The sequence below is a fragment of the Choloepus didactylus genome, chromosome 4, assembly GCF_015220235.1.
Source record: "Choloepus didactylus isolate mChoDid1 chromosome 4, mChoDid1.pri, whole genome shotgun sequence".
Classification (NCBI taxonomy): Eukaryota; Metazoa; Chordata; class Mammalia; order Pilosa; family Megalonychidae; genus Choloepus; species Choloepus didactylus.
The window spans coordinates 11743451-11815196 of NC_051310.1; the positions used below are offsets into that span (position 1 = coordinate 11743451).

The window sequence follows — 71746 nt, forward strand, 5'->3', positions numbered from 1 at the left end:
TCTGTTCCAGGAAAAGCATTTCGTACCATTAAAATATCATGATTGTTTGGGACAGCAAATAGACTGCAAACACAGGTATTTCTAAACCACATCTGTAAAATCAAACAGTATAACCGCTAGTGGGGAGGGTTGGTGTGCAAAGCAGGGGGCATTTTTGGTGTGTAGTTTCTTGATATATAACACTAACTTAGCAGCATTAGCATTGGAAGCCTTCTTTCCTTGCAGGGAGCATTCCTCATCTCAGAACGATGGCTATTGTTCTTGAGGATGTCACTCACGGGACCACGTGAATGCTCTGCCATCCTTGCACACATGAGGGGAAGGAAGACGCAGTGTCGTTGGCCCAAGCAGGTGGCAGGTGGAGGCACCACTGACTGAGCCAGGGAAGAGGGCTGGAGAGGTGGGTTTGCGAGCAAAATCAGCAAGCAGTCACTTCCCAGCTTCCTGGTTGCCTCCCTGCTCCAGACACTGCTCCCCCTCCACGCTGGCACCAGCCCTGCTGGGGTACAGTTGCTGGCCACCCCTTCAAGCCGGCTTTATCCCACCTAATCGGCCTTCTCCCAGCTACCACTTTGACCTCCAGGCTCCGGCCTGGTCTCCCCAATCCCCACGGACTCCCCAATGCTATACCTGCTTTTCCAGATTCTATGCAAGGATGAGTCTTGCCTCCTCCAGGCAGCCCTCAGTGATCTATTTTTTTTTCTTAACTGAGGATCCCCAGGCAGCACTTGACATTGTTGAACACCTTCTTTCTCTTGGCTCTCTCCCTCCCTTGGCTCACTTACCTGCCGGGCAGTTGGCAGGCTGTGGGCTGGGACAGAGGGGAGGCCAGGCCTCCAGTTCCTCCACACTCAGCAGGCTGGCCTTGGCTTCTCAGGGTTCCAAAGTCAACAAGAGACGAGGCTGCAAAACGTCTTGAGGCCCAAGCCCAGGGCTGGCCCAGCATCATCCCCGCCAGACCCTACTGGTCAATGCCCCCTGCAAGGTCTGCCCGCGGTTCAGTTGTTGGGGAAACGGACTCCACCTCTGGATGGGAGGGGCTGCAAAGTCACATCTCAAAGGGCGCTTGCCTGGAGGAACGGGAGAATGTTCTGGCCACGTCCGCACCTCCCCCAAGCAGTTAGCATTGAGCGCCCCAGTAGCCTCCTTGAGGGAGAGGCCCGCGTGGTGTGGGGTGGAGTGTGTCGATGCACCTTTCTCCCCATCCCTGGTGCTCTTCATGACAAGGGTGGCCGGGCCGGCTTTGTGGGCACGTCACCATGCAGATGCACGGTGCCCCCCACTTAAAAGGGCCCCACACTTGCTTTACTGCCCTGCTGCCGCCATCTTGAAATTCTTACTTTTTGTACAAGGGCCCAACGTTTTCATTTCACGTTGGGTCCTGGTGGCAGGGGTCTGCCCGATCCCAAAATGACCCCTCTTCTGGCAACCCTGAAGACATCAGAGTCACCCTGCCTTGAGGAGGGCTTCGAAGAGGGTGGACCCCATCCAAGGGGAGGGGGCACCTCTGCAGCCCAAGGCTTCTTGCTCACAAAGCCCTTGGCCCTCGACATGACCCCGTCACAGAGCTAGACCCCTCCTGCCTTTTAGGATGAGCGGCCCTAAGGTGGGGCCCCAAGCTTTGGGGTGAGGCTCCCACCAGCTCACAACTATTGCCTAAGCCGCCAATCCAACCCCCATCCCGTTCCCGCCTCTGTGGGGTCGTGGCCACCACCCTGGACTTCCTTTGGGGCCTGACAAGGACTCTTCAAAAGGGACCCAGGGGTAGAACTCACCCCTCGGCACCCCTCATTTAAACAAGCAACACCTGACGGTGACATTATTGGTGTCTGTCTCCCCCTCAGAAATGCCACCACATCCCTGTTCCTAGCTTCCAGCACAGGAGGTGCTCGGCAGACGTGGAGGCAGAATCTTAGGGCCGTGAGAATGGACTCTGGAGCTGATTCTGGGTTCCAGGCCTTGTTCTGCCACTCACCAGCCTCAGAGGCTGGGGCGGGAAACCTCTCCAGGCCTCAGTTTCCTCCTCTGTGAAGTTGGGATAATATTGGTGTCAACTCCATACAGCTGTCGTGGGATCCAGTGACTGAATCTACATGCGAAGAGCACGGAGAGCACCGGGCACCTTGTGAGTGCTCTAATGAGCGAGTGCCCCACACCACAGCTGCATCTGCGAGGGTCTCTGCACAGCGCTGGAACTGACAGGGCTCCTCTTCCAAGTGCCGTTTGCTCACATGCTGAGTATCTGTTGGGTGTTTACCATGAGCTGGGCGCTGGGGCTGGTGCTGGGAAAAAAAGTTACAAAAGGGAAATGGTTTGCTCTCAGGTGGCTCAGAGTATGGTGGGAGAAAACCGGGAAAGAAATGTGGCTCCTGTGATGTGTCAGATGGACAGTGGAGAAGGCTTGGTGGGGCACGGGGGAGAGGGGGTCCACCCAGCCTGGTACAGGAGGGGTCCACCCCCCGGGTGGGCAGAGGGGCACCAGGACGGAGAGGACACTGGAGCTGAGCCTTTGGAAGGCAAGGAGAGCATATCCTTTATATAAAGCACAGACTGGTATCAGACGCTTAAAGTTTTTTTTTTTTAATTATCATAATAGAAAATGACAGCTACAACAATGCAACAAAAAGAAGGTTTCACAGCCACATTTTTACATCCTTTAAGCTTAATACTTTTCATCAAAAGAGCACATGGAAATCCTACATTGAGAAGCAGCCTTTCCGCTGTAGTAAAAGTTAGTAATCTTATAGAGAAACTGGGGGCTTGCATAGCAAAAGACTACAAGAATAGTCAAAATGTCTTTTTATTAAGTAAATGACTTATGTGTACAAGTTGATTATGAAAACATTAGAAAGACACAGAAACAATTCCGATTTTCTCAGCATGAAGAACTGGCATCTGAACGGCGGCTTGTTACAAGAATAAGGTTTCTGTAAAACTTTAGTTGCAATAGTATAAAGAGGACTACTATACCTTCAACTGGGGAAAACAAGGGTGGGACACGTGGACAAGGGTCAGAAATAAGAGAAGACCTAGATAATCCCAAAAGCTGTGAGCCAGCCCTCGCCACCCCCCCATCTGCTTCCTAAGTTTTTCCCCAAGAGGGGCTTCTCAGAGGCCCTGGAGAGGGGCCAGGTCCCAGAAAGTTCAAGAGGGAAAAAGCTACTATGGGGACAGGTTCAGCCCCTCCACCATCCACCAGCAGCCACTGGGGCTGCTCAGCTGCGTGGAGGATGGGTTCAGGCTGGAATGGGGGCTCAGGATTTCCCCAAGAGCCAGTGGCACATAAATCCCCTGCGAAAGTGTCTTAGCCAATTGCCAGAATTTATTGCCAAAGCAGAAAGGGTCTGAAACCTCCTCTTGGGGAGGTGGGAAGTCAGCCTGAAAAAAGAACCCGGAAGCAGGTGATGAGAGCTGTCAATGGCAGGATGGAGAGGTCCAGGCTGTCACCAGAGACGGGGAGACCCGTCCTCGCTGCCCCCTGGTCCCGGGGGGCCTGCCCGACCCCTGCGAGGGAGAGCATCCAGGCCGTTCTCTGCTCTAATTTTCTATCTTGATGGAACATTTGTTTTTTGCATTGACTCGGAACAAGTGACACAGACTTATATTCCAAAATTTATGTCAGTAATTTCACATAGTTTTGACCATTCCATCACACTTCCGATAGTCACCGTTTCTCCTTTCCGAGCAGTTGGGGGTTGGGGCGCACGGCGGGCGTCACCCACGGCTGCACCAGGACTGGAGGACACTCTCCCTCTAGGGGAGCCTTTTGTCTCCTTAAATCCATGGCCTGGGTTGTTTCGGCCCCTGCCAGCCCCGAAAGGGCAGTAAACGCTCACACTTCAGTGCCAGGAACAACTTTCTGGAAGTATTTTGACACTGCTGTAATTCTGATGACCTGGGTTTCCTGGAGCGGCTCATTTCTCTGCTTGGGGATTAGAGCCTCTCCTTCTGGGCTCTCAGGACTCAGAGCACCCTCCCTCTCCTCCGTGCCCCTCACTGAGTGGCCGTGATGGGGGGCCAGGGAGGACCGGGTCAGGACAGTTAACATGCAACCTCCGGGCCATGCTGGCTCTCCTGGGTCCCCCGAGCCTTGGGTCTCCCCTACTGTAGCTCAGCCCACTCCTGGGAGGTCCTCTGGCGATGGCAAGGGGGCATCTGCCGGGACTTGGCGAGGGGGCTGGCAGGCAGAGGACACGACCCCATCCCAGGGCGGGAGCTGGTCATCCAGGGTAGTCCCTGACGACTGTGTGGCCAGAAGATGGGGCCCTGGGCCAGGTGTCCAGGGCTTGTCCCTCTCCACTCATCAACGGTGTGGCCTCAGCTACTTTCCCTGGAAACTGATGGTCATATTGGATGCTCTCCAAGGCCTCTACTGCTGTGAGGTTCTGAGACGGATGGACACGTGTGGCTGCCCGTTCCTACTTGACTGCCTGTTCCTACTTGACAACCATGCCATGGAGGGGAGATGACTTTTTTGGGGCTCACACTTGCATTAGACCCTCTGGCTTCAGGCTCTGCAGGATAGTTCAACCCCAGCCTCAGAGGCACCATCCAGGGGGGCTTCTTATAGAGGACATGGCAGCAGGAGAGCTGACAGAGGGGTCTGAACAGAACACTGCTTGGCTACGGCCCCGGACACACCGCCGAGCCTCAGTTTCTCAACACAAAAATGGGGAGAATAACGTAGGTTCTGCTCTGCACCCTCACCCCTGCCCCTGGGGCTGTTTAGAGAATTAAATAAGCTACAAAAAAAGAGCACTCAGCACCAGGAAGATGCTCAGTGAACAGCAGTGTCAGGGGGTGTAATTATTAATAATATTACAGAAGGACACCACCGCCGCGTGCTGCAGACGAGCGGCAGCCGGGCAGATGACAGACGCCACCAGGGGACCTGACCCAGGCTGAAGGCTGGCCGAAATCCAGGCCTTCCATTTGCAGCGGCACTAAGTGGTAATAGCTTGTCCTCCCCCGCCTTGTCCCTGGGATCCCGGGGGATTCGGGAAAGATGTGGTCTCTCTCCGGGGCCGAGGGGCATCTCACCTGACCTTGGTTTCACGGAAAAGGAAGGGAAAGCCTTGCCTCCGAGGGAAGGGACAGGCTGTAGTGACCACCCTGCTCAGGACCCCACAGTGGGCAGGAATCCCTTGAGTGGAGAGCATCCCACACGCAGAGGGAGATAAACACGGGGGTGTGGTGGGGGTGGGGAGGGAGGTGGGCACCTATGGCAGGCCTGCAGGGGCAAGCTCAGGGAACATTCTAGCAAATGTAGGGCTCCTTCTCCGAGGAGCAATGGCTGAAGAGGTGAGACTTCTCCTTCCTCCACACACACTCATCAAATCAAGGGGGGCTTTGGCCCACCCCCCCGCCCAGGGAGAAGCCAGAAGGGGGGCCCCAGGCTCCCCCAGCTCCGGACTGCCTCGGGGCTCCAGGAAAAGCCTGCGCCCAGGCTGAGGCCCAACCTGCAAAATGGGGCATCCTGCGACTCTGACTCAGCAGTTCTGGCTGCATCAAGCCTACTCCACGTGAGGACCCCTCCACTGGGCTCTCCAGTCTTGGCCGGGGGTCCCCCCTCTGCATGTATCCTGAGAAGGCAGGTCTCTGGGAATTTCCCTGGAGCCTTACAAGGAAACTCATGCTGAACCTTAAGCAGGGCAGGCAGGCATCAGGGAACCCCCCCACCGAGGCCTGGGCAGAGAGAGGGACTGGGCAGCGAATGAGTGGGCTTTATCCTGGGGGTGGTCAGGGGCTTCCACAGTGGACGCCAGAGCTCGTCCAGACTCTGCAGGCCCGGGGTATGGGTTAAATGTGCCCTGGAGGTGGCATCCAGCCCCCGAAGGCAGCATGGTGTCACAGAAAGCCTGCTTTAGACCAGCAGGCTACCAGGTTCAAATCGCTGCTCGGCCACTCTCATGCTGTGTAGCCTGAGGCAAGTTGCTTCACCTCTCTGAGCCTCTGGTTCCTCATCTGTCTATCAGATCGATGGATGCTGTAAGGTAATCGTAAGGAGGATTAAATAAGTGTACATGACTCTAATCTAGCACAGCGCCTGGCACACAATACTTCAAGAATTAAGTTTTTCTTCTCTAACAACTAAGACTGAACCCCGAGCTGAGCAGGAGGGAAAGTGCAGCTCACACCCCCCAGGCTGGAAATCTATTATTTACTCCGTAATTAGACAACAAAATGCACATCTACTTTCACTGTTATCTGAGTGATGGTGGCAAAAAATCAGATAAGAGACTACAAGCAATTCAGCTCAAAGGACCCTGAGTAAGTTACTGCAATCTGTACAATGGAAAGTTCCAGAAAGATGGTTCCTAAAGCCTCTGCCCATCTATGAATCTGCCACTAAAGAGGGAGAGACCTGAAAGTTGAATTTAACTGACATTTATGTTGGGAAAAAACAAGTTCATGGGGGTGACCTCTGAGGCCAGAAGTACCCGGGGGCCCACCCTGCCTGCAGGGCTGCTCTAGGGTGCAGGAGTCTCCTCCTCAGTGATGGAGGCCTTTCTTCTCCTCTCCTTGTCTCTCCTCCCTCCAGCCGGGCTAACACAGAACCCGCTCTCCCACCGCCATTCCACGGACTGGTTAGAGAACAGGGAGCAGTCACCCCACCTTCACCAGGCTGGGGGGCTCCCCTGGGGTGTGAGGCTGGAAGGTGAAGAGTCAGAGGGCATCTGGGCTGGGGCGGCCCCCGCGAGGTCACCAGGCATCCGCTGGCCACCTGCCCTGGCCCTGGCCGCCCTCCTTGGACTCTCTCAGGGAGGAACCCAGGGCAGACCCTGCTCACCGAGGGCAGAGCTCCCGGGAGAAGCAGCCAGGGCGAGAACCCCAGGGCCAGGACGCACGCCCCAGCTGCCCGACCACCCCACCTCGGGGTCGGCCTGGCTGAAGGCAGGGGTCTGGCAACAATTCCAGACGGAGACCCTCGCTGCAAAGGTCAGGGAGGCTCTCTGCGCCTGTGACCGCTGCCTGAGGCTGCCTGGCTGCAGTGACGGACGTGGTCCTCGGGAGCTGGCGGCTGTCCGCAGGCCCCGTCTGGAGGCTCGACTGGCAATCGTGCCAGACGCCATGGCCACCTCCGGACAGTTAGCATGTTCCCTGCCTGTCACCGAGAATGCTCATTTCTCCTGAGACCACAGTGGCAAACCCAACCTTACTGCAATTGTCCCCAAGCACACACAAGCTCTTATTGGCCATTTCTCAATCACAGAGGATGAATTTATGTCATTTATTTTCTTTCCTACTGCGTAGGGAGAAAGCAGAGAGAAAGGCCCACCAGGGCTGGGGGCAAGTGAGACCCTTTCTGGGCCCCTTCCCACACTCTGTGTTCACAGGGGAGGGGGCAGGCTGTGCTGTGGCCATGACTTTCCCTAAGGGAAGGAAGAAAAACAGCTCTTTCCAATCCTGCACAGCCCCTCCTGCTCTGATCTTTACTTGGGAGCTTCCTCCATTGCCAGGAATTTTGAAGAGTTTAAGGAAACAGACTCAGGCAGAAGCACCTTCTCACCTGCAAGAGGGAGCACAGGATCCACACTGGGTTTAAGACACAGGCATGTGAAAGACCTGGCCACCTTGCCCTCAGCTTCAGGACCCCCTGGATGTTCTCTGAGGGTGGGCTCTCCTTCCGACCAGGAGTGTGTGTGGTAGACTGAGAGCACTGAGCCAAGAGCTGGGAGGCCTCCTTTCTGCCGACTCCGCCATCAGCTAGCCCTGGGGCTCATCAGCTCCCCCCATCACATCTGTCAAATTTTAGGTAGAGCCCAGTCTTACTCTCTCTAAAATTCCACAATTTTCCACATTTTCAGAGAAGAAAGAACATCTTCACTTTGGCAGCCTGAGAAGTTAACTGCCTGGCAGATCTAAATTTTAAACACATTCTCTCCTCTTCTTAAAAAAGAGAAAGTCCATCCAGCAGATAAAAACCCCCATCCCTACCACCAACCCCCACCACGTGCCAGTAATTCCCCCATCCCTGGGTTTCCTGATGTGCTTGGCTCTTGGAAAGGGCCAGAGATGACATCTCCAAGTCAAACTGGGAACGTTCTAGGGGCTTTCAAGTGACGGCCACCACCATTCCAAGGGGCTGAATGGAAAACCAAGACTGGATTGGGAACGCTAAAGGTCCAAGGGCCACTCTTGCCCTGGGGCCCCACCCACCAGGTCTGATAAGTTTGCATTAAGACAAGACACATGAGGAATGCTTTACTGCCCGCGGGAGGTCACCAAGCCACGTCCATCTTTAAACATAACTGGCTGTTCCACCTGGTTTCATGTTCCTGGAATGCAGTTTCAAGAGCTGCCTGCTCTGCTCCGGGAAGGTCTTGCCCCGCCATGCCTTGGGGAGCTGGAAACCCATGCTCCCTTGTTTTCAGAATCAGCTTGACCACAGATTAATGCGGATACTGGAAACTCGGGCTGCTTGGAGAAACTGTAGAAGCACGGTCACTGCAGGTGGACAGAACATGCGTGTGGTTGCAACCTTCGGCCCTGGAATCCCAGTGCAGGATGCCGGCCGTGCCGTCCCCTCAGAAGGTGAAGGCGTACACCACCCCCACCACCACGATGTTGCCCAGCGTCGCTATGATGGCGATCCACAACAGCACGGCGTCGTGGGAGGAGCGCGGGGGCTCCTCGGCCGGGCCCTGGCCGCTGGAGGCCGCGTGGACGCTGGCAGAGGAGTTAAACAGGGTGTACTCGGCACCAAAATCCTCGCTGGGCGAGTCCATGAATGCTCCTCCCATCATGGGCAGCTAGAAGGAAAGGAGAGGGCAGTGAGTGGGGACCAGGATGCGGCCCGAGAGGAGGGAACGCTGCCGGGCAGGCCACGCAACACGACATCGGCCACGAGGGGCAGCAAAATAAAAAGGCTTTCTTTTTTTTTGTTTACAATTTATATGTATGTTTTAATCTATGAAATGAATATGTGCAGCATTCATTGAGGAAGCAAGCTTACCCTCCACTTCACAGCGGAATGCGCTAAGGTGCGGAGGGGTCTGGCAGCTCACGACAGTGGGCGACTCATGGGGCTGACGGGCCCACCACCTCCGCTGCCCCCCCCAGCCCCAGGAGCAATAGGAAGCAAGATGCCCTCTTTCCCCCTTCAGCTTTTAGCACGCCAAGCCCAGAACTTAAGAAAATAAAGAAGAGGATTAAAAAAAAATGAAAATCTTAATCCTACCACCATGAGAAAATCACTGTTAACATTTTGATATTTTCCTTTCCAGTTTTTTTCTCTGCCTGTGTGTGTGTACGTGCATGTGGGTGTGTATAAGTGAGAGAGAGAGTACGTGCAAAGACGGGCTCTGCATCATGAAAACATCCATCAAAATACTTTTTCAACGGTTGTATAATATTCTATTGTAAATACATGCCATAATTTAACCATTCCCCTAGGGTTGGATATTTAGGTATTTCCATTTTCCCCTATTATAAATAATACACTGGTACACAACCTTGTACATCCATTTGAACAAACATACATCCATGTACATGGATTTTTATTTATTAGGGTAGACTCCCAGATACAGAATTTCTGAGTCAAGGGGGATGAACTTTTTCAAGCTCCTGGTGAAGAGCTTGAAAAAGACAAAGTCCCCAGAAGAGTGACTCCAGTTCCCAATGTCTGAGCCACACCTGGGGGAATGTTGGCATCCCAAGGGTCAGAACATCCCATTTCTGTTTCCAAAGGCTCCCTGCAGCCGAGACTCCTAGCTGGAGGATGGGGATGGGGGGTGATGCAGCCATGAAGAGGGACGGACGTCCAGCTGTCGCAGGCCCTTCTGCTCCCTCCCCAGGGGCTGAACATGGGATGTGTGCTAAGAACCAGGGCTGGCTCTGGTCCCTATCAGGCCCAAAATACATGTCCGTTTTTAATAGTACCTAAATGAATGGACACTAAACAGTCAAGCCTTCCTTTATGAACATTTATCAAACAACAACAGGGATACCAGATACTATACATGGAGCTCCCGCCATGGTCAGGGAATGGCTAGAGCGTTACTCTCATTTCTACCGCTGTGCCCCCACTTTACAGATGGGTAGACAAAGGTCAATGCCACTATGTGGGATACTGATTACGTGCTTCAACTTGGCGGGCCTGGGCTGGGGGACCTGATCAGCCCCTGGGGAGGGTGGTGGGCACGGGCGACAGCGCCCTCCACAGCCCCCCAGGCCTGGGAAAGTGAGGCCGGAGGCAGGCCCCATTTCCTCACCCAAAATACAACCGCTAGGGGAGGCTTGCCGGAGGGAACCGCCTTTTCCCCACCCCCGTATCTTGCTCGCACACCCCCCGTTGCCAGAGCAACTCCCGCCACCACCAGTGAGCATACACTGTTGCCAGACACCGTTGCCAGAGCAACTCCCGCCCCTTTTCAAACAACCTCCACACCCTCTTAGAACCAATCCTAACCTCCGCACCCTCTCAGAACCAATCCTAGCCTTTCTCCCCTCAGCATTACCATTTAAGGCTCTTACACCCCCACTTCGACCCCGCCCTTCTTACCAGCCTATATAACCTGTGCTCACCCCTGAATAAAGCCCCTTTTGTTTTACCCCCTCTGGAGGAAGAGTGTCTTTCCTTTCCTTTCTCGCCACCCTCCACACCTTGCACGCCACCGCCGGGGACCTGGCCAAGTCCCCCGCCTCGCCTTCACCTCTGGGAAAGAGCCCCCGCCGCCGGTACCCTCCGAGCAACGCCGAGAGCTGAGGGTTCAGCAACCGGCCGCTCCCCCCCCCCACCGAAGCAGTAGACGCGACCGCACCACTATGCTAATCTGCGATGCGGTCAGAGCTGGGAGACTGGAGGGTCTCCACGTGGCTTCTTCCTGCTCGGCCCATGGCCCACTGCCCCCTGACTCCAAGCCCCGGAGAGGGGAAGGCCACGGGCCTCATGGAGTCACACTCCAGGGGGACGATGGCAGGTCGCACGGGGGTCACAGGAGCAGGGCAAAGGGCCACTTCATCCATCCACTCATCTGCCGAAGACATGCTCGGCACGGATCGTTAGGTGCTGCGGCTCTAGAATCTGTGGACCCAGTGGTGAGCAAACCAGACAAGGCCCCTGTGTTGACAGCATCAACACTCAAGTTACTGATGATGGCAAGGAAGGAGGAAAAGGGGCAGGAGGGAGGGAGGAGGAAGGAAAAGGGAGGGAGGAAGGGAAGAGGAAAGAAAGAGGATGGAAGGAGGGAAGGAGACAAGAGGGATGTAGGGAGGAGGGAGGAAGGAAAAGGGGAGGGAAGAGGAGGAGGAATGAAGGAAGAACGAGGGAATAAAAAAGGAGAAACAGCAGATTATCAGAGGGGAATCAGAATCACTCAGAGGATCAGCACAGGGAGAATTAGCGGTGGGTGGCTCCTTTCGGCTGGCTGGTGTGGGAAGGCGTCTCTGACGAGGAGCTCTAGGTAAGAAGGAAACAGCCAGGTAAAGACCAGAGTGGGAGAGCATCCCTGGCAGAAGGAATGGAACTGGCTGGGACAGGGCAGGGGTCGGGGTCAGGGGTTTAGCAACTGGAAGGAGCCCCTAGGTCGTTATCTGTCAGGGGCAGCTCATGTCCTGTTTCTAGATCCGGTGCTACTGGTTACATGGGTGCGTTTACTTTGTGAAAATTCACTGAGCTGTAATTTATAATATATATTTTTCATATGTATACCAATAGTTTAAATTAATAACATCCTATGTATGTTGTTTTAATATATTAGTCAATATAATAACTATAAATGAGAACATAGTAACAATAAATATGATACTAGAAGTACAATTAAACACTTACATGAAAGAACTGTGACCTTGTTTGGCCCCCAAGCTGCTAGCGCAGGTGCAGGTGCGATGGGTTAGAGACGCACGGGACTCCGCCCGGCCCTGGACAGGGGAGGAGGAGCCGCAGCGGGGCGGGGGAGGGCTCCGACCACAGGCCAGGTGTGTGTGTGGGGGGGGGGCAGACAGGCAGAGTGCACGGGGCTCGCCTGAGGCCCACACAGAGATTTGTTCCCATGCCTCACGTTTCTACAGAAGGGCAGGACTCTCCCCTCAGCCTCCAGGAGGGAGAGGTCTGGGGGCCACTCCAGGGGATGCCGGGCGGAGGAACGGGGCTTGCCTGCCTCGGCCCCTCCCCTCCTCTCAGACGGGAACCCGCCTGCCCCCAGGACCCCAGCACCCCAGTCAGAATGGGTGTTAACTAGTCAGAGAGGTGGGACGGGCATGACAGGACAGACACTCAGAAACGGCAGGAACCAAAGACACTCACGTCCTCCCAGTTTCTTGCGACATTGTTACAAGAAATTAAAGGAGGATTCCCCAGCTCAAAGCCACCTGGGAAGGCCCATGAAACAAGAGGCTTCTCTCTCTGCAGGCTGTAGGCACCTCCCCCCACCTGCCGCCCCACCCCAGCTCCCACAGTGGGAGGCTGATCGCCCCAGTTTGGAGGAGGTGACAGAGGATCCACAGGTAGAGTGACTGAGTCTTTCACAATTCTAAGATCACTAATAACAAGTCAATAATGTGTAACCCTGGACAGTTTGTAAAACGCTGATGCCTTTGTTTTACAAACAAGGGAAGTAGCCTGTCGAGGTAGAGAACTTACTAAATTAGTGACAGAGTGAGCTGGAATGAAGCTCAGGTGTGAAATCCCCCAGCCCCAACCCCCCCGACACACATTCAAGCTCACACTCAATTTCTCTGCCAGGTAATGATACTCCGGAACAACATCCTTGAGCCAATGATCCACGAGAGCCTGGCCTTTCATTCATCTGTCTCGTCACAGAAAATTCTACATTCAACTCTCACTGGCTTCCTAACACCATTCTACCCACTCAAAACCCAAAAAAGTCAAAGAGGCACACAAACACCTTGGGCCTGTAACAGAGACGAGGCCACTGTCCACCATCCCGGTTTCCCAGGGCTGCCAAAAGGAAGTAGCCAAAACCAGGTGGCCTGAAACCGACATTTATCAGTCCCCAGCCTGGAGCCAGACGTCCAGATTGCAGGGGTGGCAAAGTCGGGCTCCTCTGGAGGTACAGGCTCTGGCGGGGGCCAGCAGGAGGTGACGCTCCCAGCTGTGGCATAACCCGACTTCTGCCTCCATCGCTGGCTGTCCCTCTGTCTGGGTCCAGATGTCCTCGCCTTGTGAGAACATCAGTCGTATTGGATCAGGGCCACCTGTCCAGTGTGGCCACATCTTAGCCAATAACTTCCAAGGGCCTATTTTCAAAATGGGTCACATTCTCAGCACTAGGACTTGAACGTACCTTTTGGGGGACACCGTTCTACCTGTAACATCTATTGAGGCCACTCCTGGCAGGCGATGATAAAACCCATTAAAGAATACTTATTTGTTGTTCTTACAATTGAGGGCGTCTGGCCAGCCCTCCCAGGCGTGCTGTCCAGTCTTCTCGGCAGAGACAGGTTTGGAAGGCCTGTTCCCGAGCACCTGCAGAGCCAGGCATATGGGAGGGACGCTGCTGTGGAGTCAGCCCAGGCCCGATCAGACCTGACCCAGCCTTGGACTGGCCGCGTGACTTGAACAAGTTACTTTTCGTCTCCAAGCCTCAATTTTCTGGGCAGTAGAATGGTCACAGGAAGGCACAGGGTGCAGGGCTTCCGTGAGGATCTTATGTCTGCTTGAAAAGGGATTATCATGCCACGTGGCCCATCAGAGAGCCCAGTAAAGAAGCCACAAACCACGGCTCCCTTCTTGCCTTCTCTGGCTTGGAGGAGGATGGATGCCAAGAGACATGGAGCCTCCACTTGACCCAGAAGCTTATAATCCAACACAGGGGAAGACCTGGGCTGAGTGTGGTGAGCAAAATGAAAGGATTACAGAGCAAACAGGTGCTGGCTGAAGTTGGGGCAGCAGGGAGAAGGGACAGGGGACTTACAGCTTTGAATGATAGGATTTCAACAGGTAGAAAAGGGAGCCGAGCACAAAGAGGTGGGAACACCAGGCTGAGAAAACATCCAGAATAATGACAAGAAACAGAAAAATGCATGGATTTTTGTGATAATGGGAAACCTCAAGCTCTGTGAGGTGGGGATCTTGTCCAGCTTCTCACGTACTATATCTGCTACAACCAGCAAGAATCTTACCACAGAGTAAATGCCCTGAACATTCACCATTTGGATGGATGGATGGATGGATGGAAGGACGAGTGGATGGATGGGTAGGTGGATGGGTAGGTAGATGGATGGAGGGATGAGTGGATGGATGGGTGGGTGGATGGATGGGTGGGTGGATGGTTAGGTGGATGGGTGGATGGATGGGTAGGTGGATAGGTAGATGGATGGGTGGGTAGATGGATGGGTGGATGGGTGGGTGGATAGGTAGGTAGATGGATGGGTAGGTGGATGGGTGGATGGATGGGTAGGTGGATGGGTGGATGGATGGGTAGGTAGACGGGTGGGTGGACAGATGGTGATGGGGGTGGATGGGTGAAAGGATGGATGGATGGACAGATGGGTGGATAAATAGATTGGTGGATGGATAGGTAGGCAGATGGGCAGATGGTGGCTGGAGCATAAGGCACCCAGCGTGTGAGAGGGGATAAGGCTAGAGAGGTCGGTTGGGACTAGGCTAGGTGAAAGTTAAAGTCCGCTTGGGAATTTGAATTTTAGGAGCCTGAAGAAGAGGTAGCATTTACAGAGAATCAGACAGCATCTATTAATAAATAATACACGGATGGAAATTTCCAACAATGAAGAACTCAGAATAAAGAGAAGAAATGGTCACATCACAGAAATCCCTCTCACATCTCAAAACCACACACACAAAGTGAAGCCAAAATGCAAGCCATGCTGAAAAGAGAAGAAAACATTTCTGGATGTTTACGTCATCTCCAGACGGGAACTGGTTGTTCCAAGCTTCACAGCCATAAACCAGAGTCCAAGAGCCAGGAGTGACCATGCAACTATGACATCAACAATAGGGGCCATCAATTACAGGCAGAACTGGAGCCAATGTAGCAGTCAAGGACTGGTAAGAAACACTAGTCAGAAAAACCAGGAGGGCCAGTGTAGATACTGAGCAGGGCACTCAGGGATGTTTCCTTACCCCACCCCCAAAGCCACCTCTGGGAGTCCTTCTGGGGCCCCTCCAGCAGGATCCTGCAGTCACCTCCTGTCTGTTATCGATGTCAGTGGTCAAGATCATTGCCACTGGGGTTGCAGGTCGTCATTATCGTTGTCATCGAGTGGGCGGCTGTCGCTGCCTGGACCCGCCTGTCTCACACAGCGGTGTCCTTTCAGGATGGGGTCTGTCTGTGCCTTTTTTCGGGGACTCCTGGCCCCATGCCATGGCTTGCTCTGCCCCAGGCTCAACCAGCACTGAACCTCGGTGGAGTCTTTTTAGAGTGTGGCTCTTACAGACTCAACAAGTGGCCACAGACACCCTGCTTCAGCTGAGAAGAGCGACTTCTTGGCATTCGCACCCCTGACACAGCTCTAAGTGCATGGCTCCTTCAGGTCACTTTGGAAGGCTCTCATGTTTTTCCAGATGGTGCTGTAAATCTAGGAGCCTTGGCTTCATGATGCGTAGCTCAGGGGTAACAGCATCTCCTCCCAGCAGTGCTGGGCAGCACCAAAGAGACAACACAAAAGAATAACGACAACAAATGCAGTCGGCTGCTGCACATCTCCTATGGGCCAGGCTTGGTATGTGCAGTTTTCATCCTGACTGATGCCCAGACCAGCACGCTGATGCCTCTTGAATCTCCCTCTTGGCACATCTCTGCTATGACCATCCTAGATTGCTCAGCAGCCTCCTCACTTGCCTCCCGAATCTGCAGCTGGCCTCCCTGCCCTCGCTTTCTGCAACAGCCGCCTGAGGAATTGTTCCAAAATATGAACATGGTCGTGTCCCCACTCCCAATTTAAAAAGTCAGTTTCCCATGGCTCTTAGGATGCCAACCAGCACCCTCGACAGAACACTGCAGGGTGGGGTCCACCCCTGGCTCCAGCTCCACCAGGCCACCAGCCCCTCAGGTACCCGCCTCAGGGCCTTTGCACAAGCTCTGCCCCCTCTTGTCACCAGCTAACGCCTACTCGTTCTTCAGACCTCAGCCCAGTGGTCCTTTCCACCCCAGCCTTGCTGGGCCACGGCCTCTCCGTGCTGGGCCGTCACTAGAGAGGGTTCCTGGAAGCTTCACCGGGTGGGAGCACATCTATTTACTCCTCATCATGGAAGCCCCAGAACCTCACACAGGTCTGGCACACAGGGTGCCGAATAAACATTTGTTGACTGACTGACTGAGTGAATGACAGTGCCTCTCTCCTTGGACACAACTGCTATCCTGACCTCGGCTGGTTCTGATGCCTGACATCTCCCCATTTCCACCTCTCTGGGTTCACAGAGAAGAGATGCTGGGATTCTTCTCCCTCGTGCCGGCCTCCAACATGTCCCTTCTCCAGGCTGCATGGTCAGAATGTCTCCACCTGACCCTCCTAGTGGAAGGTATCTCTCTTGGTTTGCCAGGGCTGCTGTAACAAAACACCACAGGCTTGGCTAAAACTGCAGTAATTTATCATCTCATGGTCCTGGAGGCCAGAAGTCAAAATCAGCCTCACCTAGATCAAGTCAGAGTGTCGGTGGGCCTGGTTCTCCTGGAGGCTATAGGGCAGAATCTGTTTCCTTGCCTCTTCCAGCCTCTAGACGCCACCTGCATTCCTCGGCCCCATCTTCAAAGATGACGGCACAGCATCTTCCACTCCTTCTCCAGCGCTGACCCTTCTGCCTCCCTCTTTCCCTTGTAAGGGTCCTTGTGGTTACACTGGGTCTACCTGGACAATCCAGGACAGTCTTCCCATCTCCAGACCCTGAACGTAATCACACCTGCAAAGTCCCTTTGGCCACATAGGGTGTTTGTTTGCTAAAGCTGCCCGAATGCAAAATACCAGAAATGGACTGGCTTTTCCAATGGGGGTTTATTAGTTCACAGATTTACAGGTCTCAGGTCATGAAAGTGTCCCAGTTAAGGCATCAGTTGGATGATACCATCTCTGAAGAAAGGCTGATGGCATCTAGGGTTACCCTGTTACACGGGAAAGCACGTGGCTGGCATCTGCTGGTCCTTTGCTCCCAGGTTCTGGTTTCAAATTGTCTTTCTCCAAAATGTCTCTGGGCTTCTGTCTCTCTTAGCTTCTCTCTCTCAGCTCCTGTGCATCCGTGCTTGTTCCCCCAGAGCATTTCTCTCCAAGCATCTGGGGGTCCTCTCTTAGCTTCTCCAGGGCAAACTCTGGATTTCATCTCTTACTTTCTCTCCTGGTTCTGGCTTCAATGGCTGTCTCCAAAATGTCTCTGGGTGTTTTCTCCAAGCATCTCTTAAGCTCTTTTCAAAATGTCTCTGCCTTTTATCCTCTCACAGAGGCTCGGCACCCCAGGCAACAGGTTGGGGTTCGATTCTCCTGCCTTCGGAGAGTGGGGGACAAAGTGTAAGAAATACTTGCTATGACTCCTCCCTCATCACATATAGCTGGGCCTCGGGAGCCACTTAACCCCCTTGCCTCAATTCCCTTCCCTGGAAGTCACGAAGAGAATACGGTGAAACTAGTGGGATTACTGCAGGGACTGGATGAGACATATGTGATGAAACAGCACAAAACAGGTCCTCGATAGTTACAAATATTCTTTCCTTCTAGTGTTCCTGTAGTAATTCAAAACCAAGAATACTGCAGGCATCTCTTATCCAGCAGCCTAAGCTAAAGTGTAGGTAATTGGGTACTGGCATTTCTGGTCCAGGCGCTTTTCGTGCGAACAATTAATCAGATGTTCCTTTGCAGCTGTGGCAGGTGGCCCCGCTCCTGCACCCCCAGCTTTTGCCCTGACTGGCTGCTCAGCGATGCCCCGGGTCCGCCCAGCACTGTCGCTCAATCTGTCTCTCTTTTGTTGGTTTTGATTTGTTCTGATGTTTCTTTTTTCTTCTGTAAAACAGATTCTAAATTCAAAATAACTTGAAAAGGCAAAATCTTGAGAATGGAAACTAAAAAGGGTCAGCCTTCTATCATTTGGGAGTTAGGAAGATTTGATCAAGAACTGGCTCTTGGTCAGAATGAGGGCCCGTCGGAAGCCGCCACTGTGGAAGCAGGTGGTGAGAGAAACATGCGGAAGGCTGCTCTCCAGAGCTCGCCAGCCACTCCCAGATGCCCCGTGTGGCGCGCTCTTGTTGAAACGGGCAACACGGACCCTGCAGATGGAATCCCGGGAGAAGGTTCTGGCTCAGAGCAGATTTGGGGATACGGCCCCTAACTTCAAATACCAAAAGGGCTATCACGCCGAAGAGTGCGGCCCGCGGAGGGAGAACAAAACGACGAGGTTCCTCTCGCTGAGCCAGACGCCAGCGATCAGATGACGCCGAGGGCCTGGCTTCCTCTCAAGATGGGAAAACCACTTGGTGGCTGAAGAAGGGACGCCAGAGGCCGCCACAGGGCGGGCCGGAAACCGAAAGGTCCGAGGGCACGCACAGGCCGCGGTTCTGACCGTCAACTCCGCAGAGGCGGGGCCTCCCGCGTCCTGCCTCCCGCAGCAACCCCAGGGCTTAGAGCACACGCGCCTGAAACACCCCGAGAAGGGCGGGGGCCAGTGCCGCCGCCGGAACGCCGCGCGCACAATGCGGCCGGGTGCACGGACTGCGTCCTCAGCCGATGCCTCCAGCCCGTCCCTACCCTCCGGGAGGCCCAGCCTCCTCATGGAAAACAGGGATAACAGTGAAGACAGCCTGCGGGACGGGGGCTGCTGGGAGGCGCTTACGCTTCAACACAGGTGAAAAACACTTCCCGGGGAGGCGGGAGAGGCAACCCCCAAAATAAACCCAGACACCATCTCTGAAATTAAATACTACTCCACCTTCTCCATGGATCCACGTCCCTGTGAGAAAAGCATGAACATGGATTGTGAATCTATAAACCAGACTCACAACAGAAAAGGGGACAAGGAGGCTGATTTTATCTGTGATGTTTTTCTACAAGATGAAACAGAGACAATGAACATTAAAAATGGTCTCTTCTGGTCAGTGGGTATATGGGTGTCTGTTACTTCTTGATGTTTTAAGATTTTATTAAATTAAGACCCAAGCTTTGAACATCGGCGTGTGCTGCACACAGAAGGGGCACGACCTGCCTCTGTGAACCCAGGAAGGTGCCCCCGCCGTGGGGTCCACCACTCAGCCAGCGGCTGAGCCCTGCGCGCAAGGGGTTCTGGGAGGGCAGGGCTGTCGCGGGCACTGGGGCACGTCCTGGCAGCCCCCCACCCTACCCCAGGGTGGAGCTGCGGTGAGGAGGGGGGTCAGCCTCCAGCACCCCACCCATTCCTGCAGAGAAGGCAGAGGTGACATAAATAAACCCTGGGCTGGGCACCTCCGGAGAAAGGAACAGAAAATGCTTTCAAAGGGAAATCTTCAGAGTGCTGCTGCCAGGGGAGGCTGGAGGCGGACGTTTCCCTGAATACTGGCCCCTTTCAGAGGGGAAACGAGACAACACCCACATCTGTTCCTGGAGGCCCAGTGAAGGGCTGGCTGGTGATCTCCTGGTCCCCATCAGACCCTCCTCTCCTGGAACATTCTCAGCGACCCCCTGCCCCGGCCTGCCCTGCAGGCTCCTGGCCCAGCCACAACTGTAATCTGATTCTACAGAGCTGTGGATTTTAAAGTTATATGTGCATGGGAGTAAAATCATTCAGATTATCCCACATCCCCAGGGACTGTGGGGCTCCAGCATCTCTCCAGGCCGGGAGAGATAAATTCCGGCTTTCCTTGAGCCTTGCCTCCCCATCTAGGTCTTTCTTAATGGGGAGCAGCTCAGATGGGGTCCCCCTAAGGTCAAACCAGTGCTCAGAAGTCCTTGCCAAATACTGAGAAGACAGGAGTCTGCGTTGGATGGCCCTAAAGTGAAAGCCATGTGGCAAGGGACCTCAGATAAATGCTCAGATGAAATACAGGATGCCCCATTAAATCCAAATCTCAGATACACAGCACATCTTCTTTTTAGGATAAGTATATCCCAAATATTGTTTGAGACATACTTACACTAAAAAAATGATACATTGTTTATCTGACATATAAATTTAACTGGGCACCTTGTATTTTTATTTGCTAAATCTGGCATTCGGCAATGCCAACCTGAGAAAGGACTGCAATTCCTGAATTTGTACAAGGAACCATGCCTCAGTTTTGTTTCTTCAGAGCACACCATCTGTGTCCCAAACTCTCTGCGTGACCTAGTTCATTGGAAAATTCCAGAGAAGCTTTCTGCCAGCCTGTAAACATTATAAAAAATTTCTCTCATCACTAGATTCTCACAGGGTGCCTGCAGTCTAAATATAAAGGATGGATGGATTCAGAGTGCCAGCCACTCATTCATTATTCATTTAACAAACAATGAAGGTCCACTCCACACCAGGTGCTGTTGGGCAGACACTAGGGATGCCAAAGGGCTTAGCCATGACCCCTGCCCTTGAAGGGCTCAACTTTTAAGAAGAATACAGACTAAACCTGCGATCATAAAATGGATTATATATGCTTTAACAAAGGAACAAGGCAATGGGATCCTGGTGGTGTCAGGAGACCTTTAAGCTGGGCAGAAAGGGGGTGGATTTGGGATAATAACCTGAGCTCTCGAATCAGGTGTGCGGCCGTTCCTTTCTAGCTGTGTGACATGGCCATGTGATGACCCTCTCTGTGCCTCAGTTTACTCATCTGTTAAGTGGGGATAATACTGGGAGCCAACCCATGGGGTGCCGTGGGGATGACAAGTGCTCATGTGTAGGAAACATGCAGCACCCCAGCCCGACATGCTCAGGGCTCGTGAGTGCTGCACCACGCTGTCTTCGCCAGCCTTGACGGGTGGCTCCGGGGTGTCGCAGGCGGAGAATCTGCTGCCCTCTAAGGTCTCGCCACAGCGAAGCTCTTTAAATTTTCTCCTTTATCCACCTTTGGATTTGGCTAATTTTCAGTGACTTCCACTGAGAACATGAAAAAAGAAATGAAGAGCAGACTGGGAGCTGCCTGGGGATCCCCTCACACAGATTCTGATGATGAGGGTGGAAGGCTGCGGGGAGAGATAGAAAGGTGTCCTGAGTTTTCATCTTCTGTCTGCAGAATCGCTTACGAACCAGGACTCCTACAGGCCTGCGTGGTGCCCCACGCTGATGAGGCAGCACCTCCCAACTCAGGACCCTGAGCAAGCGGGGGGCCCTGTGCCTGGAGACGCACCCCCACCCCCCGGCTCTGCCTGGTTCCTGTCTAAACAGCGAGGTTCTAACCCGGCCCCACGGGACCGTCAGGAAAACATTACAATGCACTGGAAAGGCTTCTGGTGCCGGCTCAGATGGAGTGAGGCCACCGCAGGTAAACACCAAGGAGCCTGGCGGAATCCAAAGAGCCACTCAAGGACTCTGACGAGTCAATAAGAATGGCTGCAAGGGGAGGGCCCAGCAGGGTGAGTTTCCTGCGTTTTCCCCCCTGCTTAATCTCCTGACCTGGACAGCAAAACTCTAAAAGAAACCCCATTTTCTAGACAGACAACTGAGAAGAGCAGCTCCTGGGAGCTGGAGAGTTTGGGGAGGCCCCGTTTTTTTCTCTTTGGTCTCTCCCAGCCCTGCCCCACGGCCATCCACAGGGGCTAAGGCAAGGACGCAGGATGCAGGACACGGGCTCTGCAGCCCCCGGGAAAGCCCTTCTCTCTAGCCAGAGGAACGGGGAAAAGGGTGCTGGAGGGCTCCGTTATTTTTTCTTTCTCTTGACTCTCACTGCCTTGCTCCGAGTACACCCTAGCAATGCCGAAGTGTGCCCCAGTGCAGAAGGATAAAGACGACAAAAACACTGACTTTCCAGCCAGAGGGCAGGGGAAAAGGTACTCTGGGAGCCAGAGGGTATTAGGGAAATCCCAGGGAGGAGAAAACTGGAGAAGGGGCTCCCCTAATTTTGTGTATGTACTCACATACATTCTGGGCCCACCCCTCAGCCATGAATGCATGGAACAGGCCTAAACAAGCACAGCAAAGGCTATGAGAACTGAACTATGCTATAAACCATGGCCCACGGCCCAGACTAACCCGAGTGGAGCACGTGCAGGACAGACCAAAACAGCATTGCAAAGGTCTGAACTGACACCAGAACCCCGGCTTACGGTGGTGAGACAGAACAGGCAGACTGAACTCAACCAGCCTAATCAAAAATAAAATCAACATTCTCCACAGGACTCTAACAGGATCTCACAACGTAATATGCAAAATGCCCAGGATACAATCCAAAATTACTAGACTCAACGCCCCTCTCAGAAATCAAACGAGCAAGTAGACAGAAAATCAGCAAGCATATAGAAGATCTGCGTAACACCATCAACCAACTGGATCAAACGACATTTACTGAATATGCCACTCAGAAAATCTATTCTTCTCAAGTAGAATATTCAAGACAGACCATATTCTGGACCATAAAAGAAACCTTAACGAAATTAAATAAGCTTCAGTGGCAGAGAGATTCCAAAAGGAGCCGAGAGGTCACTCTGGTGGGCACTCTTACGCACACTTTAGACAACCCTTTTTAGGTTCCAAAGAATTGGGGTAGCTGGTGGTGGATACCTGAAACTATCAAACTACAACCCAGAACCCATGAATCTCGAAGACAATTGTATAAAAATGTAGCTTATGAGGGGTGACAATGGGATTGGGAAAGCCATAAGGACCACACTCCACTTTGTCTAGTTTATGGATGGATGAGTAGAAAAACAGGGGAAGGAAACAGACAAAGGTACCCAGTGTTCTTTTTTACTTCAATTGCTCTTTTTCACTTTAATTATTATTCTTGTTATTTTTGTGTGTGTGCTAATGAAGGTGTCAGGGATTGATTTAGGTGATGAATGTACAACTATGTAATGGTACTGTGAACAATCCAATGTATGATTTGTTTTGTATGACTGCATGGTATGTGAATATATCTCAATAAAATGAAGATAAAAAAAATAAAAAAAATAAAAGAAACCTTAACAAGTTTAAAATAATTAAAACCGTACAAAATATGTTCTCTGACCATAATGGGATTGAACTAGAAATCAGTAACAGAAGGGCAGTGGTAAAATTTCCAAACACATGGACTTTAAATAACAAGTCTCTAAATAACCCAGAGGTCAAGGGAAACTCTCAAGGAAGTTAGAAAATAATTTGAACCAAATAAAAAATGAAAACATAAGCCATCAAAATGTGTTGAAGCAGCCAAAACAGCGTTCAGAGGGAAATGTATAGTCTTAAATGCCTGTAGCAGCACTATTCATAATAGCCCCAAACTAGAACCACCCAACTGCCCATCAATAGGATGGATACATACACTGTGGCTTATTCACGCAACGGAATTCCACCCAGCAGAGAGTTATGAAACTACCATTATATGCAACAACACAGATGTATTTTACAAACATCATGTGACCAAAAGAACCCCGACACAAAAGACAACATGCTACATGAGTCCATTTATATCAGTGGTTCTCAACTGAGATTGGTTTTGCCCACCCCCAAAGGACATTTATTCAATTTTATTGATATATTCATATACCATACAATCATCCAAAGTGTACAATCAATTGTCCACAGTACCATCATATAGTTGTGCATTCATGACGCCAATCTATTTTTTTGAACATTTTCCTTGTAGCAGAAAAAGTGAAAACAAGAATAAAAAAATAAGTAAAAAAAACACCCAAAACCATCCCCCCCCCCACTCTATTTTTCATTTAGTTTTTTGTTCCCATTTTTCTACTTGTCCATCCATAGAATGGAAAAAGGGAGTGTGATCCACAAGGTTTTCACAATCACACTGTCACCTCTTGTAAGCTACATTGCTATACAATTGTCTTCAAGAATCAAGGCTACTGAGTTGCTGTTTGATAGTTTCAGGTATCTACTTCTAGCTATTCCAGTGCATTAAAACCTAAAAAGGGTTATCTACATAGTGCATAAGAATGCCCACCAGAGTGACCTCTTGGCTCCATATGGAAATCTCTCAGCCACTGAAACTTTATTTCATTTCATTTTGCATCCTCCTTTTTGTCAAGAAGATGTTCCCAATCCCACAATGCTGGGTCCAGATTTAACTCTGGGAGTCATATCCCACAATACCAGGGAGATTTACACCCCTGGGAGTCAGATCCCACATAGGGGGACAGGGCAGTGAGTTCACCCACCGAGTTGGCTTAGCTAGAGAGAGAGAGAGGCCACATCTGAGCAACAAAGAGGCACTCAGGGGGAGACTCTTAGTCACAATTGTAAGCAGGTTTAGCCTCTCCTTTGCAGTAACGAGCTTCATAAGGGCAAGTCCCGTGATAGAGGGCTCGGCACATCAAACCCCCAGTCCCCAGGGGACATTTTCAATGGTCATAACTAGAATGGGGAGGGGGGTTGCTACTGACTTCTAGTGGATTTACAGAAAAATCATGCCAAAAATGGAGTTCCCATAAGCAACCTACTCCTCGACAGTTTTCCAAATTATTAACACTTTGCATTAATGTGGTACATTATTATATATAACGTGAAACAATATTATTATAATTATACTACTACCTATAGTCCATAGTTTACATTAGCATTCACTGTGTCGTACAGTCCTAGGGTGTTTTTTTTTTTCTATTTTTATTCTAGTATCCTATACACAACCTAAAATTTCCACCCTTTTAACCACATTCAAATATATAATTCAGTGGAGTTCATCATAGTCACAATTTTGTGCTACCATCACCACCATCCACTATCAAAGCTTTCCTATCGAAGTAAACAGAGACTCTGCACCAATTAAACATTAACTCCCCATTCCCTCCCCCCACCCTAGCCCCTGTAACTTGTATTCTAGCTTCTGACTCCATGAATGTGCTTATTCTAGTTATTTCATATCAGTGAGATCATACGATATTTGTCCTTTTGTGTCTGGCTTATTTCACACAACATGGTATCTCCAAGGTTCATCCGTGTTGTCACATATACCAGAATTTTGTTCCTTTTTACGGCTGAGTAATATTCCATTGTATGTACAGACTACATTTTGTTTGCCATTCATCTGTTGGTGGACACTTGGGTTACTTCCATCTTTTGGCAATTGTGAACAATGCTCTTATGAACATCGGTGTGCAGCAAATATTTATTTGAATCCCTGCTCTCCGTTCTTTTGGGAAACTACCTAGAGAAGGATTGTTGGGTCATATGGTAGTTATACGCTTAACTTTCTGAGGAACCACCAAACTGTCTTCCCCAGCAGCTACACCATTTTACATTCCCACTAGCAATGAAGGAGTGTTCCTATTTCTCCACATCCTCTCCAACACCTGTTATTTTCTTATTTTTAAATAGTAGTCATTCTGGTGGGCATGAAATGGATCTCATTGTGGTTTTGATTTGCATTTGCCCTCATGGCTAATGGTGTGAGCATCTTCTGTGCTTTTTGGAGTTTCAAATACTTCTGAGGGATGGATCCTTTCTAGTCGGAGTATTCAAACCTCATTGGACGTGGTGTCTCCTCAGCAAGAGGACATTCAGATTGAGCTCCCCTGTCCCTGCAAACTGCAGTCAAGGATGGTTGCGAGGCAGTAGACAAGATACCCACGGTTACTTATCTGCCTGCTTGGGGACCCTGCTGGCCCAGGGGAGAGAGAAATGAAGAAGTTCCAGAAGGCAGAGGCTACAGCAGGGGCTCTGGGGTGTGCAGCCCCTTCACCAGCATGCCTTCAGTTTTGGGGTCTGATTTTCAGACCGCCAATGATGCAGGCAGGGCAGCTTTTATTAACTCCTTTTAAAAAATGGATGCAAAAACTGTCTCCTGACAGAGTTAAGTGTTTTGCCCAATGTCAGTCCTTTGGTAAGGGGCAGAGTCAGAAAGTTTGTGTGTTTGTGTGTGAGAGAGAGAGAGAGACGATGAATAAATGAATGAGAGACTTCATATGTACATGTGAAAGAAATTTTGCTATCAACATCCCAGATCAAACTCAGAATCCAGGTTTACTGGTGACATCCGCATCCCCAAGGCCTTGAATTTCTGCAAACATGGTTTGCATCTTACCTGCCAAGGAGAGTGTGGCAACCAGTGGCCTGAGCAAAACAGCCCTGCAGATCTTTGGTGCACAGCAGTCTGCATGACCTAGGCAGCCAAATGTTTAACCTGTTGTCCTTCTAAGCCAGTAAGGAGAAAAAGGGTAAATTAACCTTAAAATGTAACTTTATGGGAAGCAGGCAGGAAGTGAGAGGCTCTTAGTCTTCCAAAAAGAGCAAAATGTAACTGTTCAAGTGTTATTCTAGTCCTTCCTGCACCACCCCTCAGGTCAGAGTGACCTGTTCCCACATCTATGCTTCCCCCCACCCTTAGGAAGGCCTTTGTCTTAAACGCTTATAAAAGGCTTTCTGTCCTCTTTGCATTGCTTGATCTTCCCTGCGAATGCAATGCCTGCCCGGCCTGAGAGCCGTCATGATCTCTCCATGACTTCTCACCCTGTAAGTAAGCCCTGAATACAAGTTCATGTATCAGAAAATGCTCGTTTTCTTCTCTGGCCTCTGGACTGGCATGGCCCTCATGGGCTGCAACAGAGAGATAAAGCACACAGGTTCTAATGGTGCAGAGGAGATCCAGAAGGGCCCTGGATCAGGTGGGTAGCTGCCTCCAAACAGGGAAGGCTGAATCCAGCTCCAGTAAACCAAGGAACCAACTGTGCTTTGTGGGCACTAAAGTGGGCAATCACTTGTTTTAAAAAGAAAACAGCCAGTAAAGACTGTAGGATTCTGAACACCTAGAGTCCGGGAAATGGACAGTCTCACAGAGGACAACCCAAGCCACCCTCTGGAGTGGGAAACCCAAGTCTGGTCAAATGGCCTTGCCTCACAGGCTCCTGGCCAAGCCCCGGTGACAAGTGGAAAAGTCCTGGGGGACACCTCTGTGAATCTGCCTTAGCACAAACTGCAATTCCTGCTCTTCGTGCAGGGCTCTTGCGCATGGAATATTATGAGGAAGCAGACGACCATCTTATTCTATTAATTTCCTTCCCTGGGACCTCTGGAAAGGACCAGAAGAAATGCTAATGAGCACGGGTTTGAGGACTTCTTGGTGAGGTATTTATGCCAAAGGCACCAAACTTCCACGTAAAAATAAAGATCAGCGGATGCTGCGAAGAAGGATCCCCAAATAAAATGGGCAGCCATCCTCTCTTTAAAATGACACATTTCAGCCCTTTAGAACATGACATCGTGAGACTAACTCGACATTATCAATACCTCCAATTCCATCACATGAGCAAGTCACGGGAGGCCGTGGGGGGTTATTGGGCTCTGAGCCCTGGGCCTCGGAGGCTGATGGAGGAGGCTGAAGAATTCTGGGCCTCCCTGCCCAGGCCGGCTGCTGAAGCTCCACCTGCTTGTGTCCATCCGATGTCACCTTGCTTCATCCACATCTCTTACTGGCCCTGCTTAGTGACAGTGCTTTGCCGGTAGGACAGGTAATGCCCATCTTACAGACAGTAAAACTGAGGTTTCAGGTTCAGTGTTCCCAAAGTCCTAGAACCTGAGTTCAATCTGTAGTATGATGGGGTACTGTGTAATACCCCAGGAGTATTATTATGGAAACTCATTGTCACTGCTGTATCCCAGTGCTCAGCAGAGCATCCGGCTCATCCAATGTGTTAGAAGTGACAAGGGCCAATGGCCAGAAACCTCTCTTCTCCATAAGCCTGATGCACAGGCTTGGCTGATGAGCATGACTGTGTGTTAGTCTGTCCGTCTCCCGCACCGGTGATGCCAACCAGCTGATGCCCCCCACAATGTCCCATTCATTCTCTGATGGAGGTGGAAATAAAGAGTTATAAATGGACTCTGCAGGGGTCCCATTTCAGCCGAATGCGATATGGAGGTGGGAAATCTTTTTCTACTCTCTGTGAGGTCACCAGCAGGCGGGTTTTATCTCCTACAGGTGGTGAAGCTGGGGCTGGAACCAATACCAACGCAGCCTGCAGGGGGTGCCGACAGCACCGGGAGCTGAGAACCTGGCCAAGATGGCTCAAATGCCTGTCACCACCACTGCAGATGGTGTCAGGCCCCAACCCCCGAAGGCCTTCTCCTGCAGTCACCCAGCCTGGAATCCTGTGAAGTGACATCCTGAAGAGAACTGGCTTCCAAACAGTATTTGTTCATTATCTTGTTCAAGGAACACAAGGGAAAAAGCAATTCTACCACTTCATCCAACTTCACAGCCCACAGCTAGCCACCTACCCTTTCTGTGATTTTCTCCCAGGCAGGCTGTGGGTAATGGCAATACTTGCTGCCTAATACCAACGTCTCACACTCTCGTCGGCTAATGTTTACATGCTGGAGTTTACTATGAAATCAATCAAAGAAAAGGCAAGCTGTCTGCCAAAAAAATAAACGCTAATACTTACTGAGCACCTGCTCTATGCTGGTATATGAGAGGCATTTAAAGGGGAGGGGTGTGTGTTGTCATCCAACAACCCCATCGGTGGGAACCATCACAATCCTCGTTTTATGGGAGGGGAAACTGAGGCACGCACTGAAAGGAAGAACGGGGAGGAACTACTTCACAGCCCTCTCCATGACCATTGTGATGAACGCCTCCAGGCCCCGGCAGCGACGCATGAAGGCTCTCACCCCACCACACCACGTGCCAAGGGAGGCCAGTGGGCTCAGATTCACTACCTGCTACAGCCACGCTGGCCTTCTACTTCCCCCTAAACCACCCATGCCCTGCTGCTCGCCTCCTCCATCTCTGCCTGCCAGTCCTCCCCTAGCCTCGCTTCCTCTGTGAGCCTCCGCTGAGCACCCCAGCAGAGGAGCAGCAACCGGGAATTCCTCCAGAGTAAGAGCTGCCCTGGGCCACAGGGTCTGCTGCTGCAACTTCACAGTGGCCGGTGTTTGGCGCTCAGAGAGGGTCCTGCATTTTGCTGAGCTTGCACAGCTTGTAAGTAACTGATCAGGAACCAAACCCACATCTGCCAACTCCTAACCCTTGTTGTCAGCCCAGGCAGAATTAATGCCTTTCTCCTCGCAGCTCTCACACTATTTGTTCCTTCATGTGGCAAAATAGCAATAGTATTATATTTTGCTATACTAAACTATGTTATGTTATGTTATATTATGCTATGTATTTCATCATACTGTGCCACATCGTATGATATCATCATATTGTATTATGGTTAGCTGGGTACTTGTCTTTCTCAGGGTCTGTGAGCTCTGTAAAGATATAAGTTGAGTCTAATTTGACTTTGAAGCTCAGTACCTAGCACATCTACTCACATAGAATAGATGCTAAACTCATTTTTTTTAAATTAAACCCTAAGTTTGCTCAGGTAATTGTAGTGAGTCGAGTCGTCTGATGCAATATGTACATGACTGAGGACGTGGATCTCCCTGCTGTGTGCCAAACAAGCCTAGACCCACAGTAGAAGAGAAAAATAAGGCTATTTCTGGAAAGCCTGAGAGCATTTCAGAAGTAAGAGGGGAAAGCAAATCCGCCGCTTTTGAAAGTGTTACCATAGAAACTCAGCCCAATGCGGCAGGAGAGGCTGCCTCCTCGGAGCTCATCATCTGTGATCGGAAACAACAAACGGGACACTTGCCCTCAGGGAAGACTGAGACGCCCAGCCGGTGGTGCTCCACGACTCCCAGGATCCTGCCCTCCAGTGCACCCCACAGTCCACAGTGAGAACTCGGGGGGTCCCAGAGGAGCCCCAGAGCTGGGCCAGAGCTTGTTCATAGGCTGAGAACCTCCAGGAGAAATAGCCAAGGCCAGCTCGGAGATGACTCCACCCTCCCTGGCCACGCTGGTGGCCTCCTGGCACAGCCACGGCCCCCTCCTGCCGGGAGAGGCTGTCGTGCATCCCTCGCTTCCGTCATGAAAATCTCAGGCCATTTTCACGGATGCCAGCAGTTGAGCAGGCAGGAAACAATGGGGAGTTTTAAAGTTTTCCCTTAGGAACTAGCGGACAGAGGTTGTCATGAATTAGTGCTCATTTTACTCCAATTAATTCAAAAGCATCACGGGACCCAAACGGCGTTTCCTGTGTGGCGCCTCGTCCTCCTGATCACGTAAAGTTCCCTTTCCCTGAGGAGAATCGAGTCTCAGTGCCTCAGGCTGATGGACGGACAAGCTGTTCAACTGTTCATTCAGGAGCTAAACAAGCATTTTACTGAACATCTACTACATGCTGGGGAACCGGCTGGAAGCCAGAGGCACAAAGTAAAAACCCAGGGACCTCTATTCTGGAGAAGTTGAGTTGATAGGGGAGGCGACATGTGAAAATGAATTCAATGGATTTGCATCGTGTGCATCGGACTTATGAAAATTCAACAGTATGCTTGGACAGTGGGCAGAGGAAGGGGGGAACGGAAGGGGAGGAGGGAGACAGCGACAGAACCAACAAACGGAAGTTGAAATAGAGAGTGACTCTACTCCACAAGCATGTCCAGTCGATTCTCGTTAGTTGCGGTAGTTCTGTTCTATCAAGTCCCCGCCAGCGCTGAATTAGCGAGTCCTGAACCGTTGCTCTCGGGGAGGACACGGGGTTAGGTCCCTGCGAGCCTGTGGCCACAGTATTTCCATCAGCCAGTCAATACGTAACCTTGTTTCCTGTGTGTCTCTGTTTAAAGACACCCTGTTTAATATGCATTGTTGATTCATTAACGTTGACCTCAGCCCTAACCCCATGCCTGAACAAAGCTGATCTAACACACGTGCTTTCTCCACAGGCATGTCACACCAGACAGAACTGCAGCACTGCACTTGGGGGCTGCTGTAAACACTGAAATCACCAGGAAAAAGCAAAAAAAAAAAAAAAAAAAGAGAGAGAAACGTGGCAGTAAATATACCATGACAAGGACACTTGTTTACGGTCTCAGACTTGAAACAAGAAGACCAAGCATTGCCCTTGTTTGACCTCAGCTGGGAACCTGCACGTCGGGAGACTCCCATTTTTTGCTGCTCTGCGCATGTCCGCAGGACTACAAATAAATTTTAGCTATCAGGCAAATTTTCAAAAATGAAAGCCTTGCATAATGAGTACTGAGCATATATCCTGGAGTAAAGGTGCAACAACCACACCCACAGCATTTGCCTTCCTGAACAGATTATTTTGGATCACTTTTAAACCCCTTTTACTTTATACAAAAAAATTATTTTTAGTAGTAACCATGACATGAAATAAATGACCCCACCAGGCCAGATTCTCAAGCAGAGATGCTCATCAGAATCTCTAGAACTTTTAAAAAATGTCAGTGTCTCCCCTAGCCAAACCCGCCGAAGCCCCCCAGGGGAATCTGCTGCAACCTCTCCCCTGCAGGGACACCTGAATGGGTCAGAAGGAGGAGGGACAGAGGTGGCACGGGCAGGGCACAAGTAGCTGCACTAGGGAGCTCTGGAAAGCTTTAACGAGCAGGTGTCCCTTGATCTGTGTCCTGATTGACGATTACACGGAGTTTGACAGGCAGGGAACGGGGGTCGTTCTGTCCAAGTCCTTGCTGCTATTATGAGTTAGGTCTGGTTAGGACTCTCACACCCATCCTTCGCTGGCTTACCATCTTGGGGAGCTGGCTATTGCTGACAAACGCCGGCTGGGGACGTGTGCAGCCACAGGTGAGATTATTTTGGCAAACCCAACTGGGTGGGAAGCCAGAGAACGATTCTTCTCCCTGACCTGTGCCCAAGAAGCCATGGTGAAAGCCCCTGCCAGTGCACAGGAGGTAAAAAGGGCCCATGTGCTATAAATAAATCAGAGTAGAGAAGACGAAGGAGGCTGTGCTGTGGCATAATCCTTGCACAAGAGCAAGGCTGTCCAAGAGAGTTGGCCTGGATGGAACCCCAGCATGGAGAAAACTAACTGCCAGGAATGCAAGTCAAGACTTCCGTTACTCCTCAAAAGGCCCCCACAGTCCTGTTCCTAGGGTGGAGACGACTTCTTAAGAGATAACTGTCTACAAGGACCTGAGCACCCTTTCAGCCAGTGTGTCCTGATAGAGGGCTGCCCCTTATCTGCCCTCTGCTTCTGAGCTCAGCTGGCCACCACCAGGGCTCAGTGACCAGCCAAGAACACGGCCAGGAGCAAGACAGCCGATCCTCATGCCACCACTGCAGTCGAGTGCTGCTTAAAAACCTCTCTGCCCTTAGTTAACCCAACTTCCCCACCTCTCAGGGTTTTGCAAGCATCAGTTGAAAAGATTTTTCTTTTCATGTGATAAAAGTCATACGGTATTTTGTGCACTGACACCCATCCCTTTTGTGACCCAGGGCAGAAAGGACATGTGCTGTCATCTTCCATCCTGGGTGTTCTGAAAACAGCAGGCACTCAATAAATGCTTGCTGGCTTGTTTGGGCAAAATGAAGCCCATATTATGCTCCACAGGTAACCTGACTGTTGTAGAGAAAATCACCTGAGAATCAAGGCCGTATTCTTCCCTCCAGGATTTAAGGGCCAATGAGGCACATGGCACCCCAAGAAAGGAGGTGCTTGAAGCCCAGGAGCCAAGAAGGCACTTCAATCCTCTGTTGAAAAAACCTGGTCCAGGTTTCAGCCGAAATATTTTGAAACATCTCCGAGGCTGCTTGGAGAAGTGGTTTTGAGAGTCTGCGATCCTTCCCCGCTGCTGGCAGGGAGCCGGAGGAGGAATTTTCTTTAAGAAGAGGTAGAATATGTCTCCCTTCCAAGTGACAAAGACAGTCCAGGGGTTTCCAGTTACTAATGTGAGGACACAGGGAGGTGACCGCACTCGCCCTGTCAGATTTGCCCCAGCAGGGAAGCAAAGGCGAGTGGATATACGGAAGGGCAGTCCAAGATCCAGGGGCTCTCGCTCGTTTTTTCTTTGATGATCTGGCAGCAGAAACAGTGACGCTCACCACACAGTGGAGATGGAAAGAATGAGGGCGGGGGCTTCAGGCTGCGGGGCAAATCCTGGCTGAGCCCCTGCTAGCGGTAAAGCCCCAGACAAATGTTTCTTCACCCCAAGCTCCTTTCCACCCCCTGACTGGCTGGAGGACACCCTGAATGCCAGACCGCGGGGAGGTTCCAAGATGATGTCCACACACAGGAGGCACCAACCAACGGAGCAACTAGCTGGAGAAAAGCACCAGCTGACGAGACAAGCTGCCTGCAAGGCTTCTGCCTTCCAAATGGGCTGGTGGCCCAGGCTAGCTGGACAGAGGATTTATCCTCAAGAGATCTGATTAATTCCTCGTGAGAGAGGAATGAGGCTACCACAATGGAAGATTAAATATTAGAATAATTCTTCTGTTGAGGATTAGTGAGAAGGCTGTGGGATTAGGTTGAGTATCTCTCTTTAAATCTTCCTCACCCAGAGGCATCATCTGTTACATACTGGTTACACACACACACACACACACACATGTCCACACGCCAACTAAACCCCCAACTGCCACATCTCCTACGAGGTCCAGATGTTCACCTCACCCAGCTGTAGTGAAAGCACGGGGCTCACCTGGTGGCCACATTTTCTCTTGGAGAAGATCTAACAGGAGCAGGCAGCTCCTTAAGGAATTTATGGACTGGAATAAAGGGTGGTAACAGACAGGCCCAAGGGCAATACACCATACGAACTTTCCCTCCAACAGAGAGAAAGTGCAGGCACAGGGAGCCGGGCATCTACTTTGCAGGGCTGATTTGGCTGCCGATGATGGTGGTGCTTTGGGTATAATCACATCCTCCACAAAGTCATGGTCAAGTCCTGACCCCCAGCCCTGGGGACATGAACCCCGCTGTAAACAGGATCTCTGAAGATGTTATTGGTGAAGGTGAGGCCACACGGAATAAGGGTGAGCCTTAATCCGATAGGACTGGAGGCCTTATGAGCAGAGGATATTTGGACACAGGCAGGAGTAGGAGACAAATGGAAAGAGAGAGGCAGCCTTGTGACGGAGGCAGAGATTGAATTATGGGTTGGTGGCCAGCTACCCCCCAAAGCTACTGATTTCAGAGAGAGGATGGCCCTGCTGACACCTGGATTCGGGGCTTCCAGCCTCCAGGACTGTAAGACAATCAATTCCTATTTAAGCTGACTAATCCAAGGTACTTGCTTGCAGCAGCCCTGGCAGACTCAGGCAGTGACCTTGGACAATTCCCTTATCCTCTCTGAGCCTTACTTTTCTCATCTGTAAAATGGGGAAATGAGAGCACCTCCCTCCCTGGGTGCCGTGCAGATTTATGAGCCCACAGGTAAGAAGTGAGTCCACAGGAAAAAGCTCATGAAGGTAAACCAGTCTGCACCTGGTGAGCTGGCTGCAGTGGGTAGAACAGTGGTCCCCAAAAGATACGCCCAAGCCCTAAACTCCTGTACCTGCAACAGGGACTGTATTTGGATAAAGCGTCTTCACAGATGTGAATATTACAGTGAAGGACCTCAGGATGAGGTTGTCCTGGATTAACTGGGTGGGCTCTAAATCCAGTGACCTGAGGAGAAAAAGAGAAACATGGGGAAAACCAGGGAGGAGAAGGCCACGTGAAGATGGAGGCAGAGATTGGAGTGATGTGTCTACAAGCCAAGGGATGCCAAGGATGGCCGGCCACCACCGGGAGCTGAAGGAGAGCGGAACAGGCTCGCCCTCAGAGCCTCCAGAAGGAACCAACCCCGCTGGCTCCTGGACAGCAGCTTCCGGCCTCCCGAAACTGTGAGGGAACAAACGTCTGTGGTATTACGCCACTCCGTTTGTGGGGCTTTGTTATGGTGGTCACAGGAAACTCACCACTGTCATTGTTTTTTTACTAGCGTTACAATTAATTGTAGTTGCTAGTGACAATATCTTCATTTTTACTACTTTAAGATGGAAATAGATCTGGAAAATTTTTTAAACTCTGCAATGATGAGCTCAATACTTTCCTTCCAACTCAACAGCTGGTAGCCAACAAGCAGTGAGCTGGGGAAATGGATTTGCTGTGGCTGTGGGGTTGGGAGCCAGGGATCCCTCTGCCCCTCCAAGATGGCGTCTTGGATTCTCCAGTGATTGGTGCGACGGACAAAGAGCTTTTTTCTCCTCAGCCTGGTGTGTCTTTCCAGGTTGGTGGGCAGAACGGTGTTGGGTGAGAATGGGAGGGAAGGTCTCTCCCAGAGGGATGGGGCTCCTGCATCATTTGGGGGAGCACCAGGGAGGCCGACGGGTGGCTGGGGAGGAAACCAAGTAGGCAGGCGAGGCAGGAGGGCGAAGAGAAGGGACGTGCTGTCCTGTGGGTGAGCTGAGCCCTGAATTCCCAGCCTGTGGCAAGAAGAGGCAAGCAATGAAAACCTTCTGCTCAGATACACTCAACACACTGTTTACCCACTCGCCCAACAAACAAGTCTAACACTGAAAATTTTACACTTGATGAAGCATTTCCAAACCCACTCAGCTTGTTCAGTGCTCGCTGCATATGCAGGGGCCACTTTCATTCCAATTTTACAGCTGAGGGAATGATGGCCTTGGGGTGTGTGCCGGTTTGAATGTATTGTGTCCCCCAAATGCCATTATCTTTGTAGTTTTGTGGGGCAGACGTTTGGTGCTGGTTGGATTTGCTTGGAATGTGCCCCACCCAGCTGTGGGAGATGATTCTGATGAGATGTTCCCATGGAGGCGTGGCCCCGCCCATTCAGGGTGGGCCTTGATCAGTGGAGCTATATAAATGAGCTGACTCAGAGAGAGGAACGGAGTGCAGCTGGGAGTGATGTTTTGAAGAGGAGCAAGCTTGCTAGAGAGGAACATCCTGGGAGAAAGCCGTTTTGAGGCCGGAGCTTTGGAGCAGATGCCAGCTGCCCTCCTAGCTAGCAGAGGTTTTCCGGACGCTATTGGCCATCCTCCGGTGAGGGTACCCGATTGCTGATGTGTTGCCTTGGACGCTTTGTGGCCTTAAGACTGTAACTGTGTAGCAAAATAAACCCCCGTTTTATAAAAGCCTATCCATCCTGGTGTTTTGTGTTCTGCAGCATTAGCAAACTAGGACAGGGTGCAAGGACCTCACCTGCGTTCACCTTCTTTGGAGAGTCGCCTTCAGACCGGCCGCGTGTTTCGTGTTGGGGGAGACAGAGAACTGCATGCTGGGGGCCGGCCAAGGGCTCCCCCCAGCTGATGTCTGTACAAACGACGGGCTAACAGACAGGAAGTGATGGGTGCCACGAGAGAGGGACGGACGGAGCACTGGAAACGCCATGGAAAGGGCAACGCCTTGGAGTCAGGGATCGGGGTTCCACGTCCTGAGATCCAGACGCTGCCTGGGAAAGGTCTGGGCCTGGGGTCTCCACACGCTCTTCCTAAGCCCCACTCAAGCCTTCAAGACCAGTGTCATTCGCTCTCTTCTACAGGCCAAGAAACATACCGAGAGAGGTTATGACTTGCTCAAATCACACAGCGGCTGAGATGGTGGAACTGAAACTTGTAGGCAGGTGTGTCTTCCTCCAAAGGCAGAAGCCCAGTTGGGGAGGGGACACAGGTGAGCTGCATGTCCCCCACAGGGAGGTTTTTAGGGTATTACAAGGACAGGGCAGTTGTTAAGACTGATGAAAAGAAGGTAGAAGAAGAGCAGGCAGTCTAAGGGGTACCTCCAGTCAAGGGTGCAGGCCCTGCCCCAGGTTTCTGTCCACGTCCCCAACTCCATCCCACATGGGCTCTGGCTGAAGGAACCCAGATGCCAAGGTCCTTCCAGGTGCCACAGGGGACAAGTCTGTGATTGGCGACCTGAACCTTCCGCTTGCTGCTCTTTTAGCCTTCCCTGGCCAGATGGGGCACCCACACTCCCGGGTGGGCAGATGCCCCAAGTAAGACCCGGGCAGAGACCTGAACACCTCAACAAGAGGGGACTGAGAGGAACAGGGCTGAGTCCAGATGAAACATGTCAGGCCTGAGGCCTCCTGGGCGCTGGGCTGGCAGGTGACAGTGGCCTCAAGCACTGCAAGTGTGGACAGGGTGGGGGGAAATGGAGGTAGATGCAGGGGGTCCCCAAGTCTCATCAGGTGGGAGGAGAAAATGCGAGGGACAATCTGGCCTCCACCTAGACCACTTTACCCCTGCTGAGGGGCCCTGGTCCTCCTTCCTTCCCAAGGGGCCTCACTGCCCCAATGTACCCCAAACTCGGAAGAGCATGGCCCTGCTGAAGCCCAGTGTGCAAGAACTTGGGGACTCACCAGCCTCCAGCCTCCAGAGCCTGCTGCTGCTGCAGCCTCCACAGAAGGCTCAAGTGCACAGAGCAGAACACCAAGAGGAAGCCCCACAATGGCAAGGCCTGAGATGCCGCCTCCTCCAGGAAGTCTTCCCAGAGAGGTGCCCTCCTCTGAGGCCCAGCCCTATGCTTCTCTCTGAGTATCATCAGTTCTGTGGGCTCCGCTGCTCTCCCACCAAATGCTGTCCCCTCAGTAGCAGGGACTTTTCTGGTCACCTCTGCTCTCCAAATACCCAGCATGGAGCAGGGCCCGGGGACAGCTGTGGAATGAATTAAGTGAATTAAGGAATTACCACCTTAATCCAGGTTCTGCCACTTCTCATCCCATGTGGGCCCAGCTTAGACCTAAAATCTCACCAGGTCAGACCACAGAGCCACTGAGTAGAGGAAGCAGAGCTGTGCGGATGCACATACAAGAGCCAGGAGGCTGAGGTTCCAATCCCTGCCCCTCTACATACTGTTGCTTGATCTCTCCAGGCCACAGTTACACCATCTGATAAATGGGAGGAATTTTCACCTCTACTAAAGAGGGTGGCTGTGAGGCTCAGCTGCATGGATCCACCTAAAGAACTCTGCAGAGAGCCTGGCACGCAGTGAACGGCAGCTGTTATTGGTTTTCAGTGACCCCAAGGAGGCAGGGGCACCTGAAAGGCAAAAGGTGCCTCGGTGCCCTGACGTCGCTGCATGAGTCATCCAGGGGGCAGAGGTGAGCCTTGAAGCAGACTGCAGGAGGCCTGCACGCTCCCTGCTTGCAGAAAGCACATCAGCACCACTGAACTTTCCTGACCAAAAGTTAAAAAAAAAAAAAAAAAAAAAAAAAGACCCTGCCCCATAGGGCCCCATAGACATCATCTGTCAGCAGGAAGAAGTCCACCCTGCCTGCCCCTGCGGAGGGACGAGCTCCAGGGCCCACTGGCCTCAGCCATGCGGACAGACGTCCCAAGGACGAATCCTTAGCAAGCTGGGAACGTGGCTCATCCCCGGCCTTAGGAGCAGAGTGACAGGCAGCTGCAGCCGTCAGGGCCTGTCCAGGAAGCCGTCCTCAGGTGCATCCCTGCAGCCTGCTCTGAGAGCCTTGTCCATGTCTCCCTCCCTTGTGAAAATGTCAATTAGATGGGGCCTCTTCGGAGGCCAACAGCCAGGTTGACCAATGCGGAGCGGAGAGGGACCCCGAGCACGTCGCAGGCCAGTGGTCAGTGTGTTCCCGACACACGAAGAAGGAGGCGTGATTAGCTGGCTCGTCTGACGGGCAAGGGGACTGATGGGCACAGAAGCGAAGTGATCGGCCCAAGTCACACACAACCAGGAAGAACCTTGATGTGCTGACCTTGATTCCAAGGGTCCCATCATCTCTCCATGCCGTGCAAGCTTGTGCGGTCCAGCCCTGTCGATCTGGGGATCAGGTCTGGAAAGTGACGCGTCACAGGAGGTGCCATGTGTTGTGTTCTGCAGCCAGACCCTGCACATGCATGATCTTGTCTAACCCTCACAGCCACCCCCTCCTCCACAGAGGAGGAAATGCCATGCACAAGCCCCCAGCTGGGAACCAGCCAGGGCAGGACTCCAAGCCAGCTCTGACGCCACATCTCAAACCTTTAACCTCAGTGGCTCGCCGAGTCCCTAAATGGAGCCCAGAGAGGGGACGCTCCCCACCCCACAAAGGCCACACACCATGTGAGCAGCACTGGCAAGAGAGACGGCAGGTCCAAGCTCCAAGCTCCCCCCGGGCCCCTGGACCCCACCTTTGGGAGCCTCGGCAGTTCCAAAGTCCCCAGGCAAGAGTCACAGAGCAAACTGCTGCTGAATGCCATCCGCTTGCTAAAGGGTTTGCAAGAGGCTTGCAAACCCAGCTCATCCACCTTGATTGCCTTTGTTTTGCTTTTCCTAATCAGTTCCCTCCAAGGAGCAGCTTTTACTTATCAAAAAGCAAAGTCACGTCTTAGGCACCACACCACACACAGTGAGTCTCAGACTCTGTTCTACAGAAGCCTCTTGCGTGGAACCACGATGGCCTTTACTGAACCCGTCACATGCCGGGCACTTTCCAAAGACCCTGTGGTTACTATCTGCTTTAGCCCTTCCTTAAACACCAGGAGGGGGTTCTGCTTTACACAGTGAGGGGATGGGTCCTCCAGCCCCGGGAGAGTAAGGCTCTACACTCTCTGCTCCAGGCCCTCTGATCCCACTAGATGGTGAGCTCGGGGCTGGGATGCTGGTTCTGCCCCATTTGATGGGAGCCCCAAGGACTAGGTCAGGGTGGGGCAGCCAAGACCGAGGGGGAGAGAATCAAGTGGCCAGAGGGTGGGCTCCATGGAGACAGTAGGTTCTGCTGCCTTCTCCCCATGGTGTGCTCTATACCAGCTGTGGAGCAATGCTTCAAGAACACTACTTCCAGAAATCCCTGACAGCACTTCTGGAAGGTAGGAATCCTTTTATAGACTCTGTAGCTGAGGACCAGGGGCTAAATGGTTTGCCCAAGGTGGCTCAGCTCAGGAGGGGCTGGGATCAGAAACAAACCCAGAAACAGAAATCTCCTATTGTGTTTGACATACAACCAGCAGAGCAGAATAAACTGCACAATGGATATATAACCAAAGCACCATCTTACCAATGAAGGTGTCAAACCCCAAGAATGTGATATGGCCCCTATCCCTGAAGGGTGGTTCCCCACAACTGATAAATATACATATGGTCAATTCCTGTTATTTGCAGTGGTTTTGTTCTATAAAGTCACTGCAAACACGGAATTAATCAATACTGAGCCACTGCTCCTGGGGAAACACAGGGTTGGGGCGCTACAAGCTTTGAGCCACAACATTTTCATCAACTGATCAATACATCACCTTGTTTTACGTGTTTTTGTTTAAAGACACCCCATTTAATATGTATTGTTGATTCATTAATGCTGAACTCACAGCCAACACCACTAAAACTCATGCCTAAATGACACTTACCCAACACACATATTTTCTCCGTAAGGCATGTCACAGCCTTCTTGCACTTAGGAGCACCAGCCCTACATTTGGGGGCCATTTTAAACAGTGAAATTACTCTAAAAAACATAAAAATGTGAAAAACACAGCACTAAACATACTATGAGAAGGACACCTGTTTATGGCAAGAGAGCTAAAACAAGAAGCTGAGCATCACCTTGTTCAACCTCAGCAGGGGACATGCACTGCAAATTCTTCACTGTTCTGCACAAGTCCATGAATGGCTGCAAAAACACTGTTTAAGTATTGATTTGGGGGTGACAAATACATTTTAGCAAGTAGGTGCATTTGCACATATTAAATGCACGGACAATGAGGGCCAATTGTATACTGTTGGAAGGCAATTTTCTCCATAGGTCTCTCATGTTTCTGCGGCCTCCTGAACAAAGGTGTTGTTGGCGTCTGTCCCGGACGACCTATTCAGGGTGTCCGTACAGCAGACAGCCTCGAAGATAGAGAAAGTATCTCCCCCTGGGGCAGAGGGCACCTTTGTTTCCTGAATGATATTCTGAAGAGGATTATCTCCCTCTGGGGCAAAGGGTGGGCAGGTCTGCTAGCAGCTCCCTTTAAAAGATTGGGGTGTCCTAAGCTTGGGGTTCCTAAGCTGTGACACAAACCCACTCTTTGCAGAGTCCACTTGGGCTGCTCTGCATCACCCCCTAGGTCTTGGGGAATATGGGAACCAATACAAGCGTGAAGCTCATGCTGCCAGCTGTGCTGGGAGTTCTAAAGGCCTGACAGTCACCCAGGAGTCTCGGGTCTCTGTCAGCATTTATAAAACTGTGGCACACTAACCTGCAAGCAGGTAAAATCTCAGGTCCTTCACAGTTCTTCATTTAGCCGTGCTAAGGTTCAAATAAAAATCAGTTGAGCAAATTCTCTAGGGAGGCTGGCTGAACGGCATCACTCAGGAAAGAGACCTCTTTAGTGCGAGTCAAAGCTACGGCAGTACAGAAGGCAAGATTCGGCTCTCACTGGCCATGTTAATGGACATATCAGGACTAGGTCCAAGGAGGTGACAGATCCTTCTGGAGTGCCATGTCCTGTTCTGAGAAAATTGCTTTATAAAAACACTACAGACCAGAGCCTGGTCTGGACTCAGAAGCCAGCAGGGTGAAGGTTCCAGAATGAATATTCATTTGGGAAAACAGCTGAAAGTAATGGTCACGTTTAGTCCAAAAAGGGGCGGGGAAGGGGATGTGGGAGAGGAAGGATACAGGTGACAGTTCAAACATGACAATAATCACTGGAATCTGTGTAGTCCTGTACAGTTGGTACTTTTATACCCAGCATCTCACTTGATTCTCCTGCCCACTGTGAGCTGGGTACTACTGTCCCCATTTAATAGAGAAACCGAGGCTCCAAGAAGTCGAGCAACTTGCTCCAAGTCATGAGTGGCAGAATCTCAGGTGTCCCTGGCAGCCCCATGCAACCACAGGACAGGCCACCACGTGGATGGAGGACCAGGCTTGCTTCCTGGGGCTCCGAGCCTGGGCTAGGACCAATAGGCAGAATTAAAAAGGATTTTTAGTTCAAAAGAGGGAGCCCATAGCGCATAACTCCCCAGGACTAAGCACCGCATTAGTTTATTTAGCTCTCACACTCCTAAGTCTTACCCCAACTTGTCATAACTGCCATCATCCCCCTGCACCACCGAGAATGAGGAGGCTGAAAGGGATGAAGTGATTTCCCACCGTGCAGGGGAACCCAAGACCACCCAACTCCAGTGGAAGCCACTGCTTTTGAGGCAGGGGTCCCCAGTGGCTGAAATACGGAGAGGGGGTGTCACCTTCCTAAGGAGGGCTGCAGAGGGATTCTGGCACATCATGGCTCACGGTTCTGCGTAGGTGACCTGGACGGGGGAGCTCACCAGCAGGCGCTCACACCGGGTTCCCTGGCTATTTACACTCACTCCACAGACATTTATTCTGTAAGCACCGTGGACAGGACAGGCCCTGGGGCTCGAAAGAGGAACAAGGCACAGCTCCTGCCTCTGAGGGGTCCCAGACAGAGGGGAGGCAGGCATGCATATAAAGAGAGATGTGACCATGGGGTTGAGGGCAAACCCCGAGAGTGCACCCTCTCCCTGTGCCTGGGGCTGCAGCAGGCCCCGCACTGGTTTTGTTTTTTGACACCTCGTTCCCCAGGCAGGAGGCCCGGGAGGCTGCTGAGCAGATGGCCAGAGGGGAGACGAGAAGGGACGGGGGCGGCCAGGCAAACCCACTTCCCTGTGCCTGGGATTCACCTCCCGGGGCTGAGGCTCTGCCCCGTCTGGAACCTCCGCCTGCCCTCGGGGCTCAGTCCTGACTTCAGCGTCCTGGGCTCTGTGCGGGTGTGTGGTGGGGCCAGGCCCACAGAACTGGAGGGTTCCCGCTCCATGCCGGGCACCAGGCCAGGGGGCAAGTCCGCTCTCTGGGGCCGGGTGTGCCCGATTCCACTCGGCCCCTGCCACCTTCCCGATGACTTCAATCCACCTCCTCCAGGTGGCTGCCGGGTCACAGAGGTGAGCAGCCAGCAGGGGCTGGTGGGGGTCTGCCCCCCCATCTTCATCCACCTTCTTTCCAGAAGCTTGAGACATCGGGCATGGACCACAGGGGCCGGCGGGCAGCTCTGCGCTCCCTCAGGCAGGTGGCTGCCAGGAAAATCCAGACGATGGAGCGGGCAGGAGGTGTCAATTCTGGAAACAGTTCCAACCAGCCCCATCCATTTTCTTTTCAAAATTTTATTGCAGGAACATATATAACAAAATTGGCACTAATTTCATTTACATGGGTGTGCTACCATCACCACTGTCCACTACCAAAATGTTCCATCGCCCCAAATAGAAACTAGGCACCCGTTAATCAATAACTCCCCATTCCCCTCTTCCCTCAGGCCCTGGTCACCTGCACTCTACTTTCTGTCTCTATAAATTTGTTTATTCTGCATATTTCTTATAAGCGGAATCATACAAAATGTGTCCTTTTGTGTCTGGCTTATTTCACTTAACACGATGTCTTCAAGGATCGTCCATGTTGTTGCATTTCTCAGAACTTCATTCCTTTTCAGGGCTGAATAATATTCCATAGTATGGATACGTCACATTTTGTTCACCGAGTCGTTCACTGATGGGACTTGGTTGCCTCCACCTTCTGGCAATTGTGAATATGCTGCTGTGAACGTTGGTGTGCAGGAATCTGAGTCCCTGCTTTCAGTTCCATCCCTGCTCAGTTTTAAAGAGCAGGAGTATTTGTGAAACACGCAGTGAAGGGCACTAGCCTATGGGCAAGCATTTTGGCCTCCCTGAGGGAGCCACAGGGTCCCTCTGAACCCCAGCTGGCCCTGGAAAGGGTGCTCAACTTCCCGGTTTGTGTGGGACTAGCCAGGACTTATCCCTGCAAGCCTGATGTCCTGGGAAAGTCCTCAACCAGGGCAGCTGGTCGCCTTCCCTTTGGGTCACTGTTTTGGTAGTGAAGTCCAGGGGTGAAGAGAAGCAGCCAGGCCTCCATCCAAATACACATGACACAGCTCCCTCCTGCGAGACCCTGGGTGATGGTTTACCCTCCCTGGGCTTCATTCTCCTTAGTCAAGTAGGAACAATCATCGATTCACGACATGGGACTGCTAAGAGGATGCAACAAAACGATGATGGAGCGTGCACAGTCCAGGGCCTGGCCCACAGAAGAGAGCATGCAGGGCAGACAGGGGAGGGTGCTGGGGACAGGGGCATCCGAGTGACAGGCTGCAGGGTGGGGGTCTGATGCCTTCATTCACCCCTGCCCCCAAGCAGGAAGCATCCAGAAAGCTAAAGCAAGTGGGCTTCCCTCTCCGTTTTTTTTCCATATTTTTATTGATCCCCAGCTTGCCCTTGGATGAGTTATTAACTATTTACTGGGTCTGGCCCTAGGCTGGGAACCTCAGACATGACAGAAGCCCCCATGGGGACCTGGGCAGAGCAACGGGGGCAGAGAGGAGAAAGTGGTGACCAATGCCGGGGCAGCAAGCTTCCCTCCTGCGAGCCCTTCCCCAGGTTCTTTTGGCCTCTCGTGGGCCGTGCCCCTGCCTCTGGCACCAGCCTGTCCGAGCTTTGGGACCACTCACTCCAGCCTCGATCCACTCTGCCCCTTCGTGCTCCAGAAAAGAGGATGCAGGCAAGCCAAGGGCTGGCTGGAGAGGTTTACAACACAGGCTGCATTTGTGTGGAGCTTGGACTTCCCGCCCCCACCCCAGACCACTCTGCATTCTGTTGGCTGCTCCCCAGCACTGCCATCTGGGCTCTGGGCTCAGATCTAGCCTTGAACCCCAGCTTAGCCCCTTCCGACCTCTGATTCTGGCTAAGACCCTAAGGTCTCTGAGCCTCAGTATCGGCACCTCTCAAATGGGCAGGCTATTAGCACCTGCCTCAGGTGGCCGTGCAACTAGAGCCTGTCCCTGAGAAGGTGCTGGAGAGTTCAAGCACACCATCGGTCTCTCTCTTCTTCTCACCTGAGGGTGGGGCTTCTGCCTCATCTGTCTGCAAGTCTAAGGACAATGTTCTGCAACTAGTGCAGGTTCACACGATGCTGGCGAGGATGACGAAGCTGACGAGGGCTGGTGACAGCTCTCTTTGGCTCCCTGACACCCCTAGCACGGCTCGTCTGCATGGCCAACCTCGCATGATTGATTTGGCTACTGGGATACATGGTGGCCCCAGGGGGAATCTTCTCAGGGAGGGAGAAAGAATTGGCAGGAAGTTAGGATCAGAGGGAAGCAAGGGTGCGGGCAGCACTGCCACGGCCCAGTGAAGACAGCTGGGGGTGCAGAGGTCCAGGGAGAGAACATCCATCACCCTCCCCAGGTCTCTCTCCAAGCTGCTGGAAGCCAAGTCTCAATGCATTTCTAATCAGCTCCCACAGCTTTGTGCTGCAGAGATGGATGAGGAGCCTTTGGGGGGTCTGACGGGGACAAACAGAGTCCCAGCTGTCAGCTGAGCAGGAGGCTGCCACCCCGGGCCTGTGGCTGGAGCACCTCCCCCCACCCCACCCCACCCCACCCCCAGCTCATCAGGCTCCAGCTCCTCACTGCCAGCATGCAGGCCTGGCACCGGGTCACAGACTGACACCGCATCCCTCAACGCCACACAGGACATCCTGAAGAAACCCAAGGGGAGACGGCAGGCCAGGAAGGAAACGAATCAGTCCATGCACAGCCTGGCTTTCTGACTGTGGTATCAGAGGCCCACCCACGAGGTAACCACATTATCCCCATTTTATGGTCTTTGGGAGAGAGAGAGAGAACTGTGGGACCAAGGTGCCACAGCTGGGAGGAAAGGAAGAGGGAGGAAGCACAGTCGTTAAAAGCATAAGCTTAAGAAAACCTTGCTTCCGGCCAAGATGGAGTAACCGAGACTGGATCTACCCTCCCATCCGAAACAATTTAAAAAACCAGACAAAATATATGAAAATGGTTTTAAAGACATTGGACACCAGACAATGAAGGAGCGTGACCCTCAAGAGATGGGAAACAAGGAGGATGAGCCCTACAACTGCCCAGCTCGCTGCCTGGAGAGAGTTTCCAGGCTGAGAAGCAGGAAGGGGAAACCGGGTGGAGCCCAGTAGACTCCTGGGTTGACGAGTCGAGCCGCGAGTTCAGGGTGACCAAGGCCGCTGGAGTCCACAGGGCAGAGTAGAGAGAGGAGGGAGCTGTGGTGTCTAGAAGAGCAGTGGGGAATAATTACTGGTCAGGGCCCGCCTAATATAGCTTTTAAGAAAGATCCAAAAAGGTCAAACTGTTTCCAAAGAACTTAATTGCATTCCAGAACAGAACTCAAGAATATTTATAGGAATACAAAAATATCCAGGATCCAACAAGGTAAAATTCACAATGTTTGGCAACCAATCAAAAATTATCAGGCATGTGTTTTCATAAACATTGCGGACTGGCGTTTTGGTATGCTGAGCCCTCTATCTTGGGGCTTACCCTTAGGAAGCTTGTTACTGCAAAGGAGAGGCTAAACCTGCTTATAATTGTGCCTACACAACAAAGAGCAACAAAAGTGCCTCTTTGTTGCTCAGATGTGGCCCTCTCTCTCTCTCTCTCTCTAAGCCACCTTGGTGGGTGATCTCACTGCCCTCCCCTCTATGTGGGACCTGACTCCCAGGGGTGTGGATCTCCCTGGCAATGCAGGATATGACTCCTGGGGATGAATCTGGACCCATCATCATGAGATTGAGAACATCTTCTTGACCAAAAGGGGGATGTGAAATGAAACAAAATACAGTTTCAGTGGCTGAGAGATTTCAAATGGAGTTGAGAGGTCACTCTGGTGGACATTCTTATGCACTATATAGATAACCCTTTCTGGGTTTTAATGTATTGGAACAGCTAGAAGTAAATACCTGAAACTATTAAAAACGGCAACCCAGTAGCCTTGACTCTTGAAGACAATTGTACAACAACGTAGCTTACAAGGGGTGACAGTGTGATTGTGAAAACCTTGTGGATCACACTGTCTTTATCCAGTGTATGGATTGATGAGTAGAAAAATGGGACACAAACTAAAAGAAAAATAGAATGGGGGAGGATGATTTGGGTGTTTTTTGTTTTTTTTTTAACTTTTATTTTTTATTCTTATTCTTTCTGGTGTAAGAAATAGATTGGGTTGATGAATGCACAGCTATATGATGGTACTGTGAACAGCTGATTGTATACCACGGATGACTGTATGGTATGTGAATATATCTCAATAAAACTGAATTTAATTTTAAAAAAAATTATCAGTAGGAAAATATAACCCATAACGAGAAAAAGCAATCAAAACGGACCCAGAACTGACATGGATATAGAATTAGTAGACCAGGACATTAAACTGTTGTTACAATTGCATTCCATATGTTCATAAACCTAGAGGAAACACTGAAGTAGAGATTGAAAGACATTTAGAAAAGATCCAAATCAAACTTCTAGAAATAAAACTACAATGTCTGAAATCAATAACACACTGGATGGGATTAACAGCAGATTAGTTATCATAAAATAAAGGACTGGTAAACTTGAAGACATAGCAATGAAAACTATCTAAAATGAAACCAAAGAGAAAAAGACAGACAAAAAACTGTTCAGAGCATCATTGAGCTTTGAGACAACTTCTGGCAGCCTAAGATATGTTAACTGGGATCCCCAAAGGTGAGTAAGAAGAAAAATATGTAAAGAAACAATGACAGAAAAATTTCCAAATGTGATGAAAACTACAAATCCACAGATCCCGGAAGCTCTTCAAAGCTCAAGCACAATGAACATGAAGAAAACTACACTAAGGTGCATCATAATAAAATTGCTCAAAATCAGTGATAAAGAGAAAAATCTTAAAAACAGCCAGAGGAAAAAAGATGCCTTATGTTCAAAGGGAACAAAGAAAAGGATGACAGCAGATTTCTCATCAGAAACAATGGATTACAAGAAAAGGGTTGGAGCAAAAATTTCAAAGTTCTAAAAGAAAAAAAAACACTGTCAACAGAGAATCTATAACCCATGAAAATTTTCTTGGTTCAGACATAGAGAAGCTTAAAAAATACATTACCAGCACTTATACACTATAAGACATGTTAACACCCTTCAGGCAGAAGGAAAATGATACCATATAGAAATAAAAATCTATACAAAGGAATGAAGAACACCAGAAATAATAACTACATGAGAAAACACATAAGATTTTTTTATTATTTAAATCATTTTAAAAGATAACTGACTTTTAATAAAAATAATGATAACATAGTGTGAGGTGTATAGCCAATGTAGAGTAATGTATAACAATAGCACAAAAACTGAGAGGGAAGTAATAGAAGTATACTATTGTAAGGTTCTCATACTATATGTGAAATGGTATACTGTCACTTGCAAATAGCCTGTGATTAAGTTAAAGATATATATTATAAACCCAAAATCAACCACTAAAATACCAAAACAGAGAATTATAGCTAATAAGCTAACAAAGGAGACAAAATGGAACTTTTATCACTATAAGAGATAATTAATCCAAAAGAAGGCAGGAATAAAAAGGGAAACAGGAACAATGAAAAAATGGGAAAAACAGAAAACAAATAGCAAGACAGATTTAAACCCAACCATATCAACAATCACATTAAATGTAAATGGTCTAATCACTCCAATTAAAAGGCAGAGATTGTCAGAATGGATTTTTTTAAAATAGGCTGAAGTGGCTCAGAGATCTGGGTTTGAATCCCAGCTGTGTGACCCTGAGCAAGTGACTTTGCCTTTCTAAGTCTCAGTTTTTTCATCTGTAAAAATCATAAGTGTCTGTTCCATGAATTGCTGTAAGGATTTAGTGAGATTCTGTGTGTAAACTGTTTGACAAGGGCCTGCCTGGTACCTCATAAGCCTTTGATAAATGTCAGCAGCATGATGGGCAGGTACAGGGATAATCTCTGGGGATGGGGAGGGGGTAGATAGAGGCAGGTCTCCATTACCTCAAGCTGAGGTCTGAGCCCACAAAGCAGGACTCAGAATATAGCAGGTGCTCAAAAACACACGAACATTTAACTGGAGACTTGAAATTCACCTTTGGATGTCCCCGTTCCTTTAGTTCTATGAGATCTGATTTTTCTTCAAACCAAATGGAATGTCTGCATTCTTAAAACACCATCTAGAAATATGATTTACAGAATGCATTATAGATTTTTCCTCCCTTAACCGCCATTCCTCACCCATGTCTCCTTACCCCAGCTCATGTCCCACAGCCGCCTTTCCCTCCATGCATCACATATTAGGTTGAAACACATGAAACTGCCATTTTGTGAATGCAAAAATGTAGTGCTACATCCTCTCCTGAAGCAGGTCTAATCAGAATGATAAAATATTTAAATCTTTTAAATGGGAATTTGAAGTACAACATGAGAAGCCCTTTGGTTAAAAACATTCACAATCACAAACAATTTGCATTTTAATGATAATTGTTTTAAGAAAAAGGAGCACTTCACTGGTTAGGGAAAACATTCTCTGAGCAGACTGTCAGACCCCCCGGAATTCAACTTTTCTGTACAGTGGTGTGTGCACCCCTGGGGAGGAAAACATTCTGCTGGTTTCTTGCAGATCCACTGAAAAGATCCCACAGGCCCTCAAGTGCAACAAAGACCATTTCAAGAAAGAGCAGAATTGCCTCTACAATACTGCCAGATGTCTTTTGTGTTGTTTCCCCCATGAAAAACGATTATAATGCAAATTAACTGTGAGCTTCCTGGGTAAGCTTGTAGGGGCTATATCAGCAACTCAGCTAAAAGTAGACCAATGCACGCTGTCTTCCAGAAAGACACATCCAGGGTTAACACCATGACCCAGGTGTGCCTCTGTCCTCATGCCCAGCAGGGACAAGGTTCTAAGAGCTGGGCTGAGCAGGGAGGCTGGGTGAAGGACCCGCTCCTGAAACACAGTCTCCTCTAGAAAGCCCGAGCAGAATGCCCAGCAGGCAATGACTTCTGTTGCCATGGTTGAAACACATGAAACTGCTATTTTGTAAATCAAAAACAGTCAAATTGTGGCAATTTCATATCGTTCGGCCTAGTAAAGTCCCAGCCTACCTCATCAGTAATAATTTATTTGTCTCCTGCACTTGACAGTTGACAAAGTTTTGCCAAGCTGTGCGCGTATCTGTCTCAGGTTTGTCTCCTGTTCAGAGATATTACACTGGCAGCACTGGAAGAGCCAGCCTATAGATTTGTTGTGTTTGGCCCATGTGGTAACTAGTCTCCAAAGTCGGCCTCCATCAGTTCATTCCATCCCTCCTGTATGCACGTGCTGCTCCCCACATCAAGAGGCGGAATCTGGTTGCCCTCCCCTTAAATCTGGCCTGGCCTTAGTGACTTTCTTGACCAAAAGAATGCAGAGTTTGTGGCATTCCAGGTCTCCAGAAGCTAGGTCTTAAGAAGCCTGCAGCTCCACCTGGGACTTCGGAATGCTTGTTCTGGGAGACACCAGCTGCCATGCAAGGAATGCAGCAGCACTGAGACCACCATGCTGGCAGGAAGCTCAAGCTGCCTGGAGAAACTGTTAAGAGGGTAAAAGCACTAAACGGAGAGAGCGGCCAGATAGTACGGAGGTGTCAAACATGCAAGTAAAGAAACCATTCCAGAAGTCGAGACTCCAGCCCAAGCCACTGCAGCTGATACCATCTGGAGCAGAAACAAACTCCCCAGTCAAGCCTTTCCCAAACTCTAGACCCACAAAATCATGAGCAAAATAAATTGCTGCTTTAAAGCCACTAAGTAACTGAAATAATAAGCAACATGTAACTGAAACAGCCCATATCCTGGTTGGCAGGTTGGTTTAAGATTTTTAATTAGTTGCCAACATTTAAAAATCCAAAGACTTCACGTGAAAATGGGACATGTTAGCTTTCTTGAAAACCAGAAGACCCGGCTGCCCTAGCCCTGCATGTCCGCATGGCACAAGCAAGATGGAGTTCAGGGGTTGCCTACACTCTCACCTCCAGGCCAGGCACCTGCCTGGCCCAGGCTTCCTGGCCTCATCTCTCATGCCCTTGCCATCTGCCCCTTTTGCCTTGGCCAACTGGTTATCTCCAACCCCCACCCCCAAAAGGAGATATTCTTTCAAGCCTCCTTGCCTGTCCTCACACTGTTCCCTGCATCTGGACACCCTCACTCCTTCCTTGTCTACATAACAGCTATGCAGCCTTCAAACTCAGTGCAATTCTTCTCTCCAGAAGCCTTCCCTGACCTCCGGAGCTGGGTCACCAGATGCCTTCTGTGAACTCCCTCAGCACCTGTGTTTTTTCCTGTCATGTACCACATAGCAGGGCCTATGCAACACCCACCCCCACCCCATCCAGGAGCACCTCACTTAGGGGCACATTTGCTGAATAAATGGACATTTCCATGAAGAAGGCATTTTTGTCCCCATTTCACAGACGATGAAACTGAGGATTAGGAAACTGACCTGTCCACTACCTCTCTAAGAGCCAAGATCCTTATCCTTTAAGGTGTTCAGACCCCTTTAAGAACTTGTTTTAAAAAAAAATGTACATAAACACATCATTTGGCATACATTGATGGATTCCCTAAAGCTAATCCCTTGAGGGTCCCCGGGACCCCGCCCCTAGCATGGGGACCACTCTCCCAGGCGGTAGGAAAGCAAGGAAAGCTGGGCCTGCACTCGGCCGACCGGGCCCTACTTCTGGCTCTGCTCCTGGCTCCACCACTTGCTGGATGAGTCACTCAGCTCTCCATTTTCTCCCTGTCTGCACGACGGGAATACTAATGGTACCTACTCTAACCATCAGTTTCCCACCAGTGGCAGGTATGACCCAGAGGGAGGGAGAACCTCGATTTTAGAGTTCTGAGGTCATATTCTTCTAGCTGCAGAGCCTGGTGCATTTGGTGACTTCCAGTGACCACATGATTTTCTATAACCTGGCCCTGGCCTCCCACTCCCCGCTCTACTGTGCCCCCACTCACCAGCTCTCTGAAGGACTCTGGGAATCTCTTCTGGACTGCCCTACCTTCATTCCTCTCTGGCTAGAAGGCCCTTATTCCCAGGCCCCCCAGGGGAAATCTCCCTAGAGTTCTAATTCCACCTAGAAGCCTCATTCTCAAAGGCCCGATGATAAAAGATGTTTGGGGGAGAGGGGCCGGGCAGGTGACACCTTGCATTCACTGTCTTTTCCTGTTAATGAATGAATTCATTCATCATGCACATACATGTTGTTGCACCCACATCCAGTCTCCCAACAGATACTTGTTGAAGGTCTCCTATGTGCCAAAGCATCTCGCCGTGTCCAGCACTTGATTCATTCCCCTTCCAGCCATCATTTTGCTAATACACTGTGAGTAACCAGAGAGGAAGATCTACAGCCTTTTCAACTTTGACCCCCAGCATCCCTGTCCCAGTGCCTGACAACACGAAGACACGGAGGCTGGCACATGGGGTACCCACATTGTTGAACAACATTTCTCAGTGGAAGTGCCCACTGCTGGGGGAAAGCCCATAGGGTGGGGGCTGGGCAGTGACTATTACATGCACCTTCTGGCCGCTGCACAGTAAAAGTAGGTGTTGAGTACTCACTCCGGCCAGGAACAGCTGAGTGCTGGAGGGGATGAGAGGAGTCGATTAACACCAGAAAGCAATCATGTAGTACAATACCGTGGGGGCTATGAGAGTGGCACATGTAAGACCATTTCTCCAGCAGGCAGGAGGTAAGAAAGCTTTGAACATGTTGGCCCTGTCCCTTATCTCATGTCTTTCCAAGGGTGAAGCAATAAGGTGGGAAAGCCTGTGGCTTTGCAGATTCACAGTTCTATCTTTGAAACCCAATTCTCCCTCCTAATTAATGGTGTGTTGTTAGGCAAATTATTTCATTTCACCGAAGCTCGGCATCCTGATCTGTTAAGTGCGGATAACAGTGGCAGCACCTGACTTGTAAAGATTTAATGTAACAAAGGATGCCAAGTGCCCAGCTCGACAAACCTCTCTTCCACATGTGTAGGGCACTTCATCTTTCTGAACCTTCCAGTTAGCACAGTATCGAGCATTCAATGCCAAACGTCTACTGATGGGAATAAACTGACTACATGAAACCTGAATTGTAAACAAAAAGGAAAACAGAAAAAAAAGAACCCAGTTGCTGGGCAGGCTCTGCCCACAGGTGCTAAAAAGCCCTATGTTTAGTTCGTCAAGTTGCCATAGCAACTCCTGATGTTCCAGCCATCCCCAGAGTTAACAGTGATCAATTTATCTGCAACCAAGGCAACGCCAGCTGTTTAATGGGATCCAGAGGGGAAGGCGGAGACTGACACTGCATGAGCTCCTCTCCCCTCTAGAAATCTGGCAAAGACTCCTCAGTTATCTGTAGCTAAAAGCACTGCTAGTCTAAAATGACGTCCACATGACAGTGTTTATAGTGTGGGTTTAGAAACCAGAGATGCAATATCAGGCAGGAAAAGTCCTGTGTTGCTCGGTGGAGCAATCAGCATTATGGAAAACTTAAGAGACTGCCCAAGGGAGAGGATCTGGGTTTTTAAGAGGCAGCAAGGGGGTTCTGCAGCCTTTCATGCCTGTGCTTGGGGACTTGCTGAGTGCCTACAGTATGGACTTCACCATTATTATTTTTTAATGCATACAGTATTCTTTATTTAATCTGACAACCCTGCCATCAACTACATGTGTAACCTTTGGTAACTGACTCAACCTTTCTGTACATAATTTTCCTCATCTGTAAAATGGGCCTCAAAAGAGCACCTTTCTCACATTTGTGGTACAGCTAGATAGATAGATTTTACAATTTTAGTAAGGTTGGTTAAAATATTACAAATTTATTTATGCCAACAACAATAGTTGCACACTTTGAATAATAGCTAAGCTGACATTTTACTGATTAAGAACTAATATCTCTTAGTAAGAAATGAGATCATAAAGCACTTTTTAATGGTATCTTTCTGACACAGAATACATATATTTTAAATGTCTTAGATTACCTTTAAAAATCAATAAGGTCTTTTACATCTGAGTCATAGCACTACTTTGTGAGAAATGTATTTCCAACAAATATCCTTAATCCCATCCAAGGAAACACACAGATTCCAATATAATTCAGTCATAGTTGAAAGCTTGGGACTGTCTTTATCAAACAATAGGACATAATTCAAGGTTTTAGCAACTGGAAATTTCATGTCTCAGTGTATTTTTTCATAATGTTCACTCTGCATGGAATATCATTTCTCTCTTAGAGGATGAATGAAATGCTCCTTAATGTTCAAGGTCACCTGTAGACTATACTTCCACATCAAGCAAGCTGGGGAAATGAGTCACATGTTGGCTTTTTTAAAAATGCAAAATAGGCCATCATCTGAAAAACAGTTCTCTCTCCTGCAGAATGATAATCAACACACGAGAAAACACAACAAATCGGTTAAGGAAACATCACACACTATCTCATGCAGTTTGCCTGAGTGCAACAGAACAGTTACTGTTACGTATTTTTCTTGAAAAGGTGGCCATGATTGCAGGTGAAAAATAAAGTTAAAAAAGCCATTTTGTGGAAAAAAAAATCAAGTTAGTTTGGAGACAATTAAATGCTAAGACATATTCCTGCTAATCACTACATTAAAGTGACAAAGTATTAAAGAGATGGGGTGTTAATTTTAAAGGCTACAAGTTTATCACCTAATGATCGTATGACGTCCCTACCATAAAGGGCACATTTAACCCTCTTCCTTCTTTCTCTTTTCCATTCTGTAGAAATATCCCTGAAGAAATATCTATGGGGCACTGAAAAACTGAGGTCAATATCAGTAGATAGAAGCAGTATGAAGAGTATGCCACAAGTTGCAATTCATTGGGAGAAGTGACACAGGACGGGAGACTTGGCGAGAAGAGTGTACAGACACTGTACCATACGATTCTCAGATTTTGGTCATGAACTCCATGCTGTTGTATACAAATAATGATTTTTTTAGGATATTATTATCCTATTAGCCTGAAAAAATTAAAATGTTATATTTGATTTTTCTAAAGTCAACCTTTTTAAACACAGACTTCCACCACGAGGGAATTTGGGGAGAAGGGAAGTGTCCCTCAAACTCCATTCCCTGTAAAAGAAAACAGGAGCAGGTGGGGCCCCCGCCACAGGGCCAGGAGACAGAAGGGAACCCCGCCCCTCTCTTCTCCCAACATCGCATACGTGCTAGAGGGTGCAAGGCCTGAATTTGGTACACTGGGACTTACTCTTGCAGACTAAATGCAGCCGTCGCCTGGAACCAGAATGGGGTGAGCACTGGGTGGTCCTCTGAGCCCCAGACAGCTGGAGAAAGTGAGTCTTTGCCTTTGTTCTGGCTCCAGAGAACTCGGCGCCTAAACAAAGCTTTTCCCCCTCCCAGCCCAGAACTCAAGAGGATGCTCCTGGAGCAAAGCTCACGCGATGAGATGTCACGTGTTTTCCCTGCCCTGGGTAACCTGTTTTGTGTCCAGATATGAGTTATGGTAGCGCTGGGCACTGATGGCGAATCAGGCTCAGCACAAAGCAACAAGGCTAAAACCACCGCGGCCCTGGCGCTTTGCGAGTCACAAAGCGCGTCTCGCCGCCTTCCTCGCCCCGGCTGCGAAGGGGACGGGGCTGTGGTCCCACTCCCCCGCTCGAAGGGGAGAGAAGTGAGGTTTCCAAAAGTGGGGGAGGGGGCAGCCGGCCCGCCCCGCCCCAGATCACACAGCGAGTGACAGATTATGGGCGCATCACCGAGGCAGAAATGGGGAGGAACAGCCTATCAGGTCCGCGCGGGTCTGGGCTGCCCGGGCCTTGGAGGGCTCCGGGGGCACCCGAGGGGGCACGGCTGGTAAGGAATGGGCAGGGAGGGGCGACTCGTGCTGCCCCGGCCCCAGGTCGCGGGAGGGGCCCCCGGCGGGAACAGCTGGACACGCCCGCGCGTAGGACTCGCCGCCAGCCCCACCCCGAGAGCCGTGCTCGCCGCCCCCGACGCGCGCTCGGGGTGGGATCCGATCCTCGGGGGACGCCCCGCTCGGGACAAAGGACCGGGACACAATGCCAGGTGGGCGCCACCGCCCGGCCCCGAACCCACCGCGCGCCCAGCCCGGGCGGGGAAGGCGAGGCCGTGGCCCGGGACTTCCCCAAACTTGGCGACCCGAGGCGCGTGGGGGGGACGCCCCTTTACCTGCGCGGCCATAAAGGACAGATCCATGATGTCGCTGCTGTCGCGACTGCCGCCGCCGCCGCCCGTGCTCGCGTCCTCGCTGCTGCTGCCGCGGGTCCAGCCGCCTGCACAGCCGGCCGGGAGCGGGCGGAGCAGCGAGCCGGCGCCCCAGGCCCACTCGGCGGCGGCGCCAACCTCCCCAGCCCCAGCGTCGCGGCGCCCTCGACTGGCTCCAGACCGCGACGGGGCGGCGGGGCGCGCGCGGGGGCGGGGCGTGCCTCGCGGGACCGGGCGCGCCGCCACGTGACCACCCTAGCCCCACCCCGGGGGCGGGGCCTCGAGGAACCCACAGCGCTCTGGGTGGGCGGGACCTGGAGGCGGTGGGCTCCTGTAATTGAGCCCAACCCGCCAGGGAGTGTGGGCAGTGCTCCCCTGGGCTGAGGACCGCGATCAGGGTTTCTTATGTTCTGGGCTCTGGAACTGGACAGAATCGGGTTCACGTCCCAGCGCTGCTACAAATTGGTTGTGTGGCTTGGGCAAGTTGAAGTTGTCCCTTTGAGCTGGATTTTCTCATTTGTAAAGTGAGCATGGCAGAACCTGAGAATTAAAGGAGACAGTGTTTCTGGCATGTGGTAGCCTCTCAGTAGGTGTGAGCTCTAATATGGCTGTTAGCATAACAGAGACTAGGCTGTGAATGGCGCCATCTAGGATTGCACAGTGCACAACTTGCACAACTGGTATTCTGTGTCTTTATGATCTTCCCTTAACACAAGCAAGTATCCAAAACCATGCAGGGGTCATAGGTAAAATGAGGACACAGCACAAAGCCCTGTGTGTGTGTGTGTGTATGTGTGTGTGTGTGTGTGTACATCCCAGGCTTGGTGGCTGGTCCACAGAAAAGCACGTGGGAGCTCTGCCCTTCTCTAAGGACTCATTGGTAAGGAATGGGATCTCAGTAAAGCCATAGCCCAGAGAGAAGTTGGAGTTAGTTCAAGGTTACTCAGCTGGGGGCTGTGAGAATGGATCCATGCCTTGTTGACCCATTCATTACAGGCTTTCAAGAAGTGTTATCAGAGTTCTCTTCATCATCTCTTCCTCCTCCTTCCTTTCCTTTCCCTCTCCTTCTCTCCATCACTTTCCTTCATGCCTTCCCTCTTTCTTCTCCCTTCTCACCTTCCTTCTTATCTTGCTTGCCTCCTCCATTCCTTCACTGGTTTCTAAGGCTTCCAGTCCCCTGGATTACTCCCTGCCCTTCCTGGCCTAAGCCAGCCTTGTGCCACTCCTGGCCATCATCCCTGCCATCACCCCAGCTGTCCACTGAATCCATGGCAAGCACAGCCTCCTGTCAGCAGGCTCCCTGGATCTAATTCCCTCTGTGCTAGATGGTTGATGAACCTGCCTAGAGCATGGCTCCAATCTCACCACTCCCCTGCCAATACCACAGTCTTGACTACTATAGCTATATAAGAAGTCTTGATGTCAGGTTGACTGATTCCTCCAACTTTATTCTTTTCAAAATTGTTTCAGCTATTCTAGTTCTTTTGATTTCCCATAATAAATTTTAGAATAATCTTGTCTATATCTACAAAAATTGTTTCTGGGATTTTGATATACATTGCATTAAACCTGTATATTGTTTGGGGGACAACTGATGTATTCTTTGCAATGTTGAATCTTAAAATCCATGAACATGGTATGTCTCTCCAGTCATTTAGATCTTCTTTGATTTCTTTTATCAGTGTTTTGTAGTTTTCAGCATATGTCTTGTACAGTTTTGTTTAGATTTACACACAAGTATTTGAAGCAACTGTAAATGCAATTTTATTTTAATTTCAGCGTCTACATCTTCATTGCTACTACATCCAATTAATTTGTATCCTGTGACCTTGCTGAACTCACTTATTAGTTCTATGAGCTTTTCGTTGTTTTATTTTGCTTTTTAGAGTCCTTGGTACTTGATGTCATTGGTTTTATTTCTTTCTTTCCAGTTTGTATTCCATTTATTTTTGTTTCTTGCCTTATTCCATGGACTAGAACTTCCAGCACTATGACATCCTTGCCTTGTTCCTGATCTTAGGGGGAAACATTCATCTTATATCATTAAGTATAATCTTAACTGAAGATTTTTTTGGTAGATATTCTTTATGAAACTGGTATAGTAATATAGAATCTACTGGTGTAATTATTTCACCAGTTCAAGTGAAGTTTAGAAATCTTGCCTCACTTTATGTCACTTTACCTACTCCCATTTATAATATAATTCCAGTAAATATTTTCTCTACATACATTTAAAACCCATAAGGCATCTTAATAATTCTTGCTTCCACCTTTAGAAATAATATAGAAAACTCAAGGGGAAAAGGAAAATCTATTGTATCTATGCATTTTTGCTTGCCATGTTCTTCCTTCCTTCCTGATGGTTTTCTTATTTTTGTTTTTGTTTCCTTTCTGTTTAGAGAACTTCTTTTAGCCATTCTATTAGGGCTGGTCCACTTGTGAAAAATTATCTTAGTTTTCCCTCATCTGAGAATGCCTTGGTTCTTCCTTTATTCCTGAAGGCTATTTTCACTGGGGTAGGATTCTGGGTTGTCAGACCTTTTCTTTCAGCACTTGAAAAATGCTGTGTCACCTCCTCTGGACTCCGTAGTTTTTGATGAGAAATCTACTGTCATTCAACTGGTTTTTCCTTCATAGGTAAGGTGTCATTTCTCTCTGGCTGCTTTCAAAATTCTTTCTCTTTATTTTTCTTTTCAGAAGTTTGACTCTGATGTGAGTTGATGTGTATTTCTTTAGATTTATACTACATGGGGTTCAGTCAACTTCTAGAATGTGCAGGCTTATGTCTTTTGCCAAATTTGGGTAGTATTGAACCACTATTTCTACTTTTTTTTGCTCATTATGGGATCACAATGACCCAAATGTTTGATCTTTTGTTATAATCCCACGGGTTCCTTAGGCTCTGTTCAATTTTTTTAGTCCATTTTCACTCACTGTTTAGAATGAGTAATTTCTCCTATTCTGTCTTCTAGTTCACTGATTCTTTCCTCACTTTCTCCTCCATTCCCCTGTCCAGTCCTTCCATTGGGTTTTTTATTTTGCTTATTGTATTTTGCAGTTCTAAAATTCCCATTTAGTTCTTTATATCTCCTATTTCTTTGCTGATATTTTCTATTTCTTTGCTGAGACATTCCATTTTTATTTCTATTTTCTTCTAGGATGTTTGTCATTGCTCTTTGAAGCATTTTTTTTAAAATGATGATCTGCTTTAAAATCTTTGTCAGATAATTCTAACATTTGTCTCATCTCAGTGCTGGCATTTATTGATTGTCTTTTATCATTTAATTTTAGATCTTCCTGATTCTTAATATGATGATTGATTTTTGATAGAAACCTAGACCTTTTGGCCTTTATGTTAGGAGACTCTGGCTCTTATTTAACTTTTCTATTTTAGCTGGCTTCCTCTGATACCACTCCAGCTGGGGAAATCTGGGTTGCCACCTTGTTACTTCCAGATGGAGACAGAAGTCCAGGGCCCCTGGTTCTCCCTTTGTTACCAGCTGAAGTGGCAGGTCTCCTCTTACTGTTGAGTGGAGGTGGGAGTTCCCACTCTCCTCTAGGCCACCACTGACGCCCCCCAGGCTGAGAGGAGTAGAAGTGCCTCATTCCTGCTTCCCAACTGGCTTCTGCTGACACCATGGAGGTAGGATGGCCTCCTTATGGCTGGGTGGTGGTGATAATCCTCCTCTGATGCCACCATAAGAGGGAGGGGTATGGGTGCCTCATTACTGCCAGATGTTGGGGGAGGGGCTCATTAGCACCCAGTAGGTATGACAGTCCAAGCTCCCTTCTCAGTCTTCTCCAGCACCATCAAGGGGTTGGTTATGAAGGTTGACCTGTCTCATCTCAGCCTGGTGATGGTGGAAGTCATGTTTCCCACTCAACGTTTGCTGACATGGGTGGGGATGGGGACACAGTTTTTTCTGTAGTGTTTTCCTGGACCAGAGCAGTTATTATCCAAAAGTTCTCTGTCCTGATAGGCTGCCCCTTTCCTTGTCCTTTGGCTAGAGAGAGCAGGCTTTTGTTGGGGCCTTTTTTTTTTTTTTTTTGGTCTGCTCTCATTGGCATTTCCGGATTGCTGGCTTCTTCAGCTCCAAGTCTGGGATATGTGGGTCAAAATGAAAACCCAGGGAAGTTACTAACATGTCATTTCTTGGTTCCTGAGAGACCTAGTCAGTTTGCCCTGTTCTCTCCTCCTTTCAGGGTTTTCTTCTGTTTGCTTTATGTCTAATGTCCAGGGGTCTAAGCTGTATTTATTGGGGGGCAAAGGAAAAGTGTGTCTACTACTTCTTCCTAAAGGCAGAACTTCCAAGATGCCTTTCTTGCTGTTGTTTTCATTGCCTTTTGGATCTAGGGGAAGTGTCCCTCCTTGGTCTTGAGGGCCTCCACCATCTGACCCCACCTCTCTACCCCCATCTCACATCACCCTCTGCCTGACCACTGGATGGCTGATCCTGTCCGTTTCCACCTCTGCACCTTTGCTCATGCAGCTCTCCCCTTCTGGAACTGCCCACTCTTCCTTTTGCCATAAGTTGATTCCAACCTACCCTTAAGGATAGCAGAATACCAATTCATGCTTTTCTTGGCTCTTGACTGAACCCTTATCTCCACCAATTATAAAATCCAGATGTGAACTCTCCTTCTAGAGCTCCTACCATGCTTTGTTCTTCCCTCTACTGTGCTGCTTTGAATACTACTATGAGTAATAATAATAATAATAGTAATAATAACAACAACAACAATATCCCATAGTTTTTCTGGGCATGCTCTATTCCTTGCCTTGAATTCTCCCAACAACCCTGAAGGATAATGATTTTATACCCATTTTGCAGTTGAGCCTGCAAGCCCTAAGTGACTGATTTTCCCGAGAGCATGCAGCTTACAAGTTCACAATCTCTTTGACCCGAAAGCAGTTTTTCTCAAACTATGAGTCTTGGAGAACCCACATTACCCAAGGTGCTAGTTAAAAGTACACATTCCACACCCACACCAGCACACTACATTATGACAGTCTACATTTTAACAGCCTCTCCATGTGACTCTGAGGCCTACTGAAATCTGACAATTGCTAGAGGAAGCTTTACTACTCTGACTGCCAAGCGGGGAGCCTCACTCCTGTCTTTTGTGGTAGTGACATGGGTGTCTGCTTTATACTCCCCACCCCTCCCCCAGCGACAATGTGAGGTCTCCCCCTCCCAAGCACCTGGTAGAACTGGGCACATGGGAGGAACTCAGTGGAAATTTGGGGAACTGAACTGAACAGCTGGAGCAGATCAGAGTCTTAAGCTAGTTGGTGAAGAGAGAGAAAAAGAGATAAAAGAGCCATCCTCCAGGGCTGCACCTGGAGCTTCGTTGTGCCAGGCTGCCCTGTGGGTGCTTTCCTCTTCCCCACGGTGACGCTGCTGGGTCTTCATTAAGCCCAGTGATGTAATGTGCTGTGGCTCCGGTGGCAATAGGAGCAGAAATAGCTTGTGTTTTACACATTTTAACTTCTTAGTAATGATATTATAATGTGATTCACCCTTTTTGTTCAGCTGGTGTAATTGAAGCACAGAGAGGTTAAGTAACTTACCCAAGGCCACTCAGCTAGCAAATGGCAGTCTGGCAGCAGAGTTTCTGGAATCACTGTTCTTTATTTGAATTGATCTAAATGTCCATTCTCACACCAATACTATACTGCCTTGATCATTGTAGCTTTATAGTGAATCTTGAAATCAAATAGTATATGATTCAAAATTTGTTTTTCTTCAAAGTTGCTTTAGCTATTATAGATCACATATATGCATTTTCTTATACATTTTAGAGTTAGCTTCCAATTTCTAAAAGTACACCTGCTGAGATTTTTTTCTTATTAGGATTGCAATGACAATATGGATCAAGTTGGGGCGAATGAGGATCTTAACAATATCGAGTGTTGAAGCTGGAAGTACGTTGTATTTATTTTAACTAACATAGCACCACCTATGTGATAGTTAGCAAATGTTCACTCATCCAATTCTCATTATGACCACAGAAATATAACCAATACTATTCCCATTCTAGAGATGAAACCAAGGCACAGAGAGGTCAAGGGGTTTGATGAAGACCCTGCAGCTGACAGTGGCATTTTGGGAGACTGACCCAGGCAGGCCACTCCAGAGGCTATACCTCTTGGCCCCTCTACTTTTGAGCTTCTCCCCTTTTTGTTATTTGCACAACACAACCAGTCTTGCTTCTCCATTCTCACGTTGAATGAGAAGTTAGTTTTAGGTGACAGAATGAATAATACAATATGAGGCAAAAAGTGAAAAGTCCTCAAATGTTGGAACAAAATGCAATGGGGGATTCTGGGAAGATGGCGGCATAGAGAGGAGTGGAAGACTTAGTTCCCCCCAAAACAATTCATAAATGACCAAAAAACCAGTAAATAACTTGGAATAATAGTGGGGAGACAAACGTGACTGTCCACTCATCATCCCAACCTGAATTGGGAGGAATGCCCGAGATCACAGCATAAAATCTGTAAGTAAAACTGTGGACCCACGCTGAGAGCCAAGAGCCTAGAGCTGAGAGCCCCTCCCTCACGGAGGCCGTGCCATGCACTCTCTCAGCCCAGCTCCAAGTGAGGTTTCAATATTAACTGCTCAATACAGACAGTGAATCCTCAACAAGCAGACAGAGGCTTTTGGTGACAACTGACCTTGGGAGAGTTGGGGGACATATCTGTCTCAGGATAGGGAGCCCAGAGGATCGGGTGCTATCTCTGGCTGACAGGTGAACCTGGGAGTTCTTCTGCCCCTCTCTCTCTCTCTGTGGAGAAAACCTCAGCTGTTCTCAGCCTGCAAGGCATTGCAGTAAAGACAGCCTCAGTCATTCTGCATTCTGAAACAAGCTGAGAGCATGCCGCGGCACGGCACGGCGGCCCAGGGCTTCCCTTGGGGGACGGCGCGCACTAGTGACGTAGCACGGCATTCCCTCGGTTGAGCTCCTGGAGGATTGCAGCTGGGAGGGGGGACCTGCTCGGAGGACCCAGGGATGCTACGCCAAGTCCAGTGGTTAGTGGAGCAGTGAGAGAGAGGGTCTGGGGCTCAACTGAAATGAAGGCTTAGACTCTTGCAGCAGCCTTGAATCTCCTGCAACCTGGGGGATTTGAACATTAAAACTGCCCTTCCTCCCTGGCCACCTGTACACACGCCCCACATTCAGGGCGGACGGCTCCAGCAACACACCCAAACTGTGTTCTCCAACTGAACCCACAAGAATCATTTCCCCCCACACCACGGGAACAGGTTGAGAACTGACTTGAGGGATATAGGTGACTCACAGACGCCATCTGCTGGTTAGTTAGAGAAAGTGTACGTCACCAAACTGTGTTTCTGAAAAATTAGATCGATATCCTTTTTTTGTTACAACTTGAAAGAACCCTATCAAGCAAAACAAATGCCAAGAGGCAAAAAACAACAGAAGATCTCAATGCATAAGATAAAACCAGATGATATGGAGACTCCAACTCCAAACACACAAATCAAGATATCGGAAGAAACACAATACCTTGCAAAATTAATGAAAGCACTACAATCGAGGAATGAAAACATGGCAAAGGATTTAAAGGACATCAAGAAGACCATGGCCCAGGATATAAGTGACATAAAGAAGACCCTAGAAGAGCATAAAGAAGACATTGCAAGAGTAAATAAAAAAAATAGAAGATCTTATGGAAATAAAAGAAACTGTTGGCCAAATTAAAAAGACTTTGGATATTCACAATACAAGACTAGAGGAAGCTGAACAACATCTCAGTGTCCTAGAAGTCAACAGAACAGAAAATGACAGAACAAAAGAAAGAATGGAGAAAAAAATCAAAAAAATCAAAACGGATCTCAGGGATATGATAGATAAAATAAAACATCCAAATTTAAGACTCATTGGTGTCCCAGAAGGGGAAGAGAAGGGTAAAGGTCTAGAAAGAGTATTCAAAGAAATTGTGGGGAAAAACTTCCCCAACCTTCTACACAATATAAATACACAAAGCATAAATGCTCAGCGAACTCCAAATAGAATAAATCCAAATAAACCCACCCCGAGACATATTCTGATCAGACTCTCAATTACTGAAGAGAAGGAGCAAGTTCTGAAAGCAGCAAGAGAAAAGCAATTCACCACATAGAAAGGAAACAACATAAGACTAAGTAGTGACTACTCAGCGGCCACCATGGAGGCGAGAAGGTAGTGGCATGACGTATTTAAAATTCTGAGAGAGAAAAATTTCCAACCAAGAATACTTGATCCAGCAAAACTCTCCTTCAAATTTGAGGGAGAGCTTAAATTTTTCACAGACAAACAAATGCTAAGAGACTTTGCCAATAAAAGACCTGCCCTACTTCACATTCTAAAGGGAGCCCTATCGACAGAGAAACAAAGAAAGGAGAAAGAGATATAGAGAATTTTAACAGACATATATAGTATCTTACATCCCAAATCACCAGGACACTCATTTTTCTCTAGTGATCACAGATCTTTCTCGAGAAGGGACCATAAGCTGGGACATAAAACAAGTCTCAAGAAATTAAAAAAAAAAAGAAATTTGAATATACTCAAAACACATTCTCCAACCACAATGGAATACAAATACAAGTCAATAATTTTTGAACTGTAACGCCGCTATTTACTTCCTACGTGATATAAAATACACAAACTCTAAGGGCAAATCAGTGGTTTTGAACTCAATATAAAATATGTAACTTTAGACAACTATATAAAGGTGGGGGAATGGAGGAGTATAGGAACATAGTTTATGTGTCCTAATGAAGTGAAGGTGGTATCAAAGAAAAACAAGATTGTTATGGATTTAAGAGGTTAATTTTAAGCCCCACAGTAAACACAAAGAAATTACCAGAGAATATGACCATAGAGATGAAAAGTAGAGTTTGGGTTAAGAGAAATGGGGGAAGGGGCAATGGGGAGTTAAGAAATGAGTGTAGGGTTGCTGTTTGAGGTGAAGGGAAATTTCTAGTAATGGATGGTGGGAAAGAGCGTTACAACATTCTAAAGGTGATTAATCCCACTAATGGAAGGCTAGGAAAGGGGTGGAATGGGAAGATTTAGGCTATATATATGTTTCCATAACTGAAAGAAAAAATGCAATGGGAGCCCAGAGGAAGGTGTGGCTTATTACAAATGAAGGAGGGTAACATTTCCATGGAGGAGATGCCATTTCAACTAGGCACTTGCTCATTCGTTCATAGCATCCCTATGAAGTGTCAGACATTGGTATTCCAGGTAGAGTGGAAATGTCACAGGCAGAAAAGCGATGGATGCCGAGCCACAGGCACCCCCTGCAGAGAGTGCAGGGGAACAGAGGCCCAGAGGGGTGAGCATTGTGAGGTTCCGGGGGTCACAGGGGAGCCCCTAAGGTATAAGGATCTCACACTTGAATGTGCTCTAGAATCACCTGGGGACCTTGTCAGCTCAGCAGATTTTCTGGAGCCCCTGGTCCAGAGATCTGGATTCCCAGAGTTCACAGGACAGGTCTCGAGGCAGGGCCCAAGAATCTGCATTTTCAACCAGCACCCCAAGTGATTCTGGATGACATTTTGGAAAACTCAGTTTTAAGGGCTAAAATAAAGCAAAAGCTAGAAGGGACGAGAAGGTAAACATTGTTCTCCCCTTCCCCTGTGCCTCAACCTCGAGCACGTCCCTGGTGCACACTCCTCCCTTCCCTTATCCCTCAGACCAGCGGCCTACGGGAGCCGTCCCTGGCTTCCCATAGCCCAGCATCGATGGCTTACAACAACCACTTAGCAGTCAGTGCTGTTCCTTCTTGCTGTTCCTCTTATGTTTTGACTGAAATTTATACCTTATTGATTCAATGGACATTTACTGAGCCCTCACTATAAGCCAGGTGCTGGGTGAGATGCTGGGGATACAGTAATTAAACCAAACAGTCCCAAATCCTGCTTGTGAGATGCTACCGGTCGTGGGAGAGGTCAACATGTGAACCTCAGATAACTAGGGTCCAGAGTGGCGAGGGAAAGCAGAAGATAAGGACCTGGGGCTTGGGAAGAGCTGGAAGGGTACGTGAAGGTGAAACAAGGACAGGAAGGGCCTGGAGTGAGGAACAGCATGTGCAAAGGCCAGGAGGTGAGAGAGGGCCCAGCATGCTGGAGAGAGTGAAGCTGGTTGAGTATGGTCAGAGCACAGAGGACAATGGGGGCAGTGGGGCAGCGTGGCTGGAGAGGCAGGCAGGGGCGAGATCAGGGAGGGTTTAGCCTGGGCCAGGAGTTTGGACTTTACCCTGACAGCAATGGCAAGTGACTGAAAAGTTTTAAGCCCGTGGAGGACAGAATCAGATCCGCACATGAGAAAGATTCCTCTTCTCTCTATGCGCTCTCTCTGGGTGACCTCGTCCAGGCACATAAAATGATCCAGTGAGGACACCCAATCTTATGCCCTGAGCTCCGGATGTGTACATCCAAAGTCTACTCAGCAGCTTCTCCGGGGCGACTGAGGGCATCTCGCTTTTAACCCGGCCGGCACTGAGCTGGGAGTTCCCCCTTCCATCCGGCTCCATCACAGCAGCCAATGATACAGTTCCACATATTGTGCACTGCACAAGGGCGCCTGCCCAAGAGGCAAGTGAGGGTGAAGTCCAGCCTCTGCTCCCCTCGTTGAGCTGTGTGCTCAGGTGAAGGTCTGGGTCTGCCCAGAGGAATGGGTGCCCCCGCTAATTCTCCAAAGGCCTCATAGAGGCAGTACCCCATTCACCCAGTAGACCCCAGAATCATCCTTCTGTCATCTCTTTCCCTTACACCCCACTTTCAGCACACTGATGGGCCCTGAAGTTGGCTCTTCCTTTGAAATACATCCTGAACCTGACCCCTTCTCACCTTCTCCACTGAGGCAATCTCAGCCCAAATCACCTTTCTCCCAGGAGAGCTCCCCTGCCCCTATAATCCACGCTCCATCCGCAACCAGAGCCTTATTTTCAGAGGCTTAAGGCTCACTCGTCACTGTCTCCTCATTGCACCTGGAATAAAATCCAGACTCCTCTCCTTTCTGACTTCACTTCTGACCACCCACCCTCTCCTTCACTGTGCTCCGGCCACCTGGAGCTTCCTCTGCCCCATTAGCACCTCAAGTTTGTTCCCACTACAAGGACTTAGTCGTTGCTGTTCCTTCTGCTGGGAGGACCCTTCTCCAGCTTTTTCTTCTGGTGGTTTCATCTCAGATGTCGCCTCCCCAGGGAACTCCCTGGTTCACGAACCCCGGGACTTTCCATCGCAGCACATCGTCATTTTATCTTTCCACAGCGTTTATCCGTTTTTGTGGGGTTTTTTTTTTGCTTTTATTACTTTATTTTATTCTGTTAGAGACATTGTAGGGTCACAGAAAAGTCATGCAGAAAATAAGGAGTCTCCATTTAGCCCCTCTCACACAATTTTCCCTGGTATTAACAATTTTTTATCATATTTTTTATTGTAGAATATAACATGTATACATAGAAGTGATAACTTTCCAAGTTAAATTTAACAAGTAGTTAGAGAGCAAATTTCAAAGAATATTATAGGTTACAGTTCCACAGTTTCAGTTATTTCCTTATTGTGAAATGTAACATATATACAAAGAGGCAGTATCTTTCAAAGTATGATTTAACAAGTAGACATATAGGAAATTTCCACATAGTTTCAGCTATTTCCTTATTGTGAGATATAACATATATACAAAAAGGTGACCGCTTTCAAATTACAATTACAATTTAACAAGTAGCTATAGAACAAATTTCAAAGGATGCTTTGTGTTACATTTCAACCATTTAAATTCTTTTCTTCTAGCTATTCGACTACCCTAGCAACTAAGAAAAAGAAAATTATATAAAGATTCAGTATTTATGATCCTTTGTTAAATTACATCTTGTCTGTGGCTACTTCTTCCTCTAGTTTAATCACTTTCCCAATCTTCAGGGATGTCTAGGCAGGGACCACCCTAAGTTGTTCTTGTTGAAAAGGGGTGTTGACTTTATGGGTAAGGGGACATATTTAGTTGATGTTCTTGAAGAGGCTATTGCCTCTGGGTTTTGGGACTTAGCTGGCATAGGAGTTCTCTGAAGAATTTAAGTTTCTGAAGAATAAACTTAGTGAGTGAAACCTTTATAGAGTCTCAGATAGGGATCCGGGTATTTTTTAAGGTTTTAGGGATTACTGTTGACTTGGGCTTATCATACTGTGGTTATTTGGCATATCCAGGTGAAGTTTGCATAAGAGTAACCTCCAGGACAGCCTCTTGACTCCATTTGAATTCTCTTAGAGACTGAAACCTTATTTTGTTGCCTTTCTTTTCCCCCTTTTGGTCAAAAAGGCATTCTCAATCCCTTGATGCCAGGGTCAGGCTCGTTCCCGGAATCCATGTCACACGTTGCCAGGAAGGCTCATTCATCTGGGTGGTCCTGTCCCACATCGGGGGGAGGGTGATGAATTCATTTGCAGAGTTGGGCTTAGAAAGAGAAAGTCCACATTTGAGCAACAAAAGAGGTTCTCTGGAGGTGACTCCTAGGCATAATTATAGGTGGGCTTAGCCTCCCCTTTACATCTGTAAGTTTCACCCAAGCAAGCCTCAAGATCAAGGGTTTGACTTATAAAGTAAGGGGTTCCTAAGTTCACACAGCGTAAGTTATGTCCACGATAATCCATCCATATCTCACATTATCCTCACTTAGCTGTACAATCCTCATCACTCTCCATTTTAGACAATTCTCATGACCCAAAACATCTTGTAGCTCTTGTCAGCCCCTAATTATTTGTCCCTAGTATTTGTGTAGTAATAGTATGGTATTCCTATTAATTATAGTCCCTTGTGTGCAAAAGGTAGATTTTTCCCATATACCCTTCTGTTGTCAACTCTCTGTGCTAGTGTCATTACTTAGAAGTATATCATGCAAGCTCCTATCTATATTTGTGTTTCTGGTCTGTGGGAAATAACCCCTTGAACAACACATTTCAATCCTATTCACCTTCAATAGAGCACTGATATTTATAATCCCATTAACAAACCCTATCCATTCTGATACCTTTGAATTCACCATCGTTAACACATCTAAACATATTAGATTATCATTCCCCCTCACTAGCTTCTGTCTATCACTAGATCCCTAATATTCTATATTATAAGACACTGATTTTACATTATTCAGAGATTTCATAGAAGTGGTAACATACAATATCTCTCCTTTTGCATCTGACTTATTTCACTGAGAATTATATCTTCAAGTTTCATCCATGTTGCCATATGTTTCAGGACCTTGCTTCTCATTACTCTGCATAGTATTCCATCGTGTGTATATACCACGTGTATATAAAAGTTTATCTGCTCATCTACTGAAGGGCAGTTGGATTGCTTCCATCTCTTGGCAATTGTGAACAATGCTGCTAAGAACATCTGTGTGCAAATGTCTGTCTGTGTCTCTGCTTTCAGATCTTCTGGGTATATACTGAGAAGTGGAATTGCTGGATCATAGGGTAACTCAATATCTAGTTTTCTGAGAAGCCACCGAACTGTCTTCCACAGCAGCTGTACCATTGTACATTCCCACCAGCAATGAATAAGAGTTCCAATTTCTCCACCTCCTCAAAAAGCATTTATCTGTTTTTGAAAGTATTGACTGTTGGCCTAGGCCATCCACCATGGCCCTGAGCGTCCCTTTGCATTATTCCAGGGGATGCCGGAAACACTGAGGCGCTCCTGCTCTTCTCCTGGCCAATTGTCAGGTTGGGTTTTTAGTGACCAACCTCTAGAGAGTGTGAAGACGTCCCCCCCTGAAAGAGCAGACTCGCTTCTGGCATACTCTAAAAGGGGCGACGCCCCGGGCCCGGTGTTGCTCTCCTGTAACTCAGCCCATGCACTTGCAGCTCCCATCTGCATGGGTGACCCTGTGTCCACCCCAGAGGGCTGCAGAGGAGGCCTGGGGAGAAAGGTCAAGAGGCAGGAACAGTGACTATGGCACTGACTCCTACGTTTCGAGCCCTGAGTCTGGGGCCCTGAGCTGGCTGCCCCATCGATGTCATCTCCTTTTGTGGTTTAACTGCCCCATCTTTCAGGATGAGGATGCTGAGGTCAGAGCAGGGAGATGACTTGATTCTGGCCACATAGAGCTGGGGAGGACAAAGGCAGGAGGAAGATGCCTGCCTCCAAGCCCAGTGCTGGGTCGTGGGCCACCCGCGTGCTCCTGGTCCCGGCAGCTTGGCGTCAGGGGATGTATCTTTGCACAGTACACTTTGGAGAGGATTTGTGTTCCAGGGACAGTCTCCAGACTGCTGTTACGGCAAGTGCTGGATACATAACTCATGTGCACAGAGAACTTGGGTGCAGGAGAAGGATTTTCTATTCCAAAAATGTTTCTTGGCCTGGAGGCCACAGCAAGGGAGCATGGCCTTGTCATCGCATCTCATCTGGGACCCAGGGGAAAGGGCAGGGGACAGCGAGGCCTCAGTGTGGATGTCTTCCCTTTCTGGAAAGCCCTTAAAAGGGTTTACGGATTCACGAGCTTCTCACTGAGCAGAATTATTCAAGGCGTGTCACGGGGGCAGAGGTGACCCAGGACCCGCCCCTCTTTTTAACAGGTGGGAAAAAATGAGGGCAACAGAGAAAGCAAAATGGACAGGGATCCTGCAACCTGTGAGGCCTGGCCAAATGCTTCCTCCTCTGTCAACTCACGCATTAAGATGTGTTTCTTTTTTCTGACCAGTCACTACCGGGCCTCTCTCAAAGTTTTTCGCAGTGTGACCCCTGGACTGCTAGTATCAGGATCACTGGGGAACTCGTGAAAAAAATGCAGATTCCTCCTGAACCAGCTCAGATTCTCTGGAGGTGGGGTGCTGGAGCATAGTTTGTACGCATTCCCCAGATGATTCTGCTTATCTTCCTCCCAACTAAAATTAAGCCTTCTCTTCTCCAGACCAGCCTAGGACTTAGCTAGGAAATTGCAATTCAATTCTATTTTATTTAGCAAGTATTTACTGTGTACCTACCATGCGCCATGCTTAGGCGTAGCCCCTCGTAGGTGTTGCCTCTAAGCCTCAGGAAATAGAGGCCCAGAGAGGCTAGGAAACTTGCTCAGGTCACTCAGCAAGTATGGGCAGAGCCAGGATTTGAATCCAGGTCCGGCTGAGCCCCAGTCCATATGCCTTCTACTCTTTGGTCAGATCGATGCAAAGACACACATCATTATGAAAGGAGGAAGAATGCATTCATTCATCCATCCATTCGTTAACTCAACAATACTTCACTCATTCACTGAGTACGTATTTCCTGAGCACCTGCTGGTGCCGTTCACTGTGTGCTGGGGTGGGGTGGGGAGAGCTGTGCAGCTTCGACAGCGATGACAAAGAGCCATAGTGTGGTCAACCACTCCCCGTCCTGGAGGGCTGACGCAGTGGGTGTGCGCCCTGGCTCTGCCACTCGCCAGCTGGACAGCATCAGGCACCCACTCACCTCTCCAGGCCAGGGCCGTTTCACCTGTAAGAGTGGAAGAGTAAATGAGATGATGGTGAAAGTACCTGCCACGGTACCTGGGCTGGTTGGGGCACGTCATGGAAGGAGAAAAGGAAGGTTGGTTCAAGTCCATAGAGGAAAGAGGAAGTGTCAGTTTTACACTTGCTTATGCTTTGTTCATTTTACTGCATGCTCTTCTAGAACAAGTGCATGAGATGACGATAGAGCGAGAGGTAGCCAGCACCTCGCAGATGCCTGGCTCAGAGGGAGTTCTCTGGGAATGTTGCATGAATGAATGAACTAATGACCAATAAGCATTTATGGCTGAATGAATGATGGACAGAATTAAGTAAGATGTCCCAATGATGGCCTTGCCGGCCTTCTTTTGCCCTTGTGCACACATCAGGCTGATATTTAAAACTAGTGAACCCCAGATGGTTCCCCCAATGGTCCTGCTATTTC

The 71746-nt window shown here is 49.4% G+C and overlaps 1 protein-coding gene across 1 annotated transcript; it reads right to left on the reverse strand.

Moving 5' to 3' along the window:
• Positions 1-2564: 2564 nt before the first annotated feature.
• C4H14orf132 (chromosome 4 C14orf132 homolog) lies at positions 2565-56968 on the reverse strand. The gene is made up of 3 exons (XM_037835014.1): positions 56939-56968; positions 55787-56077; positions 2565-8753 (listed from the first exon to the last, which is right to left on the reverse strand). Exons 1-3 carry the CDS (start codon positions 56966-56968, stop codon positions 8529-8531), a joined length of 546 nt encoding a protein of 181 aa, XP_037690942.1. The 3' UTR covers positions 2565-8528.
• Positions 56969-71746: the final 14778 nt, after the last annotated feature.

Bases quoted from the DNA above. Each gene is read 5' to 3' on its own strand.
- C4H14orf132 (XM_037835014.1), bottom strand. From the start codon at position 56,968: ATGGAGGAGGCAAGCAAGATAAGAAGGAAG. The intron at 56,078-56,938 runs GTGAGAAGGGAG...GGGTGGGGCTAG, and splicing joins CAAGCAAGATAAGAAGGAAG to GGTGGTCACGTGGCGGCGCG. The intron at 8,754-55,786 runs GTAAAGGGGCGT...CTTTCCTTCTAG, and splicing joins TGTCCTTTATGGCCGCGCAG to CTGCCCATGATGGGAGGAGC.